General features: G+C 38.1%; 4 protein-coding genes across 7 annotated transcripts; 3 read left to right on the top strand and 1 right to left on the bottom strand.

Annotated features, from left to right (window-relative positions):
- Positions 1 to 25347: 25347 nt before the first annotated feature.
- Positions 25348 to 37907, top strand: retreg3 (reticulophagy regulator family member 3). The gene is made up of 9 exons (XM_067382341.1): positions 25348 to 25947; positions 29131 to 29237; positions 29683 to 29713; positions 29807 to 29933; positions 31600 to 31684; positions 31773 to 31910; positions 33264 to 33343; positions 33522 to 33654; positions 34549 to 37907. The coding sequence occupies exons 1-9, from the start codon at positions 25697 to 25699 to the stop codon at positions 35109 to 35111; spliced, it is 1515 nt and encodes a 504-aa protein (XP_067238442.1). The 5' UTR covers positions 25348 to 25696; the 3' UTR covers positions 35112 to 37907.
- Positions 37908 to 39108: 1201 nt separating this feature from the next.
- On the top strand, positions 39109 to 42573 carry psmc3ip (PSMC3 interacting protein). The gene is made up of 8 exons (XM_067382340.1): positions 39109 to 39228; positions 39375 to 39475; positions 39642 to 39731; positions 39814 to 39925; positions 40024 to 40169; positions 41929 to 41982; positions 42264 to 42323; positions 42445 to 42573. The coding sequence occupies exons 1-8, from the start codon at positions 39207 to 39209 to the stop codon at positions 42499 to 42501; spliced, it is 642 nt and encodes a 213-aa protein (XP_067238441.1). The 5' UTR covers positions 39109 to 39206; the 3' UTR covers positions 42502 to 42573.
- A 121-nt stretch (positions 42574 to 42694) lies between these two features.
- On the bottom strand, positions 42695 to 49203 carry mlx (MAX dimerization protein MLX). 2 transcript variants are annotated; one of them, XM_067382339.1, is made up of 8 exons: positions 49094 to 49203; positions 48311 to 48347; positions 47964 to 48053; positions 47304 to 47413; positions 46192 to 46294; positions 45991 to 46090; positions 44940 to 45141; positions 42695 to 44101 (listed from the first exon to the last, which is right to left on the bottom strand). In XM_067382339.1, exons 1-8 carry the CDS (start codon positions 49133 to 49135, stop codon positions 44045 to 44047), a joined length of 741 nt encoding a protein of 246 aa, XP_067238440.1. In that variant the 5' UTR covers positions 49136 to 49203; the 3' UTR covers positions 42695 to 44044. The 2 variants fall into 2 exon arrangements, with proteins under 2 accessions (XP_067238440.1, XP_067238439.1); XM_067382338.1 differs by having other exon boundaries at positions 42699 to 44101; positions 48311 to 48350.
- A 2864-nt stretch (positions 49204 to 52067) lies between these two features.
- Positions 52068 to 70936, top strand: fmnl1a (formin-like 1a). 3 transcript variants are annotated; one of them, XM_067382337.1, is made up of 26 exons: positions 52068 to 52937; positions 56390 to 56473; positions 58439 to 58525; positions 58683 to 58756; positions 62042 to 62125; positions 62302 to 62445; positions 62607 to 62718; positions 62817 to 62893; positions 62975 to 63068; positions 63545 to 63619; positions 63702 to 63812; positions 63956 to 64108; positions 64193 to 64294; positions 65315 to 65585; positions 65695 to 65952; positions 66048 to 66172; positions 66470 to 66672; positions 66753 to 66987; positions 67077 to 67145; positions 67226 to 67306; positions 68509 to 68638; positions 69185 to 69348; positions 69440 to 69541; positions 69753 to 69851; positions 70494 to 70599; positions 70803 to 70936. In XM_067382337.1, the coding sequence occupies exons 1-26, from the start codon at positions 52773 to 52775 to the stop codon at positions 70865 to 70867; spliced, it is 3270 nt and encodes a 1089-aa protein (XP_067238438.1). In that variant the 5' UTR covers positions 52068 to 52772; the 3' UTR covers positions 70868 to 70936. The 3 variants fall into 3 exon arrangements, with proteins under 3 accessions (XP_067238438.1, XP_067238436.1, XP_067238437.1); XM_067382335.1 differs by having other exon boundaries at positions 65683 to 65952; XM_067382336.1 differs by having other exon boundaries at positions 52069 to 52937; positions 63959 to 64108; positions 65683 to 65952.
- The last annotated feature ends 321 nt before the right edge of the window (positions 70937 to 71257 follow it).

Raw genomic sequence — 71257 nt, 5'->3', positions numbered from 1 at the left:
CAGAACAAGATCCCACCACCACTGAGATAGTGTGTCTTAGGAAAACCGGCCGTCGGTGAAATCTAATGAAAGAACAAAATCAGACGGCTTTCTCTTCAAAAACTCGTAAATTAAGCAAATGAACCAAACTGGCCTCTTTTGAAAGTTCATGAAAGACCAAAATCCCACCACCACTGAGATCATGTAATCTAAGAAAACCGGCCATCAGTTAAATCTAGAGAAAGAACAAAACTGACCGCCTTTGTCTTCAAAATCTCGAAAGGGAGCAAAGTAACCAAACCGGCCGTCTTTTGAAAGTTCATGACAGAACAAAGTCCCACCACCACTGAGATAGCGTGTCCTAAGAAAACCGGCCATCCGTGAAATCTAGAGACAGACAAATTTTTGACTGCTCCTGTCTTTGAAATCTCGTAAGAGAGCGAAGTAACCAATCCGTCCGTCTTTTGAAAGTTCATGACAGAACAAAATCCCACCACCACTGAGATAGCGTGTCCTAAGAAAATCGGCCATCAGTGAAATTTAAAGACAGACAAATTTTTGACTGCTCCTGTCTTTGAAATCTCGTAAGAGAACGAAGTAACCAAACTGGCCGTCTTTTGAAAGTTCATGACAGAACAAAATCCCACCACCACTGAGATAGCGTGTCCTAATAAAATCTGCCACCAGTGAAATCTAGAGACTGAAAAAAACGTTCGCCTTTGTCCTCGTAAAAAAATCTCGTAAAAAAAATAAGCAAAATAACCAAACCGGCCCTCTTTTGACTGCTCCTGTCTTTGAAATCTCGTAAGTGAACAAAGTAACCAAACCGGCCGTCTTTTTAAAGTACGTGACAGAACAAAATCTCACCACCACTGAGATAGCGTGTCCTAAGAAAACCAGCCATCTGTGAAATCTAGAGACTGAACAAAACCATCCGACTTTGTCTTCGTAAAAAAATCTCGTAAAAAAAAAAAAAAAGCAAAGCGTGCCCTAAGAAACCAGCCATAAGTGAAATTTAAAGACAGACACATTTTTGACCCCTTCTGTCTTAGAAAAACTTTATCTTCAAAATCTGAAAAAAGAGCAAAATAACCAAACCGGCCCTCTTTTGAAAGTTCATGACAGAACAAAAGCCCACCGCCACTGAAATTGCATAACCTAAAAAAAGAGCAGCCAACAGTGAAATCTCATGATATAACAAAACCAGCCACTGCCATTGTCTTCAAAATCTCGATAAGAGAGCAAAGTAACCAAGCCGGCCATCTTTTGAAAGATCATAACACAACAAAGTCCCACCACCACTGAAATCACATAACCTAACAAAACTGGCCATCAGTGAAATCTAGAGACAGAACAAAATCAGCCGCTTTTGTCTTCGAAATCTCGTAAGACAACGAAGTAACCAACCCGGTGGTCTTTTGAAAGTTCATGACAGAACAAAATCCCACCACCACTGAGATAGCGTGTCCTAAGAAAAACGGCCATCAGTGAAATTTAAAGACAGACAAATTTTTGACTGCTCCTGTCTTTGAAATCTCATAAGAGAACGAAGTAACCAAACCGGCCGTCTTTTGAAAGTTCATGACAGAACAAAATCCCACCACCACTGAGATAGCGTGTCCTAAGAAAACCAGCCATCCGTGAAATCTAGAGACTGAAAAAAACGTCCGCCTTTGTCTTCGTAAAAAAATATCGTAAAAAAAATAAACAAAATAACCAAACCGGCCCTCTTTTGACTGCTCCTGTCTTTGAAATCTCGTAAGAGAACGAAGTAACCATACCGCTCTTGTTTTGAAAGTTCATGACAGAACAAAATCTCACCACCACTGAGATAGCGTGTCCTAAGAAAACCGGCCATCTGTGAAATCTAGAGACAGAACAAAACCGGTCACCTTTGTCTTCAAAATCTGGCAAGAGAGCGAAATAACCAAATCGGCTGTCTTTTCAAAGTTCATGACTGAACAAAATCCCACCACCACTGAGATAGTGTGTTCTAGGAAAACCAGCTGTCTGTGAAATATACAGACAAAACAAAATCAGCCACGGCTTTGTCTTTGAAATCTCGTAATAAAAGCAAGGTAACCAAACCGGCCATCTTTTGAAAGTTCATGACAGAACAAAATCTCACCACCACTGAGATAGCGTGTTATAAGAAAACCGGCCATCAGTTAAGTCTCATGATATCACGAGACCGACCTACTTTATCTTCAAAATCTAGTAAGAGAGCAAAGTAACCAAACCAGCCATCTTTTGAAAGTTCATGACAGAACAAAATCCCACCACCACTGAGATAGCGTGTCCTAAGAAAATCGGCCATCAGTGAAATTTAAAGACAGACAAATTTTTGACTGCTCCTATCTTTGAAATCTCGTAAGAGAACGAAGTAACCAAACCAGCCGTCTTTTGAAAGTTCATGATAGAACAAAATCCCACCACCACTGAGATAGCGTGTCCTAAGAAAATCGGCAATCAGTGAAATCTAGAGACGGTCGATTTTGTGCTGTCTCTAGATTTCACTGAGAATCTGCAAAATCTCGAAAGAGAAAACAAAGTAACCAAACCGGCTGTCTTTTGAAAGTTCATGACAGAACAAAATCCCACCACCACTGAGATAGCGTGTCCTAAGAAAATCGGCCATCAGTGAAATTTAAAGACAGACAAATTTTTGACTGCTCCTGTCTTTGAAATCTCGTAAGAGAACGAAGTAACCAAACCGGCCGTCTTTTGAAAGTTCACGACAGAACAAAATCCCACCACCACTGAGATAGCGTGTCCTAAGAAAACCAGCCATCCGTGAAATCTAGAGACTGAAAAAAACGTCCGCCTTTGTCTTCGTAAAAAAAATCTCGTAAAAAAAATAAGCAAAATAACCAAACCGGCCCTCTTTTGAAAGTTCATGACAGAACAAAAGCCCACCGCCACTGAGATTGCATAACCTAAAAAAAGAGCAACCAACAGTGAAATCTCATGATATAACGAAACCGATTGCCTTTGTCTTCAAAATCTGGTAAGAGAAAAAAGTAACCAAACCGGTCGTGTTTTGAAAGTTCCTGACAGAACAAAATCTCACCACCACTGAGATAGCGTGTCCTAAGAAAACCGGCCATCTGTGAAATCTAGAGACAGAACAAAACCGGTCACCTTTGTCTTTGAAATCTCGTAAAAAAAGCAAAGTAACCAAACTGGCCAACTATTGAAAGTTCATGACAGAACAAAATCCCACCACCACTGAGAAAGCATGTCCTAAGAAAACCGGCCATCCGTGAAATCTAGAGACAGAACAAAACCAGCCACTGTTGTCTTCGAAATCTCGATAGAGAGCAAATTAACCAAACCAGCCATCTTTTGAAAGTTCATGAAAGAACAAAACCCCACCACCGCTGAGATAGTGTGTCCTAAGAAAACCGGCCATCAGTTAAATCTAGAGACAGAACAAAACCGACCGACTTTGTCTTCGAAATCTCGAAAGAGGGCAAAGTAACAAAACCAGCCATCTTTTGAAAGTTCATGAAAGAACAAAATCCCACCACCATTGCGATAGCGTGCCATAAGAAAACCGGCCATCAGTGAAATTTAAAGACAGACAAATTTTTGACTGCTCTTGTCTTTGAAATCTCGTAAGAGAATGAAGTAACCAAACCGGCCGTCTTTTGAAAGTTCATGACAGAACAAAATCCCACCACCACTGAGATAGCGTGTCCTAAGAAAATCGGCCATCAGTGAAATTTAAAGACAGACAAATTTTTGACTGCTCCTGTCTTTGAAATCTCGTAAGAGAACGAAGTAACCAAACTGGCCGTCTTTTGAAAGTTCATGACAGAACAAAATCCCACCACCACTGAGATAGCGTGTCCTAATAAAATCGGCAATCAGTGAAATTTAAAGACAGACAAATTTTTGACTGCTCCTGTCTTTGAAATCTCGTAAGTGAACAAAGTAACCAAACCGGCCGTCTTTTTAAAGTACATGACAGAACAAAATCCCACCACTGAGATAGCGTGTCCTAAGAAAACCAGCCATCTGTGAAATCTAGAGACTGAAAAAACCATCCGACTTTGTCTTCGTAAAAAAATCTCGTAAAAAAAAAAAAGCAAAGCGTGCCCTAAGAAACCAGCCATAAGTGAAATTTAAAGACAGACACATTTTTGACCCCTTCTGTCTTAGAAAAACTTTATCTTCAAAATCTGAAAAAAGAGCAAAATAACCAAACCGGCCCTCTTTTGAAAGTTCATGACAGAACAAAAGCCCACCGCCACTGAAATTGCATAACCTAAAAAAAGAGCAGCCAACAGTGAAATCTCATGATATAACAAAACCGACTGCCATTGTCTTCAAAATCTGATAAGAGAGCAAAGTAACCAAGCCGGCCATCTTTTGAAAGATCATAACACAACAAAGTCCCACCACCACTGAAATCACATAACCTAACAAAACTGGCCATCAGTGAAATCTAGAGACAGAACAAAATCAGCCGCTTTTGTCTTCGAAATCTCGTAAGACAACGAAGTAACCAACCCGGTGGTCTTTTGAAAGTTCATGACAGAACAAAATCCCACCACCACTGAGATAGCGTGTCCTAAGAAAAACGGCCATCAGTGAAATTTAAAGACAGACAAATTTTTGACTGCTCCTGTCTTTGAAATCTCATAAGAGAACGAAGTAACCAAACCGGCCGTCTTTTGAAAGTTCATGACAGAACAAAATCCCACCACCACTGAGATAGCGTGTCCTAAGAAAACCAGCCATCCGTGAAATCTAGAGACTGAAAAAAACGTCCGCCTTTGTCTTCGTAAAAAAATATCGTAAAAAAAAATAAGCAAAATAACCAAACCGGCCCTCTTTTGAAAGTTCATGACAGAACAAAATTTCACCACCACTGAGATTGCATAACCTAAAAAAAAGAGATATCATGAGACTCACCGACTTTATCTTCAAAATCTGGCAAGAGAGCGAAATAACCAAACCGGCTGTCTTTTCAAAGTTCATGACTGAACAAAATCCCACCACCACTGAGATAGTGTGTTCTAGGAAAACCAGCTGTCTGTGAAATATACAGACAAAACAAAATCAGACGGCTTTGTCTTTGAAATCTCGTAATAAAAGCAAGGTAACCAAACCGGCCATCTTTTGAAAGTTCATGACAGAACAAAATCTCACCACCACTGAGATAGCGTGTTATAAGAAAACCGGCCATCAGTTAAGTCTCATGATATCAAGAGACCGACCTACTTTATCTTCAAAATCTAGTAAGAGAGCAAAGTAACCAAACCAGCATCTTTTGAAAGTTCATGACAGAACAAAATCCCACCACCACTGAGATAGCGTGTCCTAAGAAAATCGGCCATCAGTGAAATTTAAAGACAGACAAATTTTTGACTGCTCCTATCTTTGAAATCTCGTAAGAGAACGAAGTAACCAAACCAGCGTCTTTTGAAAGTTCATGATAGAACAAAATCCCACCACCACTGAGATAGCGTGTCCTAAGAAAATCGGCAATCAGTGAAATCTAGAGCGGTCGATTTTGTGCTGTCTCTAGATTTCACTGAGAATCTGCAAAATCTCGAAAGAGAAAACAAAGTAACCAAACCGGCTGTCTTTTGAAAGTTCATGACAGAACAAAATCCCACCACCACTGAGATAGCGTGTCTTAAGAAAATCGGCCATCAGTGAAATTTAAAGACAGACAAATTTTTGACTGCTCCTGTCTTTGAAATCTCGTAAGAGAACGAAGTAACCAAACCGGCCGTCTTTTGAAAGTTCACGACAGAACAAAATCCCACCACCACTGAGATAGCGTGTCCTAAGAAAACCAGCCATCCGTGAAATCTAGAGACTGAAAAAAACGTCCGCCTTTGTCTTCGTAAAAAAATCTCGTAAAAAAAATTAGCAAAATAACCAAACCGGTCCTCTTTTGAAAGTTCGTGATAGAACAAAAGCCCACCGCCACTGAGATTGCATAACCTAAAAAAAGTGCAGCCAACAGTGAAATCTCATGATATAACGAAACCGATTGCCTTTGTCTTCAAAATCTGGTAAGAGAAAAAAGTAACCAAACCGGTCGTGTTTTGAAAGTTCCTGACAGAACAAAATCTCACCACCACTGAGATAGCGTGTCCTAAGAAAACCGGCCATCCGTGAAATCTAGAGACAGAGACTAGAGACAGAACAAAACCGGTCACCTTTGTCTTTGAAATCTCGTAAAGTGACCAAACTGGCCATCTATTGAAAGTTCATGACAGAACAAAATCCCACCACCACTGAGAAAGCATGTCCTAAGAAAACCGGCCATCCGTGAAATCTAGAGACAGAACAAAACCAGCCACTGTTGTCTTCGAAATCTCGAAAGAGAGCAAATTAACCAAACCAGCCATCTTTTGAAAGTTCATGAAAGAACAAAACCCCACCACCGCTGAGATATTGTGTCCTAAGAAAACCGGCCATCAGTTAAATGTAGAGACAGAACAAAACCGACCGACTTTGTCTTCGAAACCTCGAAAGAGAGCAAAGTAACCAAACCAGCCATCTTTTGAAAGTTCATGAAAGAACAAAATCCCACCACCATTGCGATAGCGTGCTATAAGAAAACCGGCCATCAGTGAAATTTAAAGACATGACAGAACAAAATTCCACCATTACTGAGATAGCGTGTTCTAAGAAAATCGGCCATCAGTGAAATTTAAAGACAGACAAATTTTTGACTGCTCCTGTCTTTGAAATCTCGTAAGAGAATGAAGTAACCAAACCGGCCGTCTTTTGAAAGTTCATGACAGAACAAAATCCCACCACCACTGAGATAGCGTGTCCTAAGAAAACCAGCCACCCGTGAAATCTAGAGACTGAAAAAAACGTTCGCCTTTGTCTTCGTAAAAAAATCTCGTAAAAAAAATAAGCAAAATAACCAAACCGGCCCTCTTTTGAAAGTTCATGACAGAACAAAAGCCCACCGCCACTGAGATTGCATAACCTAAAAAAAGAGCAACCAACAGTGAAATCTCATGATATAACGAAATCGATTGCCTTTGTCTTCAAAATCTGGTAAGAGAAAAAAGTAACCAAACCGGTCGTGTTTTGAAAGTTCCTGACAGAACAAAATCTCACCACCACTGAGATAGTGTATCCTAGGAAAACCGGCCGTTAGTGAAATCTACAGAAAGAACAAAACCAGGCGGCTTTCACTTCTAAATCTCGTAGTAAAAACAACGTAAACAAACCGGCCCTCTTTCTAAAGTTCACGATAGAACAAAATTCTACCACAACAGATCATGTAACCAAAGTAAACCGGCCATCAGCAAAATCTAGAGACAGAACAAAACCAACCGCCTTTGTCTTTGAAATCTCATGAAAAAAGAAAAGTAATCAAACCGGCCATCTATTGAAAGTTCATGACAGAACAAAATCCCACCACCACTGAGAAAGCGTGTCCTAAGAAATCCGGCCATCAGTGAAATCTAGAGACAGAACAAAACCAGCTATTGTTGTCTTCGAAAAGTCGTAAATTAAGCAAATTAGCCAAACCGGCCTCTTTTGAAAGTTCATGACAGAACAAAATTCCACCACCACTGAGATCACATAACCTAACAAAACTTACCATCCGTGAAATTTTGTGATATAAGAAAACCGGCTGCCTTTGTATTCGAAATCTCATAAAAAAGCAACGTAAACAAACTGGACGTCTTTTGAAAGTTCATGACAGAACAAAATCCCACCACCACTGAGATAGCGTGTTCTAAGAAAACCGGCAATCAGTGAAATCTAAAGACAGAACAACACCAGCCGCCTTTGTCTTTGAAATCTTGTAAAAAAAAGCAAAGGAAATAACCAAACCGGCCATCTTTTGAAAGTTCATGACAGAACAAAATCACACCACCACTGAGGTTGCATCACCTAGAAAAAACGTCCATCACTGAAATCTCATGATGTCACGAGACCGACCGACTTTATCTTCAAAATCTGGTAAGAGAGCGACCGTATTTTCAAAGTTCATGACAGAACAAAATCTCACCACCACTGAGATAGCGTGTCCTAAGAAAACCGGCCATCTGTGAAATCTAGAGACAGAACAAAACCGGTCACCTTTGTCTTTGAAATCTCGTAAAAAAAGCAAAGTAACCAAACTGGCCAACTATTGAAAGTTCATGACAGAACAAAATCCCACCACCATTGAGAAAGCATGTCCTAAGAAAACCGGCCATCCGTGAAATCTAGAGACAGAACAAAACCAGCCACTGTTGTCTTCGAAATCTCGAAAGAGAGCAAATTAACCAAACCAGCCATCTTTTGAAAGTTCATGAAAGAACAAAACCCCACCACCGCTGAGATAGTGTGTCCTAAGAAAACCGGCCATCAGTTAAATCTAGAGACAGAACAAAACCGACCGACTTTGTCTTCGAAATCTCGAAAGAGAGCAAAGTAACCAAACCAGCCATCTTTTGAAAGTTCACGAAAGAACAAAATCCCACCACCATTGCGATAGCGTGCCATAAGAAAACCGGCCATCAGTGAAATTTAAAGACATGACAGAACAAAATTCCACCATTACTGAGATAGCGTGTTCTAAGAAAATCGGCCATCAGTGAAATTTAAAGACAGACAAATTTTTGACTGCTCTTGTCTTTGAAATCTCGTAAGAGAATGAAGTAACCAAACCGGCCGTCTTTTGAAAGTTCATGACAGAACAAAATCCCACCACCACTGAGATAGAGTGTCCTAAGAAAACCAGCCATCCGTGAAATCTAGAGACTGAAAAAAACGTTCGCCTTTGTCTTCGTAAAAAAATCTCGTAAAAAAAATAAGCAAAATAACCAAACCGGCCCTCTTTTGACTGCTCCTGTCTTTGAAATCTCGTAAGAGAACGAAGTAACCAAACCGGTCGTGTTTTGAAAGTTCCTGACAGAACAAAATCTCACCACCACTGAGATAGCGTGTCCTAAGAAAACCGGCCATCTGTGAAATCTAGAGACAGAACAAAACCGGTCACCTTTGTCTTTGAAATCTCGTAAAAAAAGCAAAGTAACCAAACTGGCCAACTATTGAAAGTTCATGACAGAACAAAATCCCACCACCACTGAGAAAGCATGTCCTAAGAAAACCGGCCATCCGTGAAATCTAGAGACAGAACAAAACCAGCCACTGTTGTCTTCGAAATCTCGAAAGAGAGCAAATTAACCAAACCAGCCATCTTTTGAAAGTTCATGAAAGAACAAAACCCCACCACCGCTGAGATATTGTGTCCTAAGAAAACCGGCCATCAGTTAAATCTAGAGACAGAACAAAACCGACCGACTTTGTCTTCGAAACCTCGAAAGAGAGCAAAGTAACCAAACCAGCCATCTTTTGAAAGTTCATGAAAGAACAAAATCCCACCACCATTGCGATAGCGTGCCATAAGAAAACCGGCCATCAGTGAAATTTAAAGACATGACAGAACAAAATTCCACCATTACTGAGATAGCGTGTTCTAAGAAAATCGGCCATCAGTGAAATTTAAAGACAGACAAATTTTTGACTGCTCTTGTCTTTGAAATCTCGTAAGAGAATGAAGTAACCAAACCGGCCGTCTTTTGAAAGTTCATGACAGAACAAAATCCCACCACCACTGAGATAGCGTGTCCTAAGAAAATCGGCCATCAGTGAAATTTAAAGACAGACAAATTTTTGACTGTTCCTGTCTTTGAAATCTCGTAAGAGAACGAAGTAACCAAACTGGCCGTCTTTTGAAAGTTCATGACAGAAAAAAAAAATCCCACCACCACTGAGATAGCGTGTCCTAAGAAAATCGGCAATCAGTGAAATTTAAAGACAGACAAATTTTTGACTGCTCCTGTCTTTGAAATCTCGTAAGAGAACGAAGTAACCAAACCGGCCGTCTTTTGAAAGTTCATGACAGAACAAAATCCCACCACCACTGAGATAGCGTGTCCTAAGAAAACCAGCCACCCGTGAAATCTAGAGACTGAAAAAACCGTTCGCCTTTGTCTTCGTAAAAAAATCTCGTAAAAAAAATAAGCAAAATAACCAAACCGGCCCTCTTTTGAAAGTTCATGACAGAACAAAAGCCCACCGCCACTGAGATTGCATAACCTAAAAAAAGAGCAACCAACAGTGAAATCTCATGATATAACGAAACCGATTGCCTTTGTCTTCAAAATCTGGTAAGAGAAAAAAGTAACCAAACCGGTCGTGTTTTGAAAGTTCCTGACAGAACAAAATCTCACCACCACTGAGATAGCGTGTCCTAAGAAAACCGGCCATCTGTGAAATCTAGAGACAGAACAAAACCGGTCACCTTTGTCTTTGAAATCTCGTAAAAAAAGCAAAGTAACCAAACTGGCCAACTATTGAAAGTTCATGACAGAACAAAATCCCACCACCACTGAGAAAGCATGTCCTAAGAAAACCGGCCATCCGTGAAATCTAGAGACAGAACAAAACCAGCCACTGTTGTCTTCGAAATCCCGAAAGAGAGCAAATTAACCAAACCAGCCATCTTTTGAAAGTTCATGAAAGAACAAAACCCCACCACCGCTGAGATAGTGTGTCCTAAGAAAACCGGCCATCAGTTAAATCTAGAGACAGAACAAAACCGACCGACTTTGTCTTCGAAATCTCGAAAGAGGGCAAAGTAACCAAACCAGCCATCTTTTGAAAGTTCATGAAAGAACAAAATCCCACCACCATTGCGATAGCGTGCCATAAGAAAACCGGCCATCAGTGAAATTTAAAGACATGACAGAACAAAATTCCACCATTACTGAGATAGCGTGTTCTAAGAAAATCGGCCATCAGTGAAATTTAAAGACAGACAAATTTTTGACTGCTCTTGTCTTTGAAATCTCGTAAGAGAATGAAGTAACCAAACCGTCCGTCTTTTGAAAGTTCATGACAGAACAAAATCCCACCACCACTGAGATAGCGTGTCCTAAGAAAATCGGCCATCAGTGAAATTTAAAGACAGACAAATTTTTGACTGCTCCTGTCTTTGAAATCTCATAAGAGAACGAAGTAACCAAACTGGCCGTCTTTTGAAAGTTCATGACAGAACAAAATCCCACCACCACTGAGATAGCGTGTCCTAATAAAATCGGCAATCAGTGAAATTTAAAGACAGACAAATTTTTGACTGCTCCTGTCTTTGAAATCTCATAAGAGAACGAAGTAACCAAACCGGCCGTCTTTTTAAAGTACGTGACAGAACAAAATCCCACCACTGAGATAGCGTGTCTTAAGAAAACCAGCCATCTGTGAAATCTAGAGACTGAAAAAACCATCCGACTTTGTCTTCGTAAAAAAATCTCGTAAAAAAAAAAAAGCAAAGCGTGCCCTAAGAAACCAGCCATAAGTGAAATTTAAAGACAGACACATTTTTGACCCCTTCTGTCTTAGAAAAACTTTATCTTCAAAATCTGAAAAAAGAGCAAAATAACCAAACCGGCCCTCTTTTGAAAGTTCATGACAGAACAAAAGCCCACCGCCACTGAAATTGCATAACCTAAAAAAAGAGCAGCCAACAGTGAAATCTCATGATATAACAAAACCGACTGCCATTGTCTTCAAAATCTGATAAGAGAGCAAAGTAACCAAGCCGGCCATCTTTTGAAAGATCATAACACAACAAAGTCCCACCACCACTGAAATCACATAACCTAACAAAACTGGCCATCAGTGAAATCTAGAGACAGAACAAAATCAGCCGCTTTTGTCTTCGAAATCTCGTAAGACAACGAAGTAACCAACCCGGTGGTCTTTTGAAAGTTCATGACAGAACAAAATCCCACCACCACTGAGATAGCGTGTCCTAAGAAAAACGGCCATCAGTGAAATTTAAAGACAGACAAATTTTTGACTGCTCCTGTCTTTGAAATCTCATAAGAGAACGAAGTAACCAAACCGGCCGTCTTTTGAAAGTTCATGACAGAACAAAATCCCACCACCACTGAGATAGCGTGTCCTAAGAAAACCAGCCATCCGTGAAATCTAGAGACTGAAAAAAACGTCCGCCTTTGTCTTCGTAAAAAAATATCGTAAAAAAAAATAAGCAAAATAACCAAACCGGCCCTCTTTTGAAAGTTCATGACAGAACAAAATTTCACCACCACTGAGATTGCATAACCTAAAAAAAAGAGATATCATGAGACTCACCGACTTTATCTTCAAAATCTGGCAAGAGAGCGAAATAACCAAATCGGCTGTCTTTTCAAAGTTCATGACTGAACAAAATCCCACCACCACTGAGATAGTGTGTTCTAGGAAAACCAGCTGTCTGTGAAATATACAGACAAAACAAAATCAGACGGCTTTGTCTTTGAAATCTCGTAATAAAAGCAAGGTAACCAAACCGGCCATCTTTTGAAAGTTCATGACAGAACAAAATCTCACCACCACTGAGATAGCGTGTTATAAGAAAACCGGCCATCAGTTAAGTCTCATGATATCACGAGACCGACCTACTTTATCTTCAAAATCTAGTAAGAGAGCAAAGTAACCAAACCAGCCATCTTTTGAAAGTTCATGACAGAACAAAATCCCACCACCACTGAGATAGCGTGTCCTAAGAAAATCGGCCATCAGTGAAATTTAAAGACAGACAAATTTTTGACTGCTCCTATCTTTGAAATCTCGTAAGAGAACGAAGTAACCAAACCAGCGTCTTTTGAAAGTTCATGATAGAACAAAATCCCACCACCACTGAGATAGCGTGTCCTAAGAAAATCGGCAATCAGTGAAATCTAGAGCGGTCGATTTTGTGCTGTCTCTAGATTTCACTGAGAATCTGCAAAATCTCGAAAGAGAAAACAAAGTAACCAAACCGGCTGTCTTTTGAAAGTTCATGACAGAACAAAATCCCACCACCACTGAGATAGCGTGTCCTAAGAAAATCGGCCATCAGTGAAATTTAAAGACAGACAAATTTTTGACTGCTCCTGTCTTTGAAATCTCGTAAGAGAACGAAGTAACCAAACCGGCCGTCTTTTGAAAGTTCACGACAGAACAAAATCCCACCACCACTGAGATAGCGTGTCCTAAGAAAACCAGCCATCCGTGAAATCTAGAGACTGAAAAAAACGTCCGCCTTTGTCTTCGTAAAAAAAATCTCGTAAAAAAAATAAGCAAAATAACCAAACCGGCCCTCTTTTGAAAGTTCATGACAGAACAAAAGCCCACCGCCACTGAGATTGCATAACCTAAAAAAAGAGCAACCAACAGTGAAATCTCATGATATAACGAAACCGATTGCCTTTGTCTTCAAAATCTGGTAAGAGAAAAAAGTAACCAAACCGGTCGTGTTTTGAAAGTTCCTGACAGAACAAAATCTCACCACCACTGAGATAGCGTGTCCTAAGAAAACCGGCCATCTGTGAAATCTAGAGACAGAACAAAACCGGTCACCTTTGTCTTTGAAATCTCGTAAAAAAAGCAAAGTAACCAAACTGGCCAACTATTGAAAGTTCATGACAGAACAAAATCCCACCACCACTGAGAAAGCATGTCCTAAGAAAACCGGCCATCCGTGAAATCTAGAGACAGAACAAAACCAGCCACTGTTGTCTTCGAAATCTCGATAGAGAGCAAATTAACCAAACCAGCCATCTTTTGAAAGTTCATGAAAGAACAAAACCCCACCACCGCTGAGATAGTGTGTCCTAAGAAAACCGGCCATCAGTTAAATCTAGAGACAGAACAAAACCGACCGACTTTGTCTTCGAAATCTCGAAAGAGGGCAAAGTAACAAAACCAGCCATCTTTTGAAAGTTCATGAAAGAACAAAATCCCACCACCATTGCGATAGCGTGCCATAAGAAAACCGGCCATCAGTGAAATTTAAAGACATGACAGAACAAAATTCCACCATTACTGAGATAGCGTGTTCTAAGAAAATCGGCCATCAGTGAAATTTAAAGACAGACAAATTTTTGACTGCTCTTGTCTTTGAAATCTCGTAAGAGAATGAAGTAACCAAACCGTCCGTCTTTTGAAAGTTCATGACAGAACAAAATCCCACCACCACTGAGATAGCGTGTCCTAAGAAAATCGGCCATCAGTGAAATTTAAAGACAGACAAATTTTTGACTGCTCCTGTCTTTGAAATCTTGTAAGAGAACGAAGTAACCAAACTGGCCGTCTTTTGAAAGTTCATGACAGAACAAAATCCCACCACCACTGAGATAGCGTGTCCTAATAAAATCGGCAATCAGTGAAATTTAAAGACAGACAAATTTTTGACTGCTCCTGTCTTTGAAATCTCGTAAGTGAACAAAGTAACCAAACCGGCCGTCTTTTGAAAGTACATGACAGAACAAAATCCCACCACTGAGATAGCGTGTCCTAAGAAAACCAGCCATCCGTGAAATCTAGAGACTGAAAAAACCATTCGACTTTGTCTTCGTAAAAAAATCTCGTAAAAAAAAAAAGCAAAGCGTGCCCTAAGAAACCAGCCATAAGTGAAATTTAAAGACAGACACATTTTTGACCCCTTCTGTCTTAGAAAAACTTTATCTTCAAAATCTGAAAAAAGAGCAAAATAACCAAACCGGCCCTCTTTTGAAAGTTCATGACAGAACAAAAGCCCACCGCCACTGAAATTGCATAACCTAAAAAAAGAGCAGCCAACAGTGAAATCTCATGATATAACAAAACCGACTGCCATTGTCTTCAAAATCTGATAAGAGAGCAAAGTAACCAAGCCGGCCATCTTTTGAAAGATCATAACACAACAAAGTCCCACCACCACTGAAATCACATAACCTAACAAAACTGGCCATCAGTGAAATCTAGAGACAGAACAAAATCAGCCGCTTTTGTCTACGAAATCTCGAAAGACAACGAAGTAACCAACCCGGTGGTCTTTTGAAAGTTCATGACAGAACAAAATCCCACCACCACTGAGATAGCGTGTCCTAAGAAAAACGGCCATCAGTGAAATTTAAAGACAGACAAATTTTTGACTGCTCCTGTCTTTGAAATCTCATAAGAGAACGAAGTAACCAAACCGGCCGTCTTTTGAAAGTTCATGACAGAACAAAATCCCACCACCACTGAGATAGCGTGTCTTAAGAAAACCAGCCATCCGTGAAATCTAGAGACTGAAAAAAACGTCCGCCTTTGTCTTCGTAAAAAAATATCGTAAAAAAAAATAACCAAAATAACCAAACCGGCCCTCTTTTGAAAGTTCATGATAGAACAAAATTTCACCACCACTGAGATTGCATAACCTAAAAAAAAGAGATATCATGAGACTGACCGACTTTATCTTCAAAATCTGGCAAGAGAGCGAAATAACCAAACCGGCTGTCTTTTCAAAGTTCATGACTGAACAAAATCCCACCACCACTGAGATAGTGTGTTCTAGGAAAACCAGCTGTCTGTGAAATATACAGACAAAACAAAATCAGACGGCTTTGTCTTTGAAATCTCGTAATAAAAGCAAAGTAACCAAACCGGCCATCTTTTGAAAGTTCATGACAGAACAAAATCTCACCACCACTGAGATAGCGTGTTATAAGAAAACCGGCCATCAGTTAAGTCTCATGATATCACGAGACCGACCTACTTTATCTTCAAAATCTAGTAAGAGAGCAAAGTAACCAAACCAGCATCTTTTGAAAGTTCATGACAGAACAAAATCCCACCACCACTGAGATAGCGTGTCCTAAGAAAATCGGCCATCAGTGAAATTTAAAGACAGACAAATTTTTGACTGCTCCTATCTTTGAAATCTCGTAAGAGAACGAAGTAACCAAACCAGCGTCTTTTGAAAGTTCATGATAGAACAAAATCCCACCACCACTGAGATAGCGTGTCCTAAGAAAATCGGCAATCAGTGAAATCTAGAGCGGTCGATTTTGTGCTGTCTCTAGATTTCACTGAGAATCTGCAAAATCTCGAAAGAGAAAACAAAGTAACCAAACCGGCTGTCTTTTGAAAGTTCATGACAGAACAAAATCCCACCACCACTGAGATAGCGTGTCTTAAGAAAATCGGCCATCAGTGAAATTTAAAGACAGACAAATTTTTGACTGCTCCTGTCTTTGAAATCTCGTAAGAGAACGAAGTAACCAAACCGGCCGTCTTTTGAAAGTTCACGACAGAACAAAATCCCACCACCACTGAGATAGCGTGTCCTAAGAAAACCAGCCATCCGTGAAATCTAGAGACTGAAAAAAACGTCCGCCTTTGTCTTCGTAAAAAAATCTCGTAAAAAAAATTAGCAAAATAACCAAACCGGTCCTCTTTTGAAAGTTCGTGATAGAACAAAAGCCCACCGCCACTGAGATTGCATAACCTAAAAAAAGTGCAGCCAACAGTGAAATCTCATGATATAACGAAACCGATTGCCTTTGTCTTCAAAATCTGGTAAGAGAAAAAAGTAACCAAACCGGTCGTGTTTTGAAAGTTCCTGACAGAACAAAATCTCACCACCACTGAGATAGCGTGTCCTAAGAAAACCGGCCATCCGTGAAATCTAGAGACAGAGACTAGAGACAGAACAAAACCGGTCACCTTTGTCTTTGAAATCTCGTAAAGTGACCAAACTGGCCATCTATTGAAAGTTCATGACAGAACAAAATCCCACCACCACTGAGAAAGCATGTCCTAAGAAAACCGGCCATCCGTGAAATCTAGAGACAGAACAAAACCAGCCACTGTTGTCTTCGAAATCTCGAAAGAGAGCAAATTAACCAAACCAGCCATCTTTTGAAAGTTCATGAAAGAACAAAACTCCACCACCGCTGAGATAGTGTGTCCTAAGAAAACCGGCCATCACTTAAATCTAGAGACAGAACAAAACCGACCGACTTTGTCTTCGAAATCTTGAAAGAGAGCAAAGTAACCAAACCAGCCATCTTTTGAAAGTTCATGAAAGAACAAAATCCCACCACCATTGAGATAGCGTGCCCTAAGAAAACCGGCCATCAGTGAAATTTAAAGACATGACAGAACAAAATTCCACCATTACTGAAATAGCGTGTCCTAAGAAAATCGGCCATCAGTGAAATTTAAAGACAGACAAATTTTTGACTGCTCCTGTCTTTGAAATCTCGTAAGAGAACGAAGTAACCAAACCGGCCGTCTTTTGAAAGTTCATGACAGAACAAAATCACACCTCCACTGAGATAGCGTGTCCTAAGAAAATCGGCAATCAGTGAAATCTAGAGCGGTCGATTTTGTGCTGTCTCTAGATTTCACTGAGAATCTGCAAAATCTCCAAAGAGAAAGCAAAGTAACCAAACCGGCTGTCTTTTGAAAGTTCATGACAGAACAAAATCCCACCACCACTGAGATAGCGTGTCCTAAGAAAATCGGCAATCAGTGAAATTTAAAGACAGACAAATTTTTGACTGCTCCTGTCTTTGAAATCTCGTAATAGAATGAAGTAACCAAACCGGCCGTCTTTTGAAAGTTCATGATAGAACAAAAGCCCACCGCCACTGAGATTGCATAACCTAAAAAAAGAGCAGCCAACAGTGAAATCTCATGATATAACGAAATCGATTGCCTTTGTCTTCAAAATCTGGTAAGAGAAAAAAGTAACCAAACCGGTCGTGTTTTGAAAGTTCCTGACAGAACAAAATCTCACCACCACTGAGATAGTGTATCCTAGGAAAACCGGCCGTCAGTGAAATCTAGAGACAGAACAAAACCAGTCACGTTTGTCTTTGAAATCTCGTAAAAAAAGCAAAGTAACCAAACTGGCAATCTATTGAAAGCTCATGACAGAACAAAATCCCACCACCACTGAGAAAGCATGTCCTAAGAAAACCGGCCATCCGTGAAATCTAGAGACAGAACAAAACCAGCCACTGTTGTCTTCAAAATCTCGAAAGAGAGCAAATTAACCAAACCAGCCTTCTATTGAAAGTTCATGAAAGAACAAAACCCCACCACCGCTGAGATAGTGTGTCCTAAGAAAACCGGCCATCAGTTAAATCTAGAGACAGAACAAAACCGACCGACTTTGTCTTCGAAATCTCGAAAGAGAGCAAAGTAACCAAACCAGCCATCTTTTGAAAGTTCATGAAAGAACAAAATCCCACCACCATTGAGATAGCGTTTCCTAAGAAAACCGGCCATCAGTGAAATTTAAAGACATGACAGAACAAAATTCCACCATTACTGAGATAGCGTGTCCTAAGAAAATCGGCCATCAGTGAAATTTAAAGACAGACAAACTTTTGACTGCTCCTGTCTTTGAAATCTCGTAAGAGAACGAAGTAACCAAACCGGCAGTCTTTTGAAAGTTCATGACAGAACAAAATCCCACCAACACTGAGATAGCGTGTCCTAAGAAAATCGGCCATCAGTGAAATTTAAAGACAGACAAACTTTTGACTGCTCCTGTCTTTGAAATCTCGTAAGAGAACGAAGAAACCAAACCGGCCGTCTTTTGAAAGTTCATGATAGAACAAAATCCCACCAACACTGAGATAGCGTGTCCTAAGAAAATCGGCCATCAGTGAAATTTAAAGACAGACAAATTTTCGACTGATCCTGTCTTTGAAATCTCATAAGTGAACAAAGTAACCAAACCAGCCATCCGTGAAATCTAGAGACTGAAAAAAACGTCCGCCTTTGTCTTTGTAAAAAAATCTCGTAAAAAAAATAAGCAAAATAACCAACCGGCCCTCTTTTGAAAGTTCCTGACAGAACAAAATCCCACCACCACTGAGATAGCGTGTCCTAAGAAAACCAGCCATCCGTGAAATCTAGAGACTGAAAAAAACGTCTGCCTTTGTCTTCGTAAAAAAATTTTGTAAAAAAAAAAAAGCAAAGCGTGCCCTAAGTAACCAGCCATAAGTGAAATTTAAAGACAGACACATTTTTGACCCCTTCTGTCTTAGAAAAACTTTATCTTCAAAATCTGGTAAAAGAGCAAAATAACCAAACCGGCCCTCTTTTGAAAGATCATAACACAACAAAGTCCCACCACCACTGAAATCACATAAACTAACAAAACTGGCCATCAGTGAAATCTAGAGACAGAACAAAATCAGCCGCTTTTGTCTTCGAAATCTTGTAAGACAACGAAGTAACCAACCCGGTGGTCTTTTGCAAGTTCGTGACAGAACAAAATTTCACCACCACTGAGATTGCGTAACTTAAAAAAAAGCAGCCAACAGTGAAATCTCATGATATAACGAAACCGACAGCTTTTGCCTTCAAAATCTGGAAAGAGAGCAAAGTAACCAAACCGGCCGTCTTTTGAAAGTTAATTACAGAACAAAATACCACCACCACTGAGATAGTGTGTCCTAGAAAAACCGGCCGTCAGTGAAATCTAGAGACAGAACAAAACCAACCGACTTTTTCTTCGAAATCTCATGAAAAAAGAAAAGTAACCAAACTGGCCATCTATTGAAAGTTCATGACAGAACAAAATCCCACCACCACTGAGAAAGCATGTCCTAAGAAAACCGGCCATCCGTGAAATCTAGAGACAGAACAAAACCAGCCACTGTTGTCTTCGAAATCTCGAAAGAGAGCAAATTAACCAAACCGGCCATCTTTTGAAAGTTCATGAAAGAACAAAACCCAACCACCACTGAGATAGTGTGTCCTAAGAAAACCGGCCATCAGTTAAATCTAGAGACAGAACAAAACCGACCGACTTTGTCTTCGAAATCTCGAAAGAGAGCAAAGAAACCAAACCGTCCGTCTTTTGAAAGTTCATGACAGAACAAAATCCCACCACCACTGACATAGCATGCCCTAAGAAAACCGGCCATCAGTGAAATTTAAAGACATGACAGAACAAAATTCCACGATTATTGAGATAGCGTGTCCTAAGAAAACCGGATATCAGTGAAATCTAGAAACAGAACAAAACCGAACGCCTTTGTCTTCAAAATCTCAAAAGAGAGCAAAGTAACCAAATCGGCCATCTTTTGAAAGTTCATGACAGAACAAAAGCCCACCACGACTGAGACAGCATAACCTAAAAAAGAGCAGGCAACAGTGAAATCTCATGATATAACAAAACCGACCGCCTTTGTCTTCAAAATCTGGTAAGAGAGCAAAGTAACCAAACCAGCCATCTTTTGAAAGTTCATGATAAAACAAAAACCCACCACCACTGAGATCACGTAACCTAAAAAAAAAAAAAAACAGCCATCAGTAAAATCTCATGATATAACGAGACCAACCGCTTTTATCTTTAAAATCTACTAAGAGAGCAAAGTAACCAAACTGGCCGTCTTTTAAAAGTTCATAACACAACAAAATTCCAGCACCACTGAGATAGCGTGTCCTAAGAAAAACCAGCCATCAGTGAAATCTAGAGACAGAAAAAATTCAACAGCTTTTGTCTTCGAAATCTCAAAAGAGAGAAAAGTAACCAAACTGGCTCATAACCGATCTCGTAACCGAACAAAACTGATGGCCTTTTTCTGCAAAATCTTGTAAGAGAGTGAAGGAACAAAAGCGGGCATTTTTTGAAAGCTCATGACAGAACAAAATCCCACTGTCACTGATATCGCATAACCTATCATAACCGGCCATCAGTGAAATCTTGTGATGAAACAAAACCATCCGCCTTAGTCTTCAAAATCTCGTAAGAAAGCATAGGAACAAAACCGTCCATCTTTTGCAAGCTCATGACAGAACAAAACTGATTGACACTGAAAACCTACCGTCATTGAGATCTCGTAACCCAGCAAAACTGACCGTAATTGAAATCTCTTAACAAAACAAAACCGGCCATCATTGAAATCTCAATACTCAGCAAAACCGACCGTCATTGAAATATTGTAACCGAAAAAAACAGACTGTCATTGAAATCTCATAATGGAATAAAACTGACCATCATCAAAATCTTATAACGAAACAAAACCATCTGTCTTTGAAATCTCATAACAGAACAAAACCAACTGACAATAAAATCCTACCTCATTGAAATCTTGTAACCCAGCAAAACCGACGTTATTAAAGTTTCTTAACAGGAAAAAATGACCATCATTGAAATGTCATAACCGAATAAAACCAACCGTTTTTGAAATCTCATAACAGAACACACCCGACTAACACTGAAAACCTACCGTCATTGAAATCTCGTAACCCAGCAAAACCGACCATCATTGAAATTTTGTAAACGAACAAAACTGACCATGATTGAAATCGAAATAAATTCAAAAGTCTGAAATCTCTTCAAAGAACAAAGGAAGAAAACTGACTGTCATTGAAATCTTGTAAAAGAATAAAGGAACAAAACCAACTGACACTGAAAACCTACACTCTAAATCCGGTCTGTTACACAGTTAATGCAACTTAAAACAATTACATTTTATTAACTAAAAATGTAGTTTCATTTTTGTGTGGCTCAATATTTTTGAGTAAATGCTCCTATTTAAATTATTATTTTTATGTTTACTGAGCTACGTAAAGTGACGTCATCTACGTCACGTCGTTGCTTAACCGAGAAGAATCCATTCAACATGGCAGACACTCGCAAGCGACCGGAGAAAACTTAATGGAACAACTTGTAAGTAAATCAAAACATCTGTGAACATTTCTTATTTGTTTTTTTTAAATATTGCAAGAATATCATGATGAGGAAATGTTTTAATCTCTGTTTTTACGCAGCACGGTAAAGCGCTGCATTTCCCCAGTGCTTTTGAATTAAGCATTTTGAATGTTATTTTAGCTTCACTGCTTAGAGTGTAGTTTTAACGTCAAAGCAGGGCAGGAATGTTAACGTTTCAGTAAACACAGTCCTACGTTTTGAATGTTGCTCTTGTGAAACAAAAAAATTGCTTGTAAAGTACCCCAAAATTGTAAAAAGTACCCCATGTGTACAATGAAATATACTGCTGTATCTTTAATGTTGTGGGCCTATTTTTCTGCTGGAGGTCCTGGACATCTTGTTCAGATACATGGCATCATGGATTCTATCAAATACCAACAGATAAAAAATCAAAACCTGACAGTCCCTGTTAGAAGTCTTATAATAGGCCATGGTTGGATCTTCCATCAGGACAATGATCCAAAACAAACATCAAAACCAACACAAAAATGTGTCACTGAGCAAAAAATGAAGCTTCTGCCCTGGCCATCCCAGTCCCCTGACCTGAACCCTAAAGAAAATGAGTGGAGTGAAGTGAAGAGAAGAAGCACCAACATGGAGCTGGGAATCTGAAGGATCTGGAGAGATTCTGCATGAAGGAATGGTCTCTAATCTCTTGTCAGGTGTTCTCCAAACTCATCAGGCATTATAGGTGAAGACTCAGAGCTGTTATCTTGGGAAAAGGAGGTTGAAAAAAGTATTGAATAAAAGGGTATGATTAATTGTGAGCAGTGTTTATTAGAGAAAAACATTTCTCTCATAATGAGATTTTCCCCCCATTTAAATTTATATATATTTAGTCATTATATATATTTAGTCATTTGTAAATTAAATTCAAGCCTGTTAATAAAGTCATTTAAAATACACACAGTTTTCGATCTAAATTCCAAAGTGTGTGTGTGTTATTACTGGTAAAAAAAAAAAAAAAAAAAAAAAAAAGTTTATTTTTTAGTCACAGAACAAAAGCAGAAAACATGTTATTGTTTTTTTTTTTGTTTTTTTTTACAGTGTTATTGTTCAATGTTTTTTTATTTTATTTTTTTTTTTTACAATTTTTATATATATATAAAGTGCTTACTGTGGTTACATCTAAAATTATTTGATTGTACTGAAATAAAAAGGTTATTTAACATTTAATAAGCATTAATTACACCAACAAATAAACTATGTTTGGAATGAGGTAAATAGCTTTTACATAACAATTGCGGTAGGGTGACCACCTGGTTATTGCTCTGTCACAGATGTGAGTTTGCAGGACACGTGTAAGAGATATTTTTACTACTATTATGCTATGTAAATTTGGAAAGCCTATTTGCCATTGTTGGATTATTTTTTTTAAAAGCTAATAAGCTTTTGGTTAAAATTAATTTATTAACAGGCTTGAATTTAATTCAGTAGCATTTATCCTGAATTACAAATTACAAATGTATGAATAGAATTGTTCTTTTAGGTCCAAGTAACAGGACACACCCTGTGAAGTTGAGATTGAACACTGTATGATTTTAAAATAATAATAAAATTAAGGATACGTTTATTAAACGTTTGAATTTCAAACTTAGTCAAAACTACGGTGGCCGAGAGAGCTCAACGCGCTGCAAATGAAGAAAACATCTTCATCAGTTTGACAACACACGCGCTGCAAACTCCACATGTTTTCTTTATTTGCAGCGCGTTTCACTATTTGTAAGTGTTGTGGTGTTTGCAGCGCGTGTGTTGTCAAACTGATGAAGATGTTTTCTTTATTTGCAGCGCGTTGAGCTCTCTCGGCCACCGTTCAAAACAACTGCAACATGTTCCTATAGGGGGCATAATACCGCACAGGCTTTAAGAGGCTTTGTGAGAGTTTTCGAAATTGTCGTTTTCAATTATATATATATAAGTTATATATATCCAGAAATATCAAGGGTGTGAGCGGTCCTGCTTCTCATTATTAATCAGAGGACGTCTGCGTGATAAGAGAACTGCCAGCACGTCGCGAAAAACACTCCCTGCATCCCAATGTGCATACTACTATCCTCCCTAAATGGTATTGAATATTACTAATGTCACATAGCCTACTATTTAGGATGGATAGTATGCACATTGAGACGCAGGCACTGTCTTTACAGCACATGTTGCTTAGTCAAGCCCGAGAAATGGAGTGTGATATGCGCAGCCGCGCCAAACACACAGAGAATATAAACAATTAAATCACCTCGAATTAGCTCCTAAACTTAGAGAGCTCTGTAGTCTCACCAATAAATCACTAAGACCGTTCAAACATTTTCATGACATTTAATTCGTAAAAAGACTTTGACTCCCGAACTGGTTCTTGGCTCGGCTACATAGACTGTAGGGTGTTTTCACACCTATGGATCGCTTGTTTTGTTCCGAAACAGGGACTAAATTTGTTACAATGTTGCTTTTTTTCTTGGTTCGGTTCGCTTTCACATGGCAAAATTTCAAAGCGTACCAAAATGCGTTAAGGTAAGTCACATGGGAGTAAAACTGTCCTCTTATTGGTCAGAATTTTCTCTGCGTCATCCATCAAAATAATGATTGACAAGTTCGCTCCATGAGTTTATTGTGGCTTTATTTGTAACTGTCGAGACACACACAAACACTTTATAAATGTAGCTCTCTCCCGCAGTTAATTCATATTTGCTGCGGCAAATTCAAACGCGCGCTCTTTCTCTCTCCATCTCTGGATTTCCCAGCGCTGTCTAGTAGGCGACCTGTTGTCCGTCTGTCGAGAGAGACCATTTGAATTTTATAATGAAGCAGAGCGGGAATTGAGACTTCGTCGGGACAGCATTCTCGCACGGAGAAGTGTAATTACACACCAGAGGCGATCGTTGGCTTTCAGATATTGTAAATAATGTGCTCACTCACAGAATCAGACATTACTGATTTTTATATCATATTTTCCGTTATGAAAATGATATAGTTTGGTTCGTTGGTCCGTTAACTGGGTCGATTGCTTTCACATCTCAAGCGAACCGCTCCAGTTCGTTTGAAAGCGTACCGAGACCACCTCTTCAAGCAGGTCTCGGTACGCTTGTTTGGTCCGCTTTTGGTGCGCACCCGAGTGCGATTGCTGCTTTCCCACCTGCCCAAACGAACCGCACCAAAGGGGCAAACGAACTCTGGTACGATTCAACCGAATGAGGCAGGTGTGAAAGCACCCTAAAAAAAGACTATCCGGCTATCTATCACTGTTACCGGAAAAAATTTTACTCGACGCCGGAAGCTAAAAACCCGGAAGTGTGAAAAAGACCAATCGAGCCATACATATATCTATGATATATATCACATTTATACTATGTGAGAAAAAAATATATTAAATGTTGTCTCTAAAATTAAATAACTAGCTTTATAGGTTATTTTGGGGTTTTGGGGTAATATTATTGCATGGTTTTATAAACCATGCAATAATATAATGTAATGTACAGTCAAAAGTGCCATTTCTAAAAGTTAAATAATTGGCTTTTACAGTATATATATATATATATATATATATATATATATATATATATATATATATATATATATACACACACACACACACACACACACACACACACAAACGTTGCTTATAGCTTAAGCTATACACTGTACTATATGCCAATAATCCAAATAGCTGTTTGATTTATAAGTAGAATTTACATAATTCTGCAGTTAATAACAGAATAAAAACAATGGGACATTTGAAAAGTAATTTATGAATGATGTGTGCAGGCATGTGAAGAAGCGAGAGTTCGCTGATAGGTGTTGGTTGTTATTCACCAGCTCTGCCTGTAATCCTGATGCCATTGGCCAGATCAAGCCCGTCCTCCATCTCTCTCTCTCTCTCTCTCTCTCTGTTGCTCTCGCGACAAAAACAACGACTGGACATGACAGCTGCACGGTGACAACACCAAAGAGGACCTGTGCTGACCCGTAAACGTATTAGTATTTCAAATTAGACCCAATAATGGGTTTTATTTCACATTTGTTCCGTATCAACGGCAGCAGCCTCTTGAACACACGAGGTCTGCCTACACTTGCTCTGCGCTGAGCGGCTTCAGGCTAAGCTAGCTCGCGATCTCCAAACCATTTCTGAAGCACGGGTTTTATTTTTTAGCATTGACTTATTGTAGATTTTGTTGGTATTTTGCCGTCACATTTTTTTTAAAACACGCAAGTATGGCTCATACGGGTGGAGCGGAAGACGCGACTGAAGGGAGCGGTTGCTCGATGAAGCTGCGCTCAAGCGTCGGCCTCAGGAGCGGCTCGTGCTCCAGCGAGAGGCACGAGCAGCTCCGCGCCGTGAAATCAAGGCTGCTTGAGCGCTTGGGACCGCACGAGCGCCTGCTCACCTATCTGCAGTCTGTATTATTGTGGGAGAGACCCTTTCACAGCGTCCTATTGTACACGGCTGCCAATGTCATGTTCTGGTGAGTAGATGAGCTTTATCTCCACTCGGGCTCTGTTTACAACCTGGTGCTTTCAGTTGAAACGTTTACATTATTCATGAACATTTTGAGGATCTTGTCTAAGCCTTTCTTGTTTTATCTGGATGCTTGCTTGCTTGTTGTCATGTTTTAACCCTTTAATTTAAGATTAGAAACAGATGGTCAGACTGGGTGCCTATATTTAGACAGTGGACTGCGTTTCCAAAAAGCATCGTGAGCTCAGTTGAAGGTAGAGAACATTTGTGGTCTCCACGATCAACTTGGGTTTGCGATTCTTTTGGGAAACAGCCCTGGCTGTATTGGTGCTACTGTAAACACACTGCTTGTGTGCGTGACAGACTAATTCAAAAATGTACTTGAGTACATTTTTGAATTACAGAGGTGTGATGCACAGAATTGGGTACCATGTTTGACTGCTTTTACTAATGCATGTTGAGCAAAGATATGTTGTACTGTTTCTTTGTTATTGACATTAATCAGCAGTATGTGTCCTATATATGTCGCCTGTCTTCCATCTCCCATAAATGCACTATGTTCCCAAACCGGTTGGCTGGGCCTGGTGTTACAGTGGTGTGATCTTGTTGGTCACTGTGATTTTGCCAAGCAAGTCAAAAGTCAACAAAGTTTAGTCTTAACCCTACCCCTAAACCTAACCCTACCCATAAGTTATCCCTAAAATCAGAGGGAAATGACTGATGTAGATGCACCTAACCCTGATTGTAAGCCTAAACCTTACATAAACTATGAACTTTTCCCTCAAATCTGATTAGTTGAATGGAATCTTGTTCCCATTGTTTTTTTACATGTTGTACTTTGTGAAATCACATTCAGTGATCTGGTTCATGCCTTAAGACTTTTCTCAGGCCAGCCTAACATGGGACGTTATGTGCTGTGTGTACACACTGTGACATCTGTGCTTCTAAAGTCAATATAAATTCATAATTGACCCTATTTACTTTCTTAATGCACATCCTGGTCTTATTCAGAGTGACCTATCTGTGCATGTTATTATAAAGATTATGGTTTGTCACGGTAATCTTTAATCAAAGTGTAATAACATGCTTTTCCTCTTAAATTACTTCCCTTTTCTATTGATAATAATAATAATAATAGTCAATAGCCAAATAGCTATTTAAGCATTTGTTATGCAAACTTGCATTCAGGCTCCATTCTGTTATGTAACACCCAGTGTCACCATCCAAATCAAATCTATGATGGATAAAGTCATGGTCTCCTTTTTCTTTTCTTTTCTTTTCTTTTCTTTTCTTTTCTTTTCTTCTTTTCTTTTTTTTTTTTAAATTCAATTAAATTTCGATCCACATTTATTTGGATAGCGTTTTCACAATACGTATCATTTCAAAGCAGCTTTACAGAGAATGCATGTCAAAATTACAATTTAGTGTCATAATTTGTGTCCAAATTATGTAATTTCAGAAATATACATATACAAATCATGCAGTTAGCTAACAATATATTAATTTAAGCAATGTATTAATTTAAAGGATTAGTTCACTTTCATATTAAAATTTCCTGATAATTTACTCACCCCCATGTCATCCAAGATGTCCATGTCTGTCTTTCTTCAGTCGAAAAGAAATTAAGGTTTTTGAGGAAAACGATCTGTCATTTTCTAAAAAAAACAATTAATAAATAAATAAATAAATAAATATAAATATAAATATATATATATATATATATATATATATGCTTTATAAACACAAATGATCACCTTCTGCCAGACCACCTTCTGTATTCTTCAAAAAGCTTACGCTTTTTGTCCTACACCTTCACTATTCAAATTATGGGACGAACGCAGCCCCAGTAAGCTTTTTGAAGAATACGGAAGACGGTCTGGTGGAAGCACTTGCGAGGCAATTATTATATATATATATATATATATATATAATCTCGCTTCGCTAGATAAGACTCTTATTCCTCGTCTGGTATCGTTTAAAGCCCTTTGAAGCTGCACTGAAACTGTAATTTTGACCTTCAATCGTTTGGGGTCTGTTGAAGTCCACTATAAAGAGAAAAATCCTGGAATGTTTTCATCACAAACCTTAATTTCTTTTCGACTGAAGAAAGAAGGACATGGATATCTTGGATGACATGAGAGGTTAGTAAATTATCAGGAAATTTTTATTTGAAAGTGAACTAATCCTTTAAGGTAGAAACAATGAGCTTGTGGAAGTAATGAATAGATGTTAATGATTATGATATATAGCAAAATTTGGAATGGTGCATGTTGATCAAGAGTTTGCGTCGTCTGAAGTCCTCGCAGGGGTTGGCGCCATCTCTTCTTTTTTTAGATATATTTGACCGTAAAGATGTAAAACTGTGATGAAATTTTATGCCAGAAATGGCATAGGCTGGATGGCTCTCTCTCTTTTTCTTCTGTTTAGGCATGAAGTCTTCATTCACTTAGTGCAGTCACCCTCTCCATCAGAGAAATATTCCCCCTGTTTTTTTTTTTTTTATCTCCTTTTATTTGCCTCAGCAGAGGAACACCGCTTATGGTATTTTTGTGCCTGTAGAGGCATTTATTTATCTTGGAGAATGGATACCAATTACACTGACTGATTTTAAACTTATTTTTTTATTGTTGAAAGATATTAGTTTTTCTTTCATTCACTAAATGAGAAAATCTGCCTTCTCATTTAATATCAGGCCTTAGTTAGATCTTGCCATTAAGAAACATATTCCACCCACAGTCCAGTCCATTCAAAAATAAAGTGTCGCCACCATCTCAGAACATTTCACGTCCACTTAAATTTAGTTGTAATGCTCTTGACTTATCACGTGGTTTGGATTTTTTGTTTGATCTAGTCATCAAACATTTGCTAGTCAGCAACATTTGCTTATTTCACACAGAGAGATCGGTAGGGTTCAGCTTGGTCTCAAGGCCAGCTCACCTTTTGGTCAAGTAATGTTGCAGATAACAGTAATTAGTCATGCTGCTGTGAGAGTGTCAGAAATCACAACTGCTCATGTAGCACATGCCGTCTCTGAGATTTGCACAGGAAGACACTGGGACCGGAAACACCTGGCATTTTTTATTTTTTTTTTTTTACAAGGTTTTGGTCAGAGGGTCCACAACAGAGTTAGTGTTTCAGAATAAAGTGCACATTGTAATTGTTGTTTACATCACACTGTATCTCTTCTCAGGTTTTTTGCTTTGAGCTCTTTGAGGTTGCTCTTTCTGCTGGCATCAGGTCTGGCCCTGGCTGTTTGTGTCGACACATGGAGGAATAAGATCTGGCCTAAAATCAGAGGTAAAATTGACCTTCATCTCTTGCTTGTGTACAACTACTTCCTTGTAGTCTTATTTGTCTTTCATCTGTCTATCTTAATATTAATCATACTGGCTGTAATTAAAAACCTCTTTATTCTCTGTGCTGTGACCCACTCAAGTTTAATTTTCTTTCCTTCCATTCACTCAGCTCCTGGAGAGTTATGAAAGTGACATTTCCTAGCAGTGCATTTCCAGGAGGTGCACAATATCGACCTGAATCAATATTTTGCATGTAGCTGATACACAGAGGCTTATTAGCATTTGATCTACATTCTGGGTCAATGTTATTCTCTGAGAATTTGTCAATACACTTATCTTTTTAAAGGAAGTGAAAATGTAAATAAGTAAATGGTTAATAACTCGTAATAACTGAGTCCTCTAACACTCACAAATGTGTCTGAAATTTTGTTTTTGGTCTCTTGCAGTTAAAAGACAAGATGAGAGTGAGAATGAAAGGTAATGTCTGGTGTATTTTCTTACTTTTTGAGGTTTTTGATACTAAATTTTTAATTGTTAATTCTCTCTTATTCTTTTCTGATTGGCTCACAGCTGGGGTCTGGTGCAACCTGGGACTTTGAGTGTGCCTGAATTATGCCACCACCTTGCTGAGATTTGGGTTACGGGGTCATCCTGTGCAACAGATATTGTACAGTTCAAACGGCAAAATCCAGGGAAGGTGAGATTACTCCCAAACCAGCAACACTGATACAGTCCCCCTGTAAGGTTAATAAAATAACTTGGATTTTTTCAGTTTTAATCAAATTAGAGTGATGCAAAAATGAGTACACCCCACAACAAAAACTACTAGATCTAGTACTTTGTATGGCCTCCATTATTTTTAAAGACAGCACCAAGTCTTCTAGGCATGGAATGAACAAGTTGGCGACATATTGCAACATCCATCTTTTTCCATTCTTCAAGAACGAGCTTTTTTAGAGACTGGATGCTGGATGGTGAGTGATGCTCAAATCGTCTCTTCAGAATTCCCCATAGGTGTTCGATTGAGTTCAGATCAGGAGCCACTGAACCACTTTCACTCTGTTCTTCTTCACAAATCCAACAGTGGCCTTAGATGTGTGTTTAGGATCATTTTCATGTTAGAAAAGTGCATGACGACCAAGGGCACAGAGTGATGGTGGCATCTTCTCTTTCAGTATAGAGCAGTACATCTGTGAATTCATGATGCTATCAATGAAATGCAGCTCCCGACACCAGCAGCACTCATGCAGCCCCACATAAGGACACTGCCACCACCATGTTTCACTGCAGACACCATATATTTTTCTTTGTATTCCTCACCTTTGCGACACCATACAATTTTGAAGCCATCAGTTCCACAAACATTTATCTTGGTCTCATCACTCCAGAGTATAGAGTCCCAGCAGTCTTCATCTTTGTCAGCATGGGCCCTGGCAAACTCTAGGTGGGCTTTTTTGTGCCTGGGATTTAAGAGAGGCTTCTTTCGTGGACAGCACCCATGCATGCCATTCCTCTGCAGTGTACGCCATATTGTGTCACGGGAAATAGTCACCCCAGTTTGGCTTTCTACTTCTTTAGATAACTGCAGTGAACTTGCATGCCGATTTTTTTTCAACCCTTCTCATCAGAAGACGCTCCTGTCGAGGTGTTAACTACCGTGGACGACCTGGACGTTTCTGTGAGATGGTTGCAGTTCCATCTTTTTTAAATTACTGTACCACTTTTGCTACAGTATCCTGACTGATAAGTAAAGCTTTGCTAATCTTCTTGTAGCCTTCACCTTTCTGGTGTAAAGAAATTATTTTCTTTCTCAGGTCTTGTGACATTTCTCTTCCAAGTGGTGCCATTGCTGACAGCATGAAATGGGAAGGGGTTTTAACACCCTTTTATAGTCACCTGTCTGCTGGACACCTGAGTAATGAATAAATAGACTCACCTGTGGTTGAATTCTTGTTAAATTAGACATTTGTAGTCTAAAATTTAGCTTTGCTTCAGAGACTTTCAGTTGGGTGTACTCATTTTTGCATCACCCTAATTTGAGTAAAACTGAAAATTTTGTTCTCTAAGTTATTTTATTAACCTTTGACTTTCTATAGTCTTGTGTAGCCGGACATTGGACGTCTGGCCCAGTTTGCAGCTTACTCAAGAAAAGAACCACCCTCTTAGGCAGGAAGAGTCTTTCTGATCATGTAAACATGTAAAACAATGTATTTTGTTTTTACATGCCATATAAGGCCTATAATTATTATTACTACTTTTATGACTTGTATATTATTATGTTTTTAATTTAAGATATAAAGGGTTTTGTTTTAATGCTAAATGTTTATCAAATCCTAAAACTCAAATCCAAAATTTTTTTGCAGTTTTGTTTGCTGGTTTGTGGCCTGTTCACCTTAGTGGCCATGGTGGGGCGCTGCATCCCTGGACTGTTGCTCTCATACGTGGCTTGTGAGTAGCAGAAATCCTTTAGGGCTTACTCATCTTCTCCAGTGCCTTAACAACTGCAAAATATTTACTTTCTCTGTCTCTTAATCAGTGCTGGGAGTGTTGCTGTGCCCATTGGCATTGTATTATCGGCTGTGGCAGCGTGCATGTGTGAAGCTGGAGCCAGCCCTGCAGTGGCTGGACTTCAGCACCAAAGGATACATGATGTCAAAGCCTATAGACAACCAGTGTAAGTACACGGTAGATACGACTAGGTGCGGATGGTCATGCTGAGAACAGTTTCTGCATATTTAGTGTTATATTTTAAGGACTAGATGGCTCTTGCATCATTGGGCCTGTTTACACCTGGTCACTTCATGCCTTTTTACTGATCGGATAGCTATCTGTTTTGCTAAAACTGTCCCATTTACACTTGGCCACTTAAATGTGTCTCTGCAAAACAAATATAAATCCTGTCTTCAATTCCTGCATTATATACTTAATCTCATATCAGACCAGACCAGATGAGAGGAGAGGGTGCAGAGGACAGTTTTCCTGCTGCTACCTGTATAAAAAAAGTTCATCTATAAAGTCAGAATGGTTAAAGGTGTTTTTGAAGAGAGGAGGCTGTGTACGAACAGGTGGCAGTTACAGCCAAATGTCTTGTTTGAGGTAGAGTCATTACAAACAAATTCAATGTATTGCCGTCAGATCCAGATGAACGGCATTGACGGGCTGTTAAGCAAGTTGGTTATGTTATTTTTCATTTTGACTGACGAACAGATGAAAATGTCAACAAAAGCAACAGATATGAGCTGCAGTAAGATCATTTAGTCTCACTACCTGAGCTTCAGAATGCAATACCGAACATTCAGTTTCATTTGTGGCAGTTTGCTCATTGGCTTACTGAAGAGATCTTGCTACTTATCTGCGGGAGCCCAAATCTGTGGCGATGTGTGTTTCAATAGCTCTGTCATATCAGGCTACCATGAGAAAGTAGCCTCTAACGCACTTTCACACTTTTATTTTTTATTAACATTTTGAAAAGAGTAAAATATGTGGCTTCAACAACCAGATGCATTTACAATTGCCCAGTTTCTTCTGGAATGTGTCTCAAAGCACCTCTGTTTTGGTTTGAGAGATCGGATTTAAATCTGTCTCTCATTTACACTGGGACTTTTCACAATCCGATAGCTATCAGGTCAGAGAAAACACAAGAAGTGACCAGGTTTAAACAGGCTGTTAAGGAGCAGTCACGAAATTCTGGAATTTTGCCAAATTTGCATGAAAATTTTGAACCTAATGCAAAATCTGTGTGCTGGGTAAATCTTCCAGATCGTGTGGATTCCTATTTAAATTATTTGATTTCGCCTGCAAAATTTCTTGCTGTAGGATGCAAGAGCAGATGCTGTTTTAGCTGATGCCCATGTCTCTCAAACCACTGGCTCATTTATATATTTTACTTGTATTTCTACAAATCAATGCAAAAAACTTTCCTTGATGTTTGTTGATATATTTCTTTTAGGCATGAAGAGTCTGTGATCTGTCTTTTACAGCATATTACAGCTTTCAGAAGTTTTGATAAACTCTTCTGTGTTTGCAGTTCTTCGTAAGCCCTTGAGGAGTGGAACATTAGATGATGCTAGTGACAGTGAAGAGGAACTGGCTGCGTTCTGCCCAACGGTGAGTCCAGAAACAGAGCCCAGTTATTTATAACATCAGGATTTAGTGCAACTGCATGGTCATGACTCATGAGGTTAGAAGATCTGTGGGGGTTCATGACAGTATAAAGCAAGTTGGAAGATTTCATTGTTTTTTTTTTGTTTGTTTTTTTTTTTCTCTAAATATTCTGCACCTGTAGTTTGATGAAGCATTGGTTGCTAAAGAACTGGCACTGACTGACTCTGAGCACTCAGATGCAGAGGTGTCGTACATGGATAACGGCACCTTTAACCTCTCTAGGGGTCAAACGCCCCTCACAGAGGGCTCGGAGGGTAAGACATCTTCAGCTCTTCTACTCTTTATCGCTCTTTTTATTCTCAATGTGGGTCAGTGACATATAAGAATGTCTACAATAAAGAAAAGGAAGAAAAAATCTAGTTTAATATATCAGTTCTTAGAAAACTTGTACTCTTTGAATTTATTTTGTTTTCAGATAGTTTTGAAAAACCTTTTACCATTTGAAAGAAAAGTTTGTTTAATGACTTAATGAATTATTTTTGAAGTGTAAATCTTTTGCAAATTTTAAGTCATAAATATCGAAATATTGAAAACTGAATGAACCAAGACAAATTATCAAAATTATTTTTTATTCAGAAATTAAAAACATGCGCATCATAAAAGAGGTATTGCATTTATGAATTCCATTTGTAACATAATACTGTTAAAAATTTGGGGTCCGTTTTTTTTTTTTTTAAATAAATTCAGCAAGAATCCACTAAATTAATCAAAAGTGACAGTAAGGTAATTTTAAAATGACACAACATTTAATAATTTAAGCAGCACTGTTTTCAACATAACAAATATTTCTTGAGCATCAAATCATCATATTAGAATGATTTCTGAAGGATCATGTGACACTGAAGACTGGAGTAATGATGCTGAAAATTCAGCTTTTCAAATTCAGCTGACATCCCAGAGATAAATTACATTGTAAAATATATTCGAATAGTTATTTTGAATTGTAATAATATTTCACAATATTACAGTTTTTACTGTATTTTTGCCTTAGTGAGCATTTAGTGAGACTTTTTTTCAAAAACATTTAAAAATCTTACTGACCCCAAACTTCTGAATGGTAGTATATATTTTTAAATTAATTAGTAAATGGGGACAAAAATTAGTCACGTCATTGACACATGTATCGTCTTTATTTATTCACTGAATAGATTTAGACAGGCACAGTGATCCTGAGGAATCATTTGCCTGTGGGCTCCCAGACTTTCCCTCCATCAACCCGGATGCCACCCTGATGGAGGACGATGATGATGCCAGCATCGGGCTGCCCAGCCTCAACTCAGCCGCGTACTCCGGCCCTCGCGGCTCTACCTCCGCCCTGCTGGATCTGGACACCCAGATGGACTCTGATCAGGAAGACCTTGACCCCGAGATCTCCCTCGGCTCCTTAAATCCTACCTCTGACCTCGCTAGTAACCTGGCAGGGGTCATCGCCAGCAACATGATCCAGGCAGCCATCGCAGGAGCCATGCAGCCCCGGCCACCGCAAGGTCCTCGGAGAGAAAGCGGCCCACGGGCGGGAGCAGCTCCGAGGGGATACAGGAAGCAGTCAAGCTCGGAGCTGGACACAGACCTGGATTTTGATGGAGAGGACTTTGAGATGTTGGATCAGTCCGAGCTAAACCAGTTGGATCCTGTTGGAGGGGGGCAGGGGGGTCAGAACAGAAACCAAGGGTCGAGTTTCCTGTCCAACTTGCTGGGGAAGCCACAGTGAGCCCATCTTACAGATACTCCCTCCATCTGTCCGCTCCTCATGTCCTTGCACCTTGATCCAAGTAGAAGTTGTTTGCAGTGTTGATTTGAATGTCTACTGAGAAGCTTTCAATTTATCTGAGTGAGTGAGACAGAGAGAGAGTGTGTTTGTTTTGCACTGTTAATGTAATATTAGATTCTCTTGCCAGGTCTCCTCCACTGGCTGCAGTTGATATCACTGTGAAGTAATCTTCTCCTTTTATGCTCCGTGAGCTTCCTCCTTGTCCTCTCTCATTTATGAGACTTGTGTGTGAAAGACTCCGATTTACTTTGTAGGCTAAGCAATAGGACAACAATCAGAAACATTTAAAATGATCCGAAATCTCTTTAACTTCTTAGAAACCAGCAAACTACATTAAAGTCTTATAGATCTTTCACATCTTTCTTTTTCATACAGACTGTTTTGTTTTTGTCTCACATGGGACACATGGGACCAAATCAGACATTCCACCATCATTGCTGAGTCAAGACCATTAATGTATACAAATAATAAGTTGCCTGTATCTGCAGTCAAGACGTCGTTTAGCAGAGGAGTCTGAAGAGGTAGCAGTGACATATTAGGGCTGTGGCCTTATCTCATTTTAATAAAGGGGTAGTTCACCCAAAATTACTCATCCTCATGGCATTCCAATCCTGTATAACTTAAGTTTTTTGTGGAACATAGAAGACATTTCCCACAGGAACAAAAATGTCATACAGGTTTGGAACGACATGAGAAAAAGTAAATTTTTGGGTGAACTATCCCTTTAAGGCTGAGAGGTGAGCTTATGGTTACTAAGTAATAAACAGCAGTTAGGTCATCTCACTTTTCCGTGTATTTGCAATCGCTCCTGAGCTTTTTTCCACCCTTCTTTACATCGGGGTCTATCTGATGGCAATGAAAATGCATATTCCTAAATCAGGAATAATATAAAAAAAATATAAATCAATTATATAGCTAGTCATCGCCTGGTAATTTTAACCTTAGCACGCTTTTAAAATTGAGTAGTCACAATATTTTTATGACATTTGGCTTACCACAATGACATTTACATGTAAGTTCATGTGGGCTGGATTTTCTTTCTGTATTACTTGAAAACCAAGGAATAGGGTTAATAAATGACAGCAGCTCTTTCCTCTTGTAAAAATAGGGCAAATTTACAGTAAATTGTCTTTCAAATGGCTGTTTTTCATCTGTTCGTCAGTCAAAATGAAAAACAACATAACCAACTTGCTCAACAGCTCGTCAAAGCTGTTCATCTGGATCTGACGGCATTACATTGATTTTGTTTGTAATGACTCTACCTCAAACAAGACATTTGGCTGTAACTGCCACCTGTTCGTACACAGCCTCCTCTCTTCAAAAACACCTTTAACCGTTCTGACTTTATACAGGAACGTTTTTATACAGGTAGCAGCAGGAAAACTGTAGATCTCCTCTGCACCCTCTCCTCTCATCTGGTCTGGTCTGATATGAGATTTGGAACAAAACCTAACATTCAATACATTACTAAAGCACAAAAGGGTTTGAGGAACCACCTTTCTCCCTTTCTTGTGCTATGATGGAGCTGGTGGTTAAATAAGTTGAATTTGCTGTTTTATTTGCTGTTTCTTTAGTAGATGCTGACCCTTTTGGGTTTTTATTTTTCTGTTTTTGACCCAATGCTGATAAGACCTGTCTTTGAGCTTTGAGCTTTGATCATTGTGTATGCTGGAAAGTAGGAAACGTACCAGGAAACTGCTGTACCAATAAAAAGGCCCTGTTACCAGAGATCAGTGAAGTGTTTTCTCTTTTCCAAGCATACAATTTGTTTTCTCATTTTAATTTCAAGTATTGGAGCATTGAGGAAATAAAATGATGCAGCTTATCTTTTTCATCAATGTTTTCACAGTCTGCCACTTCCTGCTATTCCAGTTTATTACATTTCAACCACATGTCTTACTTTATCCAGCCAACTTGATAGGTTTGAAGAGTTAGTAATGACTATTCTTTTGCAACTTTGCTGTGATTTTAATCAACCCCTTTCTTTTTTTTTATGTCTTGTTTTTGCTTGGTTGTGAGCCCTAAGAATTATTTTGATTGCTGTGTTTGATTTTTTTTTTTTTTTTTTTTTTTTTTTTGGAGATAATTTTTGTGTTATGTGACATTTGTGGGATACTTATTTTTTTGAAAATGGTTGAAGTATAATGATATTTTCCCCCTTTTTTGTTTATTTATCATTATAATTAATGCTTTACTATTTATATGGACACCCTTTTCTGTTGTGGATGATGGCAATTCATAAAACCTTTTTTTTTTTTGTGTTTTTTTTTCTGAAAATTTATTGATTTGATAAATAGTCCATATTTATTTTGAAAAAAAGCATGGAAGCATTTTTTTGTAAGTGTGTCAGTGTGATTACCATTTGGTGGGGAAAATATCGGGCCATTTTACACTGTCTGTTCACCTCTTTATGGTCAATTTAAACTAAAGTCACCAGCAATTCAACTGGGACAATGAAGTGGTGGTTTATACATAGAAACAAATTTATGCCCAACGTCATCTATTGATGTTGTATTGATGTTAGTGACTTAAATATAAATCAGTTAGCAGTCTGCCATGTTGAGGTAAATGCAAAATGCAGAATCACTCATCTTTTCTTTCTTTGTGTGAACATTTTTACAGGAGTCTTTCTGTAGCTGGATTCTGTAATGTCAGTGACTTTTATTTCTGTACAGTAGTATTTCCCTCTTCCATTCACTGTAATTGATTTTGATAACTTTTGATGTGCAAGACAATAAACAGATGAATGAATATATTAAGTAAAATGTGTGGTTTTTTTTATTAGTTATTTTGTGACCTATTGATCTAATCAAAATTATGCTTCTAGTCTATAATTTGTGCTGGTAATAATAAGTAGTATTATTATAATAGTACAGAAGAGGATCTTTTCGTTGCCTCAGGGCAACGTTGTGCGATAAGGGGTACTTTTCGAAGATGTTTTAGACAATATCTCACATTGGCCACAATGTATTATAAGAAGGGAAGATGCAGGGTTCTGGGTGTGCAGAAACACCCAAAGTGATGTGCAAAAATTGTAACATAGGCTACACATATGTCACAGCAGAGAATAAGTGCTTTTTGATGTTTCGTACTTAATGAAATCTTATTACATGAAGTACATTATATGGCATAGCACACTACATGATACAGACCTATGCATGTATCAAATTCAATATATCAATGTCTTTCAAGTGTTTTTCCCTTTTTACCTAATTTTTTTTTTTTAAATCAAGAAATCATTGATTTTGATGATTATTTTCTCCATGACTCTGTACCATTATCACACAACATGATTAGGGCCAAGCAATAAAAAAAAAAAAAAAAAAAACCAGAGATTAAAGTTGTTAAATTTCGAGAAAAAAGTCGAGATAAAATGTTGAGAATAAACTCGTTTAATTACGAGAATAAAACTAGTTAAATTTCGAGAAAAAAAGTCGCGATAAAATGTTGAGAATAAACTCGTTAAATTACGAGAAAAAAGTTGTTAAATTACGAGAACAAATTCGTTAAATTATGAGAAAAATGTTAAATTTCGAGAAAAAAAGTCGAGATAAAATGTTGAGAATAAACTCATTAAATTATGAGAAAAAATGTCGTTAAATTACGAGAACAAATTCGTTAAATCTCGAGATGGTTTTATTTTTTTTATTATTGCTTGGCCCTTATCCTCTTCCGTACACAACGTTGCCCTGAGGCAACCAAAAATATTTTAGGGTTGGGGGTGGGGGGATTTTTTTTTTTTTTTAATCGATAAAATGTTCCCAAATGAACCAAAAAAATGATGTGGAATATTTTTTTTTGTGCCATCAACATGTGTGCAGTAGTGGGTTAAAACATATTCACAGACAATATTCAAAAGAAAATTCAGCACGTCACATACACTTTTGTTTTCACTAACACACAAATGGCGTCTGGCGTCTGACGTACGTGGCGTCATCGTCGGTAGACCCACAATTCAACTTGGCGCGCGAAAGCTGGCTGAAGTAAACAACAGAAGAGTGCAGAGATCGCTGACACATCTAGACTGAATAAACAATGAGCAAAAAGGACAGTTCAGGTACGCGATGCTTCTTTAACCTACACGAGTGAACATTTTACATCTTTATGTGGTTGAATGACACAAAACAAAGAAGCTTTAAAATAATAATCTAGCACGTTATAACACATCAGATTTACTTGTTTGTCTCTCTCTCACACACACAGGTGTCGCACAGATCCTCGCTTACCTTAATGAGAAAAACAGACCCTATAGTGCTCAGGATGTTTTTACCAACCTACAGAAGCAGTGTGGTCTGGGCAAAACGGTAAAAATCAACATTTCAGATTAAACACCTTTGTCCATTTTTGTTTTGATGACATCTGTCCAGCAGTTAAAAGAGTCTGTGATATCTCAAGAGCTCTTTGTGGTACAATTTGATTGAGTGTGTATGATGTTAAACGCCACTATTGTTTTTCATTGCACTTACACAGGCTGTGGTCAAAGCAATGGATCAGCTTGCCCAGGAGGGAAAGATTAAAGAGAAAGTCTATGGAAAGCAGAAGATCTACTTTGCAGATCAGGTCGGTGTGATTCCTCACATGATATAATTGGATGGAGTTTCACCCAGTGTGGGTTAATCGGCCTGACTTTCTGTCCCTTCAGTCTCAGTTTGCGGATGTGAGCGATGCTGAACTTAAGAAGATGGACAGTCGTATCGTGGAGATCAGCGCTGAAGTACAGACCATCTCTCAGAGCTGCAGGCAGCTGGATACAGGTGTGCACGACAAGATTTGCTTCTGGGAAAAGATGTATTGTTTGAACTTGTGCACAGACTGCCAGTGTTTGATAAAAAGTTCATCTTTTTGCCCACAGAGCTGAAGGAGTTGAACAGCTCATTAACCACAGCAGAGATGAAGGCACAGATCCAGGAGCTGCAGGCAGAGTGTTCTGGGTACAGAGAGCGGCTGGATAAAATCAAGTCCTCTACAAACCACGTGACCCCGGAGGAGAGGGAGAAGGTTCGAAATCACTGCATTCTTTAATGTCTGTTGATCTTTTGGTCTTGGTTTGTCAGATTCACAATGCAGGATCTAGTCTGGGATCAACAGTAAGGATTTTGTATGCTTGCCAGGTTAGACTAGTAGTACATATTTTTACTTGCCCTGCTAGCATTTTTTTTTTTACACTCACCAAAAAAGGATGCATTTTATTTTATTTTTTCAGGAAAGATCATCATTAAAATGTTTGGGGTCAAATAATAAATATATATATATATATATATACTTTTATTTAGCAAGGATTCTGATCAAAAGTGACAGTAAAGACATTTATAATGTTACAAAAGATTTCTATTTCAAATAAATGCTGTTCTTTCGAACTTCCTATTCATCAAACAATTTTGAAAAAAAAAAAAAAAATCAGTTTGTGTAGTTTTAACTGTTTTCAACCTTGATAATAATGTTTCTTTAGCTTTGTCATTATGAATAAATTGCATTTTAAAATAGATATAAGTAAATATTTCACAATATTACTGTTTTACTGCAATTTTGATCAAATAAATGAAGCCTTATTAAGCATAAGATGATTCCTTCAAAAACATAAATCGCATAATCTCCAAACTTTTGAATGGTAGTTTGTATATTTTAATGTTAACTTAACCTAACAATTCTGCAACAGTGTAACTCAATGACGGCTATAAATCCATACACACACTTTTGCTGGACAGCTGTGACATATGGTGGAAAACATTTTCAGAAGCTGTTATTTGTGAATCCAATTTAAAATGATTGACTGTCCACATCATGTATCGCAACCGTTCAGATCCGATTTTTTTGTGTCTCATTGGTTTCTATGGCAATGACGTCAAGTTGATAGGCATACACCAAAAACAACAACAACATGGAGTGGTTTGCAATACAGATATTGTCTTATTTACAACATGACAATGTGTAGCCGGTGCACTGGAATACTGCATCTTCTCAGCGGCAGAAATGTAGCAGGCTGGTATGCGTGGCTCTATTCAGTGCTGTAGTCTCCGCCGTTTTCAAAACATGTCTTCCTTATATTGTCACATTCTGCTCTTCCGACACTTTGCAACAACACAGCCTTGTTTCTGCAGTGACTTTCAGCATGTTTCCTATAACAACGCCTGACTTTTATGTTTTACGTTGTGTGAGAAAGTCACATAAGTCCGGGTAAATACGGGTTTCCAGAAATGTGATTTGAATTGGATTTCAAACCACATATGAATGTAGCTTGAAATGCGATTTGTAACAATTGCATTTGATTTGATTTTTTTTTTTTGCTAAATCTGATCAGATTTCAATCGCATATAAACCCAAATCAGATTTGAGCTGACAATCTGAACGTAGCCAGTCTCAGAATTTTGACATCTTTAAGTAGTTACATGACATGATCTTAGTGACATTTAAATCAGCTGATATTACAACAATATTCAATACATGAGAGAAAGCCAAGTGTTAACATTTGCCAGCCTTATACATGAACACAAAATGTAGTGTTGAATCAGTACAAATGACATTTCTATCCACCAACCTGAATCTCTCCCACACTGGCCCCAAGCCATCCTTATTGTTGTGTTCTGCCCATTAAATAGTTTTTTGTAAGTACTGCAAAAAGACCAATTTAGAGCCTTCTAGCATCTCTGGAATATGTTTGATTCATTAGGTGAAATGTATACAGATAATGTTGCTGTCTTGGGGCAGTCAACAATATATTATGCTTATGTTGCTGACAAATGAATTTCTTGCCCCTCAGGTTTACAAGGAGAGAGAGACTTATGTGAAGGAGTGGAGGAAGAGAAAGAGAATGGTAATGATCCATAAAAGCACCCATTTACAACTTCAAATTCTGCCCAGAGCTAATTTTTAACGACACCAATGTAATGCATGCATTTATTTTTGTTGTCAACACCATAGTTAATTAATGTACATATTGAAACTGCATACTGCGGTCTCAACTGTCTTAACAAATACCTCTGATAGTGCTATATAACTTAAACTATACAGATATCTACCTTGAAAGACCCTTGTACCATGATATGAAACTCCAAGCATAGCTTTTAAGTATTTTTTTGTCTCTTTACCTACTAGGTTTCTGATATGGTTGGAGCTATTTTGGAGGGGTATCCAAAAAGCAAGAAACAGTTTCTGGTGAGTCATTCCTTGTGTTGTTTTACTGCCAAATGAAAAACATTAGATCTTTGTCAGTGTTATTTTTTTAATGTTACCCGAGTCTTCCCTTTTTATCTTGTGTGTATGTGTTTCAAATCAGGAGGAGGCTGGAATTGAAACAGACGAGGACCATAAAGTGACAATGCCCAACATCTGATGGAGGACTCACTGATTAAATCCAGATGCCACAGAAATCGTTGCTGGGACACCAGGCTTTTGGAAAGGTTGGAAAGTAACATAGAGGATTCTGTGATACCAAGACAACTGTTCTGTTAGAAACCAATCCTATTTATAAAAGTTATGTTGTAAAAGAAAGAACCTACAAGCTGTAAATACGTTTGAATATTGTTTATTTTTCAATTAAAAAGTATAACGATACAAAAATATTTCAACCAGATTCTCTTGCTGAAGTCAGAAATGCAGAAGCACAGAGTCTAATATAGTAGTTCAGCACGACGTAGCCTCGTTTTCATGAGCTAACATTTCGCTTCACTGTATGGCTTATCTTGTGAAGACGTCCCTTATTCCAGCACAGGTCAAACAGCTGATTGTACAATCTGTTATTTAAAAAAGATCTTGATACATAAAAATCTGTGTCCTGAGTAGACTTTGATTCTAATTTTCATTATACCTAAATTAACATTCATTAAAACACAAATAAAAATTGGGCGGTCACACCACGTGAAGTTGCTACCGCGCACGGATGCGACTGTGTCTTCAATGATAGCTTATGCAGCAGAAAACTTACTGATCACAAGACACATTAACATAAATGTAGGATAAAACACTGGACATTATTGCGCTACACAGAGCTGAATAAAAATGTACATAAAATCACAATAAGAGGCTTATCTTCCATTATTTGTGCGTAGACACTGCAATCTTTGGTCACAGCATCCCAAGGACACAGTGGCTTAAAAGAGGAACAAAGATGGCTCAGCCTTGCCTAACTTTAAATATATTAAAGCATGCGGGACAGCTGTTTTTGGACGTAAAAACCAACTGACAGTGATGCATCACAGTGTAACTAGGCCTATCAGTTCCCCTTTCCAGCACTAAGCCGTTTGCAAAGGTGAAAATGTAGTTGTGCTTTGGAAAATGAGGTAAAGATGATAACTGAATGCAACACACCAAGCTTAATCAAGTCAGCTGTACGGTTTAAAATGCAGCAAACTGAGACATTTCACACCTCGGTATGTGGATTGTGAAGTTGTTGAACAGTTGGGTGTTCCTCATATTTGTGATTGTAAGGTTGCTAGTGTATCTCAGCATCACAACTGCAAACTTGTGAAAATATGAATACTGATGAAACAAACAGATATGATTAAACTTTAGGACTGAGGTGTGTTTGACAACAACCAAACAGAACTTACATTGTTTAAACTCTTAAACCAGGTGAAGCTGTATGAGGAAACAGAATATGCAATATGCAGTAACAAACACGTTTTTCCTCTTACCTTCCAAATTACTAGTTTTAAAATGTATTTAATTTCCACACTTGTTGATTGGAATCACTGCTATAAACACTTCATAATATCAGTCAATACTTGAGCAAGCGCTACTTCATCTCTTCAGAGTTCTTGAACGCACCCCAGTCCATTAGTGTGCTGCATAGTGTGTGTGTGTGTGTGTGTGTGTGTGTGTCAGTCCCTGTGTTCTTGAATGAGATATTAGCCTGAGAGACAGACAGATGGACAACTTCAGTACAGCTGACCATTCACCTGCTGCAGCACAGTCACCACATACTCTCTCAGCGTCTGTCAACAATACAGAAAAACATGGTCAGTCTGGGAGTTTTCAATGTTTATCTAAACTTGTGCCGTTGATTGACAGAAAAACGGAGGCTATCTGATCATAAAAAAAGCAAGTGTAAATGTCCTTTAAGACAGTTGTTCTCAACCAGAGGGCCTCAGCAAATTTCTAAAAGGAACCTCAAGGTGACTGATTTGAAATGAGAGATTTAAAGGGTTAGTTCAAACAAAAAATGAAATTGTCATTAATTACTCGCCCTCATGTCGTTCCATATCCGTAAGACCTTTTGTTCATCTTCGGAACACAAATTAAGATAATGAAATATGAGAGCTTTCTGTTCCTCCATAGAGATCAAACACAACTACCACTTTCAAGGTCCAGAAAGGTGCTTTGCGCAAAAAAACAAAACAGAATTTACCACTTTAGTTAAGAAAATATTTAGCTGCAATGCGCGTTCATGAGAAAATAAGCGAAGCGATGCATTTGTGTAAAGAAAAAATCCATATGATGGATGGATGTGGATGGAGACCCTTTCTTTAGCTCATATTCATTGATCCCGCTCACTGCCATTATAAAGCTTAGATGCGTCAGGATATTTATTAATATTTCTCTGATTGTGTTCATCAGAAGGAAGAAAGTCATACACACCTAGGATGGCTTGAGGGTGAGTAAAGCTTGAGGTAATTTTCATTTGAAAGTGAACTAATCCTTTAATCCTTATCCAGTAAATCAAAACTACAGCAAAAGTCATGTGGCCTTTGAAAATTATTGTGGACAAAAGCGGGCCTTGGAGTCAAATGTTGAGAACCCCTGCTTAAACGTGAGCATGCGTATGTGTGCTACCTGTGGCTTGCAGTGTTCCTCAATCCAGCTGAAGACGCAGGCAGAGAGCTCCTGAAAACTGCTGACTGACACCGAGGCACTGAAAGACTGGAATAGAGAGTCCATGATGCTCTGAAACACGCTGAACTTCACCTGATCTGAAACCTGCTCGCTGCCCTGCTGAGGGTTATTTTGATGAGCCTTCACAATGTGCTCGTAGTTCCTGAAACAAACCACACACAGAGTCAATTGGGCTGCATGTCACAAATGACCCAATTCTGATTTTTATGTGGCACAGGTCAGATATGACCCATGAATATGTAAGTAGGGAAAAAAAGCACATGGATTCCGATATTCTCAGATTGGTTTCAGGCATCATTTATATGTGGAAATAATCTGACATGAATTGGAAATTGGCATTTGCCACGTAAGCGGACAGATCAGTTATTCCCGTCAATGCGAGTCGCACGTCATTGAAAAAGCAAAGGTGGCAAAGGACGTCAAATCAGGTGGATACCAACTGTGATCACATGACTTTTCAATGGCGCAACCCAGTTGGGGCATGCTGAAGTTTTATGTTTTTTAGCCTTTGGGGCGACCTTTAAATATGGTGCAGAAAGCAAAAGCTTGCATTATCATCTTGTCTGTGTTCATTGCAAATCACGCCATTTTTACTTCCTTATTGACCCTAGCTTTTCCAGATCAGTACATATACCTTGGGTTGTTTCGGCAAGTGTATATTGTAAATGCAGATATTGGATATGGTTCATTTTTAAAAGGTGATGCAAGCTGGTCATCAGAAAAAAAAAAAGAAAAAAAAAAACTGATAGTCAAAAAAATAGAATTGGGCATCAAGACCTGCAGTGTAAATGTGGCCTTAGAGGTCACATTTGTATGTAAAGACTTCTCCCTCCCTTAAAGGGTGTTATCTTTCTTGGCAGAAGAGTGACAGTGTCAGATAAAGCCCTCTGAAACCCAAAAACAGCTCTGCAGGAGAATAAGTGGAACTATATTTGTCTGCTTAAGCAGCTAAAAATGTTTCCGGCCCCCCTTTGAATAACCAACCACTCACGTTTTCATAATTTTCAGTGCCATCACCTCCTTCCTAAGTGTGGAAACATCCTCTTCCTGCTTCTTCTTTTCTTTGTGGAGAAACTGAATGTAGTCGATTGCTGCAAAGACACACACACACACAGAAGAGTTGCTGAGCTTTTCCATTCCAGACTACAGGACATGTTACAAGGAAATATAAATAGGTAATGCAAGTTCTCACTCTTCTGAAGGACTGTAGCTTTGCTGATCTTTTGTGTTGCCATGGCAAAGTCAGACTGCTGCTGGCATGTAGGCACTATAGACTGCAGGTCATCATAGCCTTTCTGTGGGATAGAGATGCATACAGACACTTGAGTGATGAGCTGAATGTGTGAAGCATGTGCACGTGCCATGTGTACTTTTATACATGGGCAGCTCATGATGCAGTGTTTTGAGTGGCTCGGTTTACAGTATCTCTGCATCTGCTCTGAGATTGGGTCTCTTATAACGATACATTTGGGACAGCAGCAAATTTGTTATGAGAAGTGCTTATAAACTGGCTGTTGACAAAAAATGGTCATTTAATGTTTGAAAATTATGAAATTAAGACCATAAAAATTAGTACTGTAATTTTACAAATTTTCTTAAAAAAAAAAAAAAAAATAACTGAAATATTACAATGGTAAACTTTTGTTTGATATTTTTATTTAGTGTTAATAATACTACTAATAATCGTTATTATAAACAAAGCCCACAAAATTTCATTCAGTTTTCATCAATAATATCACAATCTGATTTTGTCCAAACTGAGAGCTGAGAATAAATCCATTATTTATATTTGGCAAAAGGGTTTTCTTACCCTTTCAGACTTGGTGCTATTTCTTAAACTACAAAGTAAAAGTAAAATCAATAGTTACATCATGTCTTGTGCCAAGTTTTAAGACATGTCAAGTTAAACAAACTGTACTTTAACTTTTAAAAACGCATCTCAATGCACTCTTGCATTTCATTGCATCAGATTTGCTCTTTGTCCTGTTTTTAAACACAACAAAGTGTCCTGTTTGCCCTCTCTAAACAGATTTATGAGCACGGTTGCTGCCCTGAACTGAAAGTCACTGTGTACGGCTGCTATCAGACAAGCTATTGAAACACAAGACCATCCAAAGCAATATTAAAAATGAAATGTTCTGACATTTGTCAACAAGTACAGTCAAGTTAAGTAATTACTGTGCTTTTATGATTGATCATTGCTGTCACTTGGGTTCCCTTGGCATCTATATTATGAAACCAGAAAAGATTGTGCTTATGTCGGCTACTATATATCCATGTCTTGTCTGCTCTTCATGGTCTTACCTTGATGGCATCCCTGCGTTTCTGCTCTGCCTGTGTGTGTGCCTGTCTCCTCCGGTCTTTATACGACTCCTTATAGGGCGTCTCATGTCTGTTGTCACTGTCTTCATCATCTAAACCAAAGGAAAGAAGAACCATCTGTTAGCTACCAGTGGTCGTGATTTATTATATTTTGTCTCTCTTATAGTATCGACACATCTTCCGTATTATGACGTACATCCAAGTGTAATGGATAATCGAAAACGAAAAAATATAGGGCGGTTGATTGGACTTTGAGATGTGGGCGTTGAGCTCAAAAACGGCAGACAAATGCTGACAGCAACATAGTGACGGCGCAGATCCGCGCATAAACCACATGTACCAGATGAGGGCCGGATCTGGGCAAGACCATGTTGCTGTCTGGGAAAGTCCGGCATACATCAACAGAGATAAGATACAGTTACGATATTTATAAAAATTACAAGGTCAAAAAATAGAAGAATAATGAAACGTATGAATGGATGAATCGTTCACAATAAGATCTATAAAATGCATTTAGAAAAAAGATGAATTACGATTTCTTGCCAACTTCAACATTTGGCAAACCATCCAGAAAAGGGAAAAAATGGCAAAGGGTATTTATCAGTGTTGATATTAGATGATTGAGATTAGTAGCATCATCACCTGTGTTTGGTACTGAAGAGGCACTTGTGGATCCAATGCTGTTGGCTCTTGACACCAGAGTTCCTTTGCAAGCATTATCAGCAAAGAAACCTAAAGATATATAAATAAGTGCAAATATATAAACTAGTCTAACTCTTTGGTTACTACAACATTTGACAGCACAAACCAAGTAGTTTCAGATTGTCAAGTCCAGTCCATGAGGTAATTATGATTTATGATTTTATAACCTTCATCTAACCTACTCTGAAGTCTATCCCTCATCTTGGCATATAAGCTGGAGAAAAAACACATTGTAAGCCTGACTGTGTAGTTGTGAGACAGTAATAATTTATAGCTCAGGTACTCACTGTGATCGAAGCCGTTGTCGCTGAAGCCGCCATCCGTCTGCTGAGACATAGTGACAGGTGATGTAGAAAGACAAACACAAGAATAGTCAAAACCAAACTAAACATCCAGAGACCAGCCAAATGATGATCACATATGCAAACAGAGCCTGACCTATCCTGCCTTACCTTTATCTGGGACACCTCTAACTTCCAACTGTGAGGTGTCCTAAATAAACCCCTTTAAAATATAATGTCTCTCCGAGCTGTCAGATTGAGCAATCACTGTCATATTGTCAAGCTGTCATTACAGCTTGTGGAAAAGGGCATATTTTATTTTTTTGCGCATGAATATGCGGCAGGAACTCAAGAGAATAAATATAGTGAGGAACAAAAGAGAACCTCAGTTTCTAGTGAGGCAGTTAAATGCGTTTTGAAACAGTCAATGTAGCCGACAAGCAAGTTAGCTTAGCGGATTCAACTCAACTCAACTAAAACATCTGCTACACAGCTTCCACTCTAAAGTTAACAACATAAATGGTTCGTTTACGCGAAGAAAGGTTTTCGGCCTCGTTTTAGCAGTGATTTGTTGTCTAAATCACCGCTATACTCTAACGTTAGGTTTAAAGGATATGTGGGAAGCTGTAATTGTTCTTTTGACATGCTGAACTTTACGGCTAGCCAGCTGAGCTAGAAAGTGAAACCTAACCTACACAGATGAACAGAAACACACGTTACTAAGTCGATTTGGAAGGAAATGGCTGTTTAAAATCAACAGACGATCTTTATTTGAATAGTTTTGCTTACTTTTAGCCAGGGATCCTCCGGCGACGCGCTGTTTTCCGTCATTTTGGAATAAACAATGACTGGATACTACGACGTGTGCCCCCTAGTGGCCAATATCTGATCCTCATTCTAGAGACTCATCCTCCACTCTGTCCATCTCTCTTAAACAAACTTTTCCTTGTGACTTCCGATAAACATGAGAGGTTCATTGTTAATTTAACGGAAATGATTATTAGTTCATTTACTCTTTTATATACTGCACTGTCTATGTGGCTATTTATCGGGCCCATACCTTACATTGATCCATCTCCTGGGACCCAGGAATAGACTTTTGTCCTCTGTAGTGGACATTATATTTTAGTGATTTTCTCTGACATCATACATGTCACAGTTTTAAGTCTGGATGTCCTGTAAAGAGCACTTTCAGGGCTTTGCAGAGAAACCAATTTTTAGAGGTTTCCCTATGACAACAACAACTCCTTGGTCTTTAAATGGTTAGTTCACCCAAAAATGAAAATAATGTCATTTATTACTCACGGTCATGCCGTTCCAGACCCGAAAGACCTCCGTTGATCTTCGGAAAGCAACACACTGATTCATTTATGATCCGATGCTTCCTGAAGCAGTGTTTTGAAATCGGTCATCACTAAATAAGTCGTTATTTTGTTTTTTTGGCACTCCAAAAATATTCTCGTCGCTTTATAATATTAATATTGAACCACTGTACTCACATGAACTGATTTAAATATGTTTTTAGTACATTAATGGATCTTGAGAGAGGAAATGTCATTGCTCCCTATGAAGGCCTCACGGAGCCATCGGATTTCAACTAAAATATCTTAATTTGTGTTCTGAAGATTAACGAAGGTCTTACTGGTGAGGAACGACATGAGGGTGAGTAATTAATGACAGAAATTTCATTTTTGGGTGAACTAACCCTTTAAATATGACTGAAAATGAAAATTAGCACTATAAAAATTAGAAAATAATATTTTGTTATCATTAAATCTGATTTTCAAATTGTTTGTTATGAATCAACATCTCAGGAAAATATTATGGGGTTTATAATCAAAATATGATTTTCTGTTATGAAACAGGGCATTGATTTCATACATGTCCACTGTAGAGGACACCGGGACTAAAATCATGTTTATCAGGCATTTTGGGAGACACAACAAGTGAATAGGGAAAGAAATTATATATCAATATTCCTATTAATTATTAGATATTATTATGAAAATTTTGGCAATTATTACTCCCATTATTACACTTCTTTTTTCATTGCATGATGCTCCAATAACACATTAAAATGCAAATTAGATGCATTGTATTGAATGGGAAAACCCATGTTTGACTATTTTACCCACATACTGCATGAAGTAAAATGGTATATCAGTTCATTCCATTATATCTTTCATAACAAAGTTGAGAATCATCTTTATACAAAGTTTGGTAAAAAAAAAATCCTGAAGCCTAAAAATTGATTGGTGATTAAAAAAACAAAACAAAACAAAATCCCATTGTTTTTGCCTATACATGTCATTTCATGTCATTTATTTAGTCCTTTCATGTCATTTACTTAGTCCTGGTGTCCACCACAGAGGACAAAGCATAACATATGAATAAAATATAATGTTATTTTTTCATTTGTTTTTTATGCTCTAAACAATATAATGACGTGAAAAAATACTAAATTCAAAAAACTTTTGTTTCTCTTCTGGGTCTCAGGAGGTAAAGATGAATGCCAGTGTGTGTTGTTCAGTCATTCCACGTGGTGGTGCTCTAAGAGAGTGGATCAAACTGAGTGTTAAAGAATATGTTTGTGTGACATGATGATGTGAGGATAGATAGTGTTGGAAATCTCAGAAGCGAAGACCAGGAGACTTGGATGTATCTTCAGCAGGATTCTTTATGGAGAACACGTGCTGTCGGTAGCTGCAGTCATCAAGTCTAAGGCAGTGTACACTGAAGTTTATATACATTTTAGGGGGCAGTGCTTAGGGATAGAGACAAAGCACCAGGGAGACGACCTTAAATAAAGCATGCAAATGAAGTATTCAGGTATAGAAACCTGCCTCAGACTCTAGAGTGTCGCAAGTCCTAATCCAATCAGCATACCTATTCAAAGAAAGGGAGAGGGTCCATTAATGACAAAAGGTGAGAATCTCAGTAATCAATCATTAGACATTCAATAAAGAGAACAGGAACTGACAGAAAACTTTGATAAACAGAATCATTCATCTGATTTCATCATCTTTACCTTAAAATGCTAAATACAATGTACTTCACCTTAGTATTTCATGTGAGGTTATGTCAGGATGTAGGATCCGCAGATCTTAAACAGATTCTTAAATTTGTAATCCCACAATAGGTACACTAAAAAAAACAGATACTGACAGAAAATTACCAGGACATCCAGTAATTTCACAGACATCTCCGTTAACTCTAAAACAACACAATGAGGTTCAAAATTCAAAATTTCATCAAATTAGTACATTGTGCCCTTTTTTTTTAGAGTGTAGATAGATAGATAGAGATAGACAGTTGATGGACCCCATTGAGTTCCATAGTATGGGAAAAAAAATTATGGAAGTTATAGTTGTCTCTGTTTTGCCTGCGTTCTATTTCATCATTAGTTGTCACAGTTTCTGATTAGTCCTCACCTGTTCCTGTTTCATTAATGATCTTTCCTTGTGTATTCAAGCCCTCAGTTTTCCTCAGTTCATTGTCTCACATTAATGTTGTTTGAAATGTGTGTGTTCTCACTCTTTAATAAATATTGAGTTAATTCGTTCATTCTGTGTCATGTGTCATCTTTCTTGTATTATCTACACTGCTCACCGTGACAAACATACAGCAGTCGGATGGATAATACACACGAGAGTATATAATGTGATATGTGTCAGGTCATCTTATTTTTCAAATACAAACAGAATTTAAACTGACACACCCAATGCTCTCTCTCTGTCTCTCTCTCTCTCTCTCAGTGCGAGGTGCAGGAAGCTTGACGCTTCTGCTTTTTTCTGTGGTTTCCTCCTGCTCTCAGACGGCTTCTCTTTCATTTCTGTAACAAACACCAGTGTGCTCGGACAGGTGCCTTTGTGTAAATTTACCAACATCAGTATTTTCTTTTGAAAGAAACTTCTGTAGGCTTGACCAGAAGGAGTGGAGTTGTGAGAAAGATGCTCCAACATCTGAAGCACTCACAAGAGAGGCAGACTCCTGGAGAAAAGGCCCGTTACACCGGTAATCAACACACGCAGCCGTACTGAGAGACTACAGGAGCTGAGCTTTTACAGGACCTGAATTTCCTTCATAGTGAAAGTATTAGAAGAGGCCTTTCTTGTTCCTTTTTTGACTAAGCAAGCCTGAGAAGATCACCAAGTGTTTTTAGGAACTTTCTGATCGTGAGTTTGATTTATTCTGAATTTTCATCTTCGTCGAAAGCTTCTTCACAATTATTTGCATCGTCCTGGAATCAGTTTTGGTTTAAAAGTTGTCCATATTTTCTGATGCCGTGTCCTAAAGGAGTCCATGTGCTTCCACCTACACTGGATCTAACTGACTAGAAAACTTTGAACACTTCAGTGGATTTTAACCTGTGGATTGTGGAGAGATTCATCTGGGTTTGGCCTGTTGGGATTGTCAGTGGTTGATCCAGTAGCAGTTCAGTATCCTGGAATTTCTAAGGAAAGTTGTGATGGGTAACGCAGCTGGCGGGTTGGAGCAGATGGAGGGGCAGGAGGCCAAAGGCTCAACGGGAGGGATAAACCCTACTCCCTCCATGCCTAAAAAGAAATGTGCCCCTCCTAAACTACCCATGCCCCCTGAGGAAGAGCTAGAAGAACGCTTCAGTGTGGTTTTGGTGAGCTCTTTATACACACACATGATATATAGCACAACAAAAGCAGCTATCCTTGACACTTCCTGTCAGACACTATGTTAAGATGTTAACATTTGTTTGTCGGTATTAAATTCTCTGTCTTTGCATTTTGGAAACATATACAGTACTGGGCAAAAGTCTTAGGCATGACAATATTTTCACCCTCCAAAATGGGTTTAAGCCAGTTATTTATATATTTTGCTGTAGTGTATCAGTAGGAAATATCAGTTCACATTTCCAAACATTCATTTTGCCATTAATTATAATAATCCAGTGAGATTTTTGAATAAGCAAGGAGTCTGACAACAGCCGGTGCTCCACATGGAGATCTGATCTCACCATTATCAAATCTGTCTTACTTGAAGAAACAGATGAAACTTAGACTAAATCCAGAAGAACTGTGGCCGTGTCTCTAAGAGGCTTGAAGAAACCGACCTGTAAAGATACAGTACTGTGAAGTGTTTAGGTACTTGTGTAAAAATGCTGTAAAAGCTTTCAAAAATACTGTCATAAATAGATTTTATGTATCAATGAACTTCGATTAACTAAATTAAAATCAATATTTGGTGTGACCACCCTTTGCGTTTAAAACAGCTTTTGTCCAGCTTTTTGCGCATTGTTTTTCAGATATCTTTACAGGTCGGTTTCTTCAAGCATCTTAGAGACACGGCCACATTTCTTCTGGATTTGGTTTGTCTCAGTTTCATCTGTTTCTCCATGTAATCACAGACGGATTCGATGATGGTGAGATCAGATCTCCATGTGGAGCACCGGCTGTTGTCAGACTCCTTGTGCATTCAGAAATCTCACTGGATTATTATAATTAATGGCAAAATGAATGTTTAGAAATGTGAACTGATATTTCCTACTGACACACTACAACAAAATATATGAAAAACTGGCGTAAACCCCTTTTTTGGGGGTGAAAATACTGATTTGCACAGTACAGTATAGTAGCAGAACCTGATTTCATGTTCCTGGATCAACATATTTGTTGATCCTGAAACAACATTCCAATCAACCAATCAGATTTTTTTAAGTTTACAGTTTATGTGAAGTTTAGGGCTTACAACAGTGATTCTACATCAGTGTTTTTAAATCATTTCCCTCTCTGATTTTAGGGATAACGTATGGGTAGGGATATTGTTAGGACCTCATTTTTTGACACAAATGTTGTTCCAGGATCCAAAAAATATGTTGACCCAGGAATATGTCTAACTCTGCAAATTCAGGATGCTTATAATATAAGCATTTCAAAATAAATGCAATCTTCAGTTACTTATTTTAAGGTGTCCTTGTTACAGTGTAATTATACATTTAAGAACTGAGTAATATCAATGTACTTACTACAGGGTTAAGGTAAGTTGCATGTAATTATGCACAGTTTATAGTTATTACCGTAGTAATGTAATGTGTACCAATGACATTCAAATAAAGTGTCAGTCTTCCACCTGAAATGGGAAATTAAGTAACATTTGGAAAACACTTCTGACTTAACGCAATCCGATCACTGTCACATTAGTTCACATGGGCTTTTGCTACAGGAACAGGCAGTAGTGTGATGACAAATTAGGCAACTACTTAAGAGAAGTCATAAGACAAAAAGAGGCCCTATATTCTTGTGATGACTGACCTTTGATTCGTCTTTCATTTCAGACACCAGTGTCAGTTGCTTATCCTCTTAGATATGTCATCACGTTTGTTGGGCGATTTGTTGGATCAATTAACTGATGCTGAACAGAAGCACAGTTATCGTCCATTTAGTTCCACTTCAACTACAAATTATGTACGCCTTCTCAAAGTAAATAATTGTGTCTTCTCATGAATGCACCTTTATATGTCCCAAATGTGACTTTATATGTCACAGTATATATCTTACTCTGAGCTAGAAATGGGCTAACAAGTAGCCATTTGATCCGTCTGAAAAGACTCTTATTGGTCTGACTGCATTTGTACGTATGAATGCTCAGAGGGACACAGTCAGGCTGCTCCAGGCCCTTTGATGAGCGGGACTCTAAACCCGTCATTACTGCTGAGGTATGGGGGTTAGCGACATCCAACAGTTTTGTTCTGGACCCTTTGAATTCAAGCGACAGCCTTGTTTAAGAATATGAGAATGTAAAACCAGTCCATGCCAATGGATATCACTCATGCTCACAGTCATTTCCTCATTACAGGCTACTTCCATAAGCCATGAACTGTACATTTGGTGCATTATATACAATATCAACTTAATCTAGTCTCCACTTCATTCACTCTCTTGTTAAGTACCAGTAGACCACAGTTAGTCCCCCACCCTATACCCTACCCCACCCTTTTCTCTCTCTGTTCCTCCACTAACCGCTTAATGCGTTTCTAAATGTGCTTTCACTCTTTGTACACGCAACCTTAAAAAAAATAACCCTGCTCAGAGCGGAAACATCTTACTGCTTTGGGAGGAAACACCCAAGAGCACAGTGTTTCTACACTGAACACCTTTTTTTTTTGTTGTTGTTTAACGAACCACACCCTCTTCATTTGGTTAACAGGTGCAATTTCAAAAGAAAATATGAAATATAAATCTAATGATGGATGTTTGTTGCTAATAATGTGTTTAAAGTGCAACACATGAAGCAACTCAGCCCTGTGCCATTTTTCAGGAAGTCACATTGTGTCAGACTGAAGACTGACAGCATATGATCTTAAAGAGAAGAACAAAAACTTAAGGGTAAATAAATAATGAGATATGTACTTAACATGATAGTTCACCAAAAAAAGAGAAAATTCTGTATTATTTCATGTCGTTCCAAACCTGTATGACTTTCTTTCTCTCTTCTGTGAAGCAAAACAGAAGACTTACATTTTGACTTTCTTTATTTTTTTTTTTATTTAAGTCATACAGAACTGAAATAAAATGAGGGTAAATAGTAAACTAAATGATGACAAGATTTTCATTTTCAGTTGAATTATATCCTTTTAGTTTGGCTAAAGAAGGAACAATAATTGCATCACACGTTTTGTAATGCAGACAAGAAGTCAGTCACATTTGCTTCTCGTGCATCAGAGATAAACGGCGATCATCGTTACATATTCATGACGTAAAAGGCAAATCAGATGTTATTTGAAACTGTGGAAAGAGCTAACCAGCTGCAATATATACTTGTTAATATCAGTCTCCTTCATAACTCATCCTCAGACTTTTCCATGTTGTTACTCCAGAATTCAGATGTTGCCATCAACATCACAGGCTAATTAGTATTAGAACACTGACAACAACTTCTTTCCTTTCTCTTGCACAGTTTAATCCTGGTTCTGGATTATGTATCACTGGTGGCAGTAATTAAATATCCAGTATTATGGGTGTAAACTCTCTATTACAATCCAGCATTTTGTGTTTTGTTTTGTTGTTTTTACTTATAAGCTTATACTTTTGCACTTATAATTTCTCTTCTCAGAGCTCCATGAATCTGCCTCCTGATAAGATGAAGCTTCTGAGTCAGTATGACAATGAAAAGAAATGGGAGCTGGTTTGTGACCAGGTGAGATACTAATATTGTCTTCTGTCAATCAACTTTTTGTATTTAGTTTTTTTTTTAATAATGACAGCAAAGTAGAACTGAGAGTATGCCTTGATCGTTTCTCCCATTTACTTCTCATTTATGGCGTGAGACATTACTCATATTGAAATACGTAATGAATTACTCATATTGAAATATGTAACTCACTTTATTTTTGAGTAGCTTTTCTCTGCATTTTTATAATACCCTGTGTCTGCAGTGTAGGTGTGACCTTTGAGAGGAAGTTGTCTGGTAGACTATATTGAGACACACCAGAAGCTTAAATGAGATCTGTACACTGAAACAATTATCAAAACCAAACTTATACAAGTTATATGAGGACCGTAACCGGGGATCATATGGGGGTATATTGGGGGATTATTGCATGATATTTAGCTATGAATGCAACATGTATTACTCTAATCATGCCTCATTTAAATGATCTATCCTGTTTTTCTTGTTCTGTTTTGTGAGAAATTAAAATACAGGTTGAGGCATTTGTAGTGATCTGTTTTAAAGAAGGAAAAAGCACAACAGTGGTTTACAGAAAAATGCCTCTTTATGTAAATTATGTAGGCTGAAAAAAAAAAACCACAATAGTGAGTTTTGCAAAGATGTATTTTTATATGTACGCATTTTATTTTAATCGTTCAATGACAGTAAACCATGATGCAAGTGTGTGGTTAAAGCAGATGATGTAAAGATTGATATCAGCACATGCAGACACTTCAGAGGAGAGAAAGAATTACAAGGAAAAATTAGAGCAGCGGTATGAGGTCAGACTCTTAAGGTGGCGAAACCATGTCTACGCACTTCCTGTGTTATTATTTGTGTCTCTATGACAACCGTGCCATGCAAGCTTTGTAACTATGCATGCAGAGAGATGTTATGGCAGCGTGTGCACACAACTAAGATGTATTTCTTACGTATTATGTAGGCTATATTCCACCTTCAGTTAAAATAAAATTCCAACTCAAATAAAATGATAGCAAGTTTGGGGTTGGTTACTGCTTTTGAACTTTCATTTCATCAAAGAATTCTAAAAAATGGATCATGTTTTCCACAAAAACATTAAAAAGTGCAACTGTTTTCAACATTGATAATAATAAATGTTTCTTGAGCAGCAAATCATCATATTAGAATGATTTCTGAAGGATCATGACACTGAAGACTGGAGAAATTATGCTGAAAATTCAGCTTTGCATCACAGGAATAAATTGCAGTTTGAAATATATTAAAAATGGAAAACTGTTATCTTAAATTGTAATAATATTTCACTATATTACACTCTAAAAATTGTGGGCTAAAAACAACCAAAGTTGGGTTGAAAATGGACAAACCCAGTTAATGGGTTGTTTTAACTCAGTGGTTGGGCTAAATGTTTGCCCATCAGTTTTATTTAACTAAACTATTGTTAAAAAATACTATATGGCTGGCTTAAAATATCAGACACATATTTACCAGAGGCATCAAAAGGTGAACATTTCAGCAGTTTAATTAATGTTTATTGTTTAATATTTTTAATTCAACTTAAATATTCATTTAATAAACATATTAATAAATGTTATTTTCCACCATAATTTGAGTTCATTTTAATTAAGCAATACAGCAATTTTTAAACAATAGTTGAGTTAAATAAAACTACCCAGCAGGTTAGGCAAACATTTAACCCAACTGCTGAGTTGGTCCATTTTCAACCCAACTTGTTTTTTTTTTTTTAACCTAGAGTGTACTGTTTTACTGTATTTCATAAAAAATAAAATTAAAATTAAAAAGCAGCCTTGAGGAGCATAAGCGACTTCTTTCAAAGACATTCAAAAAGATCTTACCATCCCCAAACTTGATATTATTTTAAAGAGCATTTAAATATATTCTACATGTTTCCATCAAAATGGTGGGAAATTAGTCCATTCATTGTTTGTCTTTCTCCCAATGTCTGTCTATTAGGAGCGTTTTCAGGTGAAAAACCCTCCCTCAGCTTACCTGACTAAAATAAAGAGCTTCTACCAGGACCAAGGTGGAGTGGTGCGCAGGGTCAGTAGTGTTTTGCTCTCTCCCTCAGCACCTCCGTACAACTCTAATTTCTCTTTTACTCCATGTCAGTGCTGACACCCACCTGTGAAAAAGCCCAGTTTAGAGTTCTGATGTGAAGTGAATGATTGTCTGTCCCTCTGTAATTCCTTCTCCACAGTTCAAGAAACGTGTGCAGGAGTCCACTCAAGTCCTGAGAGAGCTGGAGATCTCGCTCAGAACCAATCACATTGGGTAAGTGGCAGCTTTATTTTCCTGTACAGTGCAATGATAGACTTCACTGCTACTCCTGAATACAACTGAAAGATCATTTTGAACCTGAATAACAGAATACTTCCATAGAGACATTTCAAGATAGGGCTGCATGATAATGGTTAAACTAATTATCTGGATTATTTTGGTCTTTGATTTTTATTGTCCCCTTTAGACATTCTGTTATCTATGTTATCTACTTACATGTCAACTAACTCTCATTAGGGTATTAGTTGAGTATTAGGAGACTGTTATGGGAAGGGTTAGTAAAATACAGGGTTGAGGTTATAGTGGAATAAGTTGACATGCACTTACAGTCAGTAGATTGTCTGTTGGGCCACCATCACTATAAAGTGTCAGCAGATATTTAGCAGACAGTCTACTAATACTCTAATGAGAGTTAGTTGATATGTGAAATGCTAACAGAAAGTCTAAAGGGGACCATCAAAATAAAGTGTTACAGTCGCAATTATTAATCACAACTGTTTTCATTTGAGAAATTTGTTTTAAAATTTAATTAGAATTATTGCATTCAATGCAGTACAAATTAAAGGTACAATATGTAAAATTTTTGCAGTAAAATGTCCAAAAACCACTAGGCTAGTGTTATATATTTTATCCAGCTGATTACAAACAATATCTCTAATGTTTTCAACTACTTGTAAATCATGAGGAAATCCCCATTCTAAACAGTGACACGGGGCAGTGCAGTCGCCTGTCAATGACGTCAGTTACCTTTGTTACCGCCTTTACTGACGTAGAAGCCACATGACAACAGTGTCGTGGACAAATGCGGAAGTAGTGTCTAGCGCCCAGCAAACCACTAGCTCGCTTCAAGCAGTTCCTTATTTACTTCTTACACGTTTTATGGTGGATTGTGTTACTTATTTATGGAACATAATTACTGTTTACCATCTGCCGCTGGTTCTGTCGACAAGGACAGCTCCCGTAAACTCATGACCGGAAAAGCGGAAGCGGCGCCGGCGGCTGTGTCATAATAAAAGTCCCGCTGCTCGTGAGGCGTGTGTTGATCAATCGCTCCAGCTCCTCGTTCAGCTCCCGCAACACTCGGTCCTGCTCTGCTTCATACTACAGTAACGTTAATAATCGCATCCACGAACATGAGTTCTTCCAGACTCCAATCCCTATTCTTTTGCACCGTCCGTTGAGATGGAGACCAAAGGCGTTTCTCAATGTCAAGGATACTTCCTTGGCAGGACTGGTCCTTCCAAGTCACTTCCTTCAGAGTCTAGGAGAGGCTCCTCTTTAGCATTCAGAGAACACGTAAATGGAACAGACTAGCAAGTGCACGTCATTGCGTCATTACCCCCCCGGTAAACAGCTGCTTGTTTTCTACACGGAGACATATGAACGCCTCTGGTCCCTGTTAAAAAATACGAGAAAGCTATGAATAACGCTGTGAATGGTATAATATTAACGTTAAATTACTTTAGACAACTTAACTAGTTATTTATAAAGGATGCCGGTGATGGCAAACAAGCTAACAACGGTCCGGTTCAGTTAGCCATCAATAACGTAATTTGTATTTGTATAATTTATAATATCAATACGGTAGTAATTTGTACTGGCATTTAAACGTTACATTTTATTTATCTGACATATTTACTACTCTTATAACAAATGTTTGGTAATGTAAATATACTTACATTTGAAAGAATATTGCCCGCTAACGTCCAACTTTTTTTAAAACATTTTTGAACAAGATTGCAAAGCTGCGCGCATAGGATTATGGGTGATTTGAGAGCGCGAAGGATACACATATGCATCCTTTCCTGTGTATGGGATATTTTTCACACGAAGGACTCAGTCCTTGTTAGAAATTCCGAGGATCCTCGACATTGAAACAGTCCTTTGACGGATGTCGATGACGTACACTCTTAGCCTGGATTTTATATTAACTTAAAAATATAACTACAATATACTTAAAATATTTAAGTTTGGTTGCTTTACTTATAAAATATGAGTATATTCTACTAATTTGTGGGTGTATTTGAATGTGTTAATAAATGTAAGTTAAATGCACTTAAATTATGAAGTTTTTCTCCTGGCCACGCCTCCTTCACACTGGTTTGTGGCAGGTAATGACGCCATTTTGTCCTGGTGTGTGTGAATTCAAGGAGCTGTGGATGAACAGTTGGAACATTTGTTTTGGCTGTTCTACAGACATTTTTTCCAAACATTTACCTTTTTATACTGTAGTTTTTCACCAAATGAGAAACTCTCAATTTTTAAGTTACCATCATTGAGATCAGGGTTTGTTTTAGTTGAGCTCTTGACCCTTGACTTTTTAATATTAAATTTTGTTTGGGCAGTTTTAACTGCATTAAAACTAACCAGACAAGCGAAGTTATAAGATGATCAGGTGGTGTTGATTATGTTTTCACATAATCATTATTTGATCTGAATCACTAAACTCATTTAGAGCTCAATCTCTGATAAGCAACATATTCTGATAAACAGATCAACTCTAAACATTAGAAAACAAGCTACTAAAAAGTCACAGAAAAACAGCAAAACTTAAATAGTGAGAATAAAGAAAATTACTAAAACAATTCAGCTCATAATTTATTCATGCAGCAATGCATGATGGGAGGCATGGATGCATTTTGATTGGTGGCAAGTTAACTTGCTTAGTACATTGAACTTAAATATACTATGTATAATAACTACAAAGTAATTAATATTACAAAACATTTTAAGTTAAATGAACTCAAATTATTAAGTTAACATTACTTAAAAATTTTAAGGCAACGAGTTACCTCGGTTTTTTTAAGTAGATTCTACTTATCCGGGTTTACAGTGTAGCATCCTCGAAATTCTGGCTTCCGAGGATCCTTCCTTGACATTGAGAAACGCCTCAAGTTTCCGCTCTAAAACTTGGCGTCATCAATCTGTGCCTTTGTTTTGAATAGGCTTCTAGCGACCTCTAGCGGAAAAAATATCACAAATTGTACCTTTGAGTAAGGTTTATTTATCCTTATTTGGTAAAACCCTAAGAAGCCGCTCTCAAAAGTTAGAACAGTGAAATTCCTAATAAGAATTACAATGATTCCAAACTATGTTCATGTTTTCTACTTAAACAACAAAAAAGACTTTGTATTGTAGCACTTTTATGTTGCATTTAAACAGGTTGTTGCAAACAGATGATTATGCTTAAATATTCGAGAGAAGCAGAAATCGTGATCACCATTAAAACATGATTAATTGTGCAGCCTTATTTCATGATATTTCTTTTCTTCTTCATAGGTGGGCTCAGGAATTTCTCAATGAGGAGAACCAAGGCTTAGATGTCCTGGTGGACTTCTTGTCGTATGCTCAAAGTGATGCACCGTATGTTTATTCTGTCATTACTAACATTTCCCATAAACATCATCTAGTGAGTTTGCAGTAATTGTCCAAGATAATTTTATGACTAAATCTTAGATTCTGAAAAGATGCAACTAGAATTCACTCGCCACATTAATCATGTAAAAAAATAAAAATCAGGTTCTTGATGTGTTTCTCAGTTTTGAGGTGGAATCTGTGGAAAATGGCAGCTCTGTTTTAGACAACAGGAGGTTGTCAGAGAGATCAGTGGAGGATCTAGCCAAAAATGTCAGTCATTCTCCAACACATGGGATGACCAGAGCAGCACGTGCACTCACTGTCCGGTTAGTCGCGCTACAACACACCCCAAAATACAGGGATCACTGCTGGCTATAAGGACTAAAATCAAGAAACAATGACATTTAGATGTTCTTCTCAAGCAGATACGTCTATTTGTTCATGTTGAGTGCTCATCTTTTGTTCATTCTGTGCTTTTCCACATCAGAATATCTTCCTTGACCCATAGCCGAAAAACTATGCGAAATGCTCGATTGGCCAGTCAAAGAGATGATGTTCACCTCTGTATTATGTGTCTTCGTGCGATCATGAATTATCAGGTATGTAGGAGTGAGGTGCACATACAAACGCAAGACACAGCTACTCGGAAGATAATTTTAGAAGAACTTAATGTGATTCATCTGGTTTTTTTTAACAGTCTGGGTTTAATTTAGTCATGACGCACCCCAGATGCGTCAATGAAATTACACTTAGTCTCAACAACAAAAATCCCAGGTAAGAGTGTTTTTGTAGTGTATGCGATTTGTGTGTGTTTGTTGTGTGAGTTTGTAATACACTTCAATACACTGTCCATAGGACTAAAGCTCTGGTGCTAGAGCTGTTGGCGGCAGTGTGTCTGGTTAGAGGAGGACACGACATAATCATCTCAGCCTTTGACAACTTTAAAGAAGTAAGATGACTAGTCTTTCACACATGTACTTACATTTTTTTTTTTTTTTTTTTGTGGGATGACAAATTTTGCAGTTGTTCAAGAAATTTCATATCAAAATCTGCCCAAATGTATTCTTGCAAAACACTGTAATAAGTTTTTATCTCTCAGAATTGTTGGAAGAAAACTCTTGTATTCACAAAGGCTGCATTTATTTGATCAGAAATACACTGTAATGTTGTAAACCATGATAATTTCAGAATTCTTTGATGAACAGAAAGTCCAAAAGAACAGCGTTTATTTGAGTTACACATTTTTGGAACTTTATAAATGTCTTTACTGTCACTTGATCATTTTAATGGACCTTGCTGAATAAAAGTATTAATCTATTAAAAAAAAAAAGCTTACTGAACCCGAAACTTTTGCACAGTAGTGTTGCATTTTGTAGCTTAGATTATTGTGGGTGTCTTGCTCATGTGTGGCGCACCTTCTCACAGGTGAGTGGAGAGAAGAACCGCTTTGAGAAGCTCATGGAGTACTTCATGAATGACGACAGCAACATAGACTTCATGGTGAGCATGGGCGTGAATCACATTCATCTTCAGTTAAAAAAAAGATGACAACTGATTTTGAACTATGTCTTTTTCTTCACAGGTGGCTTGCATGCAGTTCATAAACATTGTGGTCCACTCAGTGGAAAACATGAACTTCCGTGTGCATCTTCAATATGAGTTCACCCAGCTGGGTCTTGACCAGTACTTAGAGGTCAGTCTTGTGTTCAGCACATAAAAGCATGACATACAACTTACACGGGATTTTATATGTTTTGTGTATTCATGAAGCTGCGCATGATCCTTCTAACGTAACTCATAACTGTTTGGTTGTTTGTTTGTATGCGTGGGTGTCAGCAGTCCCTAAAGGAAATGGAAAGTGAGAAGCTGCAGGTGCAGATTCAGGCGTACTTGGATAATGTGTTTGATGTTGGAGCTCTGCTGGAGGATGCCGAGAATAAAGGAGACATAGTGGAGCATGTAACAGAACTGCAGGAGGCCAATGCACAGGTTAAATATACGAACACGTGCACATAATCATCTACCAAATGACACACATGCCTTATATTGTAGGTGTGTATTCTTGTGTTGTAGCTGAATGCCAGATTGCAGGAATATGAGAATGGAGCGCTGGAAAAAATGGCAGAACTGGAGAAACAACTAATGCAGGCCACTAAAGAATCAGCACTGCTGAAGGTACCAAACTGCATTTCTCTGGCTGCATACTGATCCGTACTATATACTATAGTATACTATAGATTAGAAGTAATGTGTCCCAAATCCTTTTTTATACATGTTCGTTTACTGTTTAGTGTGTCAAAGGGGCCCAGATATCATATCTGTTACGGATTTTTATAGTGTGCATCTACATATGTTTTTTTGGTATAATGTTGCCCACAATTTGTCCATGTGTTTCTCCAGTGCGGCATCATTTTATGAAGTTGTAGTATGGCCCAATATGGGAAGGCTGGCTCATGTCACATTTAAAATGACACTGCAAAAATAGTTTTCTTAAGTATTTTTGTCTTGTTTTCCATAAAAAATATCCTTATGTATAAAAAAAGAAAAAATAATGATATATAATGTCCATCAACATGTATTATTTTTCTCAATTTTACACAAGTAAATCCAATAAGACTTGTTTCAGAGAATGTATCTTTAATTAATGTATCTATATTAACTTTATTTGATCTTACCCCACTGATAGAGGTTTTAACATTAATCTAATAAAAATTAAATTTTGATTAATTAAGAATAAATTCAAGACATATTTACATAAGATATAAAGTTTTCAGAGAATAAGTGTTTTGTTCTAGATATTTAGATATAAAATATGCTTAGTATTTTAACTAGAAATAAGACCAAACATATAGTCTATGTATCGTAGTTTGTATACTTACCATGTCAAATGCAGTACATACATGGACCCCTAGTCCTAGACTAAAATGCATGTTTGAGCCGTTTTAACTGAAAGCAACTTGTCCTGATATATCTTAAAATATATCAGAGCCATTGTTTTGTCTCAAGATGCACACCAGTAATGTTTTTTTCTAGTGTACTTTTATAAAAACTACTTAAATATCCTAATTGAACTAAGGCCTAATCCTGGCTTAGGCTAAACCCTGTCTGTGAAACCAGGCCGTAATGTACTTAGAAATATCAAAATTGGGAAACAGTCACTGTGTCACTCTAAACCTTTACCTGTGTGTGTAACAGGAGAGCTTGCGAGAGTCCTGTACCCAGGTGAGCACTTTGCAGCAGAGAGAACGAGAACGAGAGATTCAGAGGGAACGAGAACGAGAGCAGGAGCGTATGTCACAGCCCTCACAGGTGGAGAGAGAGAAGATGAGTGAAAAGGAGTCCAAACTGGAAGTGAAGCTGAGGGAACTGCAGGAGAAAGGTTTAGTCCGACTGGAGCGCACAGCCTCTGGAAGCCTGGACATTGAAGTCATTCCAGTCACCGTAGAGAAAATTGTCACTCAAACAGGTAAGAAGCACTTCTTGAAAAGTTCTCCTTGTGCTTAGCATCTTGTGAACTGAAAATGTTTACCTTAAGCTGGCTACCTTGATGATAATGTTCACAGTGACTGTGTCAGGTCCTGCTTCTCAAGCCCCGCCCCCTCCAGCTGCAGCACCGCCTCCACCTCCTCCACCTCCTCCACTACCTGGTGCTGCAGCACCTCCTCCTCCTCCACCACCACCACCTCCTCCTCCGGGAAGTGGAGGTGGTCCGCCTCCCCCTCCTCCTCCTCCTCCTCCCCCTTCTGGTGGAGGTCCACCACCACCCCCGCCCCCACCTGGCTGTGGACCGCCACCCCCTCCAGGAGCTCCTCCTGCCCCTGGGCATGAGACAGGTGAAGGGGCAAAATATTTTACAATTAAAGAAATAAGCATACAGGCAGCTTGAACTGGGTGACCATATATCCATCTTTTCAATTGTTTTACACAGGACCCAAGGCACGCAAACCAATTCAAACAAAGTTCAGGATGCCTCTGTTGAACTGGCAGGCTTTGAAGCCCAATCAAGTTTCGGGAACAGTGTTTAGCGAGCTGAATGACGAGCAACTGTTAGGGGTAACAACAAAGAAATCCTGCATCTACAAATGAACATTCTGTCATCATTTATATATTCACCCTAATGTTGATCCTGTAGGACTTTCTTCAGGGGGACAAAAATAATCATTTTGAATAACCTGTTTTTGTTCATGCAATGAAAGTCAATGAGATACAAAATAACACTGGACCCTATTCACTTTCATTCTATGATAAAAAAAAAAGATATTTTGAAATTTTTTATGTTGCCCAGAAGAAAGACTGTCATAGAAGTTTGGATCACCTATCAATGAACCTATTACATTTTCTCTTTCCAAGGAGATAAATATGGATCTGTTTGCGGAGCAGTTTAAGACCAAGGCTCAAGGTCCTCCACCAGATATTTCTAAGATCAAGGTTAAGGTAGCTGAGAAGGCCCCCAGTAAGGTGTCCCTGCTAGAGGCTAACAAAGCCAAGAACCTTGCCATCACCCTCCGCAAGGGAGGCATGAGCCCCAACGACATCTGCACAGCCATTGAGAGGTATGTATCGGCTCAGGGTTTGCCTGTAAACAGCAAACTGGACCAGCATGAAAACTCCCTTCTCTCTGTCTTTCTCTCAGATATGATCAACAATCTCTGAGTCTAGACTTCCTGGAGCTTCTGGAACGTTTCATCCCATCAGAGTATGAGATGAAGTTACTCCAGAACTACGAGAAGGAAGGGCGGTCACTAGAGGACCTGAGCGATGAGGACCGTTTCATCAGCCGCTTTGGTAAAATCCCACGCCTTGCTCAGCGAATCAACACCCTCACCTTCATGGGGAACTTCCCTGAGAGCGTGAAACGTCTGCAGCCGGTCAGTTCGCATCGCAGCTTGGCTGTTGTACCTGATATAATGCATATGATTTATTCAAAAATCACCTTTTTTCCCACCTGTTTCTCTAGCAAATGGATGCCATCATTGCAGCCTCGGTGTCCCTCAAGTCTTCATCAAAGCTGAAAAAGATGTTAGAGGTGAGTAGACTGCATTTGTGCTCAGATTTTTTAATGGCATGCTCCTTCAATGAGGCTCACTTGTCAATGTCCTGCTTCAGATCATCCTGGCCTTTGGGAACTACATGAACAGCAGTAAAAGAGGAGCAGCATACGGGTTTCGCCTGCAGAGCCTTGACCTGGTGAGTGAGCTTGTGGATTGTAACTTCATGTTTCTGTTATGCAGGGCTTCAGTATTATGTATGCAGAATGTTAAAGAGATAGTTCACCCAAAAAATGAATATTCTGTGATCATTTACTCGCCCTCAAGTTGTTACAAATCTGTATGAATTTCTTTCTACTGCTGAACACAAGAAGGTATTTTTAAAGAATACTGACTAACATAGTATGGAAAAAAAAATACTATGGAAGTCAATGGGGCCCATCAACTGTTTGGTTACCCATATTCTTTCAAAATACCTTATTTTGTGTTAAGCAGAAGAAAGAAATTCATACAGATTCGTATATAACAGACTTGTAACAACTTGAGGGCGAGTAAATGATCTCGGAATATTCCTTTTTGGGTGAACTATCAAAGGCCCAGGTGAGACTTTTGGGAAGCTCTCTTTGTATTAGTTATGAGAGATGGCTGAACTTGCACATAAAGGCCTGGTTTCACAGACAGGCTTTAAGCTAAGCCAGGATTAGGCCTTAGGGCATATAAGTAGCTTTTATAAAGTTACCCTAGGAAATAAAACACATTACTGGTGTGCATCTTGAGAGAAAACAATGGCATATTATAAGATATGTCAGTGAAAGTTGCTTTCAGTTAAAACAGCTCAAACATGCATTTTAGTCTGGGACTAACTTAAACCTCGTCTGTGAAACCGTGGGAAAGACCTTTGATGTAGAGGCCTTTGAAGCAGAAACAAAGAGGCTAATGGATACTAAAGAAAACCGGGATTGAAAATTTTCAAGGGTATGAAAACTTTGCATGCTAATCTTCTGTCGCTGAGGGGTTATGAATATAAATTTCTCATAAATTCTCTTACTTCTGTCAGATTATCCTTCCTTTATCTCTGCAACATAAAAACATACACCAATCAATCTTTTTAATTATAACTTTTTGTAATGTATGTTAGATGTAATAGAATATACTTGTAATATTGTGAATTAGTTTTCATTTTAATGTCATTTAAATGTTTTTAAGCTGTGTATATTAAGCATCTATATTCACACATTATGGTTAATGTAAAATGTATCGATCTATATAATTCCTTACTGATAGTGGGATATTTACTCAGAATAAAAACAACTGCATCTGATTTTACCTTTACAATAACTTAATTATCTCTGTATCTGTCCTTAGTGGCCACAGTAAAACTCACACTCTCATATCTTTCAGCTGTTGGACACAAAGTCCACAGACCGCACACAGACTTTGTTACACTTCATTGCGAATATGGTGCATGAGAAATACCCTGAACTTACCTCCTTCCACACTGAACTCCGCTTTGTAGACAAGGCTGCACTGGGTAAGACATATACAGTACTAATGATACAACAACTATAGTGGTCCCACTTTAGATTAAGTGGCCTTAACTACTATGTACTTATATCAAAAATTAAGAACAATTTACTTATTGGGTTCATATTGAATTGCAAAACACATTTGCAGCTATTGAGGTGGGATATGGGTAAGGTTAGGGAAAGCTTTGGTGGTATGGGTAGGTTTAAGGGTAGGGATAAGGGTTAAGGGATGGGTCAACAGTGTAATTATAAATGTAATTAAAGAAATTAATTACAGATGTAATTACATGCAGGTGTTTTTATATATTAAATATAAGTACAATGTAAGTACAATGTAAAAACATGTATGTACACAATAAGTGCATTGTATCAAATGATTAAGTACATAGTAGTTAAGACCACTTAATATAAAGTGGGTCCACTATAGTTACTATACAGTTACAACACATACATCATATATTTTACATACTATAAATATGGGAAACATGGTACAATCATTGCTTATCAATTATTAATGCAGTGTCTTTTTTCTTTCTCTTTTGCTCTCTCAGTGTCTTTGGACAGTGTGCTACAGGAAGTGAGATCTCTGGAGAGAGGGATGGAAGGAACCAAGAAAGAGTTCCTAGTGCAGGATGACATCCCAGCGCTGAAAGAGTTTGTTAAAGCCAACAGTGACATATTAGACTCACTTGTTAAAGATGGCAAGACAGCACAGGTGAGATCACAGGAGCATGTATGCAGACATGCACATAAACAAACTATTTGACAAACTAATTCTTGACGACTTTTTCTCTTCTGCAAACAAGGAGGCATACACGTCTGTAGTGGAGTACTATGGAGAGAACCCAAAGACGACGCAGCCTTCCATGTTCTTCCCACTCTTTGTCAGGTTCATCAGAGCTTATAAGGTGAGAGATACAGTCCAGCTATTGAACATGTTCATGTCAAAACATACACTTATTTAAAGCTGTTTAATCATTTACATGCTTAGAGGAATTACTTGAAGTACGTAAAGTATTAGAATGTGAAATAAGCTTGTTAAATGAGCTGAGCTCTATACAAAGATCTGCACCATTTGATTATTAATTACCATGACTGTGTATTATTGTCACACAACAGCAAGCAGAACAAGACAACGAACAGAAGAGAAAACAGGAGATTGCAGCAGAAGAACAGGCGGCCCCTTCCCCAAAGAAGAAAGATGGCACCCCTCAAAAGGTTTATTTACAAATATATAATCAATTAACACTGCTATTGTCATTTTTTACAAGATGGACAAAATTTGTCTCCAAAAAGTCATTCGGTTTAAGTTTTATCGAATGATGATATTTTCAAACAATGTTAACAGGCTGATATCTAAGCAAAAGGACAATTAAACATTTTACATTTAGTACAAGTTTTTAAAATATTACAACATTTTACATGTTTTAAAGCCGTTGAAAACAAGAATTTTTCAAATAGTTCAGAGGGAGTTAGTTACTTTGCTTTACGACCATGTGGTCCTTTGCTGGTGTCTGAATGATGTCACATCCGGTCACATGACTTGAATCAAAATGGTCCCTTTATATTGGTTACTCCGAATGACATCAATGAAATTATTTTTTCCAGACATTCTTTCTCATAACAAAGCAACGACTTCTACACATAATTTTAATTCAATAAAAGAGGTCTAGTTTTACTACCTTACATATTTCGGATGTTATATCTTAGTTTTTTTTTATTATAAGGCCTTTGGACAAAAAAATGACCCATGTCGTTGACCCACATACTTATATATATATATATATATTAAATAAAGCAATGGCTGTAACTGCACTACTGAAGTTAATCCCCTGAAAAACTTTCTCCTACTCTGATCAGGGTCCCATGATGCCCAAAATGCCTCAGATGGACCTGATTGCAGAGCTAAAGAAGAGACAGGTGAAGCCCCAAGTCACAGATGGAGCCATTGAGGGCATTATCACAGGTAAAAATGTGTTACAGACACAAAAAACATTTACCATAAACACTTTCCTTAAGATATACTTTTTATGGTTTAAACTGGCAAGGGTGATTTGCCGCCTAATTCAACTATTCTATATTCTTGGTCACATTACATTTAATATATAAAAACCTAAATGGTAAGACCCCTATTTTTATTATTTTTTTCATGTGCCTGTGTGTTATTAGATTTAAGAAATTCACCCTACAGAAGAGGTGATGGTCGGAGAGCAGCTCCACGACAAGAAAACTGAGGGTTACCTTAAGACACTTCTCTCCTTCTCACTGGACACTTCTGTAAATAAAAACCTGGTCTTATTCTTTATATTGTAAAACTTTTTCATTCTGTAAAATTGAGTAAATGACTCTGGCAAAAACACATTCACAGATAATGCACACAAAGAGTCACACTAACAAACACATCACATGTTCTGAAATTGAGAATCTGTTAAAAGTCATCGTAATGTAATTGTAAATAAGCATAAACCATTTTAGTGCTATCACATTTTTTTGTGAATGTAAACAAGTACTTGAGATTAAATGTTCTTATTGCTTATGAAATTATGCTCAAAGATGAAAACAGTACTTTTATACAGCCTATATAAGAAAAACACATTTTTATTTTTTTTTTATTTTACAATTCT

This window comes from Chanodichthys erythropterus, chromosome 3, assembly GCF_024489055.1.
Source record: "Chanodichthys erythropterus isolate Z2021 chromosome 3, ASM2448905v1, whole genome shotgun sequence".
Classification (NCBI taxonomy): domain Eukaryota; kingdom Metazoa; phylum Chordata; class Actinopteri; order Cypriniformes; family Xenocyprididae; genus Chanodichthys; species Chanodichthys erythropterus.
This window is presented reverse-complemented; position numbering and strand designations above follow the sequence as displayed.

What these genes read in the sequence shown, in the direction of transcription:
- fmnl1a (XM_067382335.1), top strand. Translation starts at nt 52,773, where the DNA reads ATGGGTAACGCAGCTGGCGGGTTGGAGCAGATGGAGGGGCAGGAGGCC. An exon ending in ACAGCAACATAGACTTCATG is followed by an intron (nt 63,620 to 63,701) that starts GTGAGCATGGGC and finishes TTTTCTTCACAG; the next exon opens with GTGGCTTGCATGCAGTTCAT. An exon ending in GTCTTGACCAGTACTTAGAG is followed by an intron (nt 63,813 to 63,955) that starts GTCAGTCTTGTG and finishes CGTGGGTGTCAG; the next exon opens with CAGTCCCTAAAGGAAATGGA.
- psmc3ip (XM_067382340.1), top strand. Translation starts at nt 39,207, where the DNA reads ATGAGCAAAAAGGACAGTTCAG. An exon ending in AGTGTGGTCTGGGCAAAACG is followed by an intron (nt 39,476 to 39,641) that starts GTAAAAATCAAC and finishes GCACTTACACAG; the next exon opens with GCTGTGGTCAAAGCAATGGA. An exon ending in GGAGGAAGAGAAAGAGAATG is followed by an intron (nt 41,983 to 42,263) that starts GTAATGATCCAT and finishes TTTACCTACTAG; the next exon opens with GTTTCTGATATGGTTGGAGC.
- retreg3 (XM_067382341.1), top strand. Translation starts at nt 25,697, where the DNA reads ATGGCTCATACGGGTGGAGCGGAAGACGCGACTGAAGGGAGCGGTTGC. An exon ending in GATCTGGCCTAAAATCAGAG is followed by an intron (nt 29,238 to 29,682) that starts GTAAAATTGACC and finishes GGTCTCTTGCAG; the next exon opens with TTAAAAGACAAGATGAGAGT. An exon ending in TGGCTGCGTTCTGCCCAACG is followed by an intron (nt 33,344 to 33,521) that starts GTGAGTCCAGAA and finishes CTGCACCTGTAG; the next exon opens with TTTGATGAAGCATTGGTTGC.
- mlx (XM_067382338.1), bottom strand. Translation starts at nt 49,135, where the DNA reads ATGACGGAAAACAGCGCGTCGCCGGAGGATCCCTGGCTAAAA. An exon ending in CGACAACGGCTTCGATCACA is followed by an intron (nt 48,054 to 48,310) that starts GTGAGTACCTGA and finishes ATATATCTTTAG; the next exon opens with GTTTCTTTGCTGATAATGCT. An exon ending in AACGCAGGGATGCCATCAAG is followed by an intron (nt 46,295 to 47,303) that starts GTAAGACCATGA and finishes TCTATCCCACAG; the next exon opens with AAAGGCTATGATGACCTGCA.